Source organism: Hordeum vulgare, chromosome 5H (assembly GCF_904849725.1).
Source record: "Hordeum vulgare subsp. vulgare chromosome 5H, MorexV3_pseudomolecules_assembly, whole genome shotgun sequence".
Taxonomy (NCBI): domain Eukaryota; kingdom Viridiplantae; phylum Streptophyta; class Magnoliopsida; order Poales; family Poaceae; genus Hordeum; species Hordeum vulgare.
Genome location: NC_058522.1, coordinates 65,036,518 through 65,108,606, shown reverse-complemented (window position 1 = coordinate 65,108,606; position 72,089 = coordinate 65,036,518). Strand labels below are relative to the sequence as shown.

At 45.5% G+C, this 72,089-nt stretch overlaps 1 protein-coding gene, 1 long non-coding RNA gene and 1 pseudogene across 2 annotated transcripts; 2 read left to right on the top strand and 1 right to left on the bottom strand.

The window, feature by feature from the left end:
- The first annotated feature begins 53,373 nt into the window (after positions 1 to 53,373).
- LOC123396134 (UDP-glucuronate:xylan alpha-glucuronosyltransferase 1-like) lies at positions 53,374 to 57,283 on the top strand. The gene is made up of 4 exons (XM_045091186.1): positions 53,374 to 53,888; positions 55,063 to 55,275; positions 55,350 to 56,002; positions 56,092 to 57,283. The coding sequence occupies exons 1-4, from the start codon at positions 53,833 to 53,835 to the stop codon at positions 57,105 to 57,107; spliced, it is 1,938 nt and encodes a 645-aa protein (XP_044947121.1). The 5' UTR covers positions 53,374 to 53,832; the 3' UTR covers positions 57,108 to 57,283.
- A 9,971-nt stretch (positions 57,284 to 67,254) lies between these two features.
- Positions 67,255 to 68,132, top strand: LOC123397984. The gene is made up of 2 exons (XR_006610055.1): positions 67,255 to 67,704; positions 67,911 to 68,132. It is a non-coding gene; the product is annotated as an uncharacterized LOC123397984 (long non-coding RNA).
- Positions 68,133 to 71,753: 3,621 nt separating this feature from the next.
- Positions 71,754 to 72,089, bottom strand: part of LOC123396328 — a 1,708-nt pseudogene continuing 1,372 nt past the window's right edge.

Here is a 72,089-nt window from a genome sequence, read left to right as displayed (position 1 = left end):
ACCTCCTCGGTCAAATCCGATTCAACTAAAGTTGGAGAAACCGTCACTTGCCAGTCATCTTTGAGCAAAGGGGGTTACTCGTAACGATGAAACCAGTCTCTCGTAAGCGTACGAGTAATGTCGGTCCAAGCCGCTTCAATCCAACAATACCGCGGAATCAAGAAAAGACTAAGGAGGGCAGCAAAACGCACATCACCGCCCACAAAACCTTTTGTGTTCTACTCGAGAAGACATCTACGCATGAACCTAGCTCATGATGCCACTGTTGGGGAACGTCGCATGGGAAACAAAAAATTTCCTACGCGCACGAAGACCTATCATGGTGATGTCCATCTACGAGAGGGGATGAGTGACCTACGTACCCTTGTAGATCGTACAGCAGAAGCGATTAGAGATCGCGGTTGATGTAGTGGAACGTCCTCACGTCCCTCGATCCGCCCCGCGAACAATCCCGCGATCAGTCCCACGATCTAGTACCGAACGGACGGCACCTCCGCGTTCAGCACACGTGCAGCTCGACGATGATCTCGGCCTTCTTGATCCAGCAAGAGAGACGGAGAGGTAGAAGAGTTCTCCGGCAGCGTGACGGTGCTCCGGAGGTTGGTGATGATCTTATCTCAGCAGGGCTCCGCCCGAGCTCCGCAGAAACACGATCTAGAGGAAAAACTATGGAGGTATGTGGTCGGGCAGCCGTGAGAAAGTCGTCTCAAATCTGCCCTAAAAGCCCCATATATATAGGAGGAGGGACGGGGACCTTGCCTTGGGGTCCAAGGGACCCCAAGGGGGTCGGCCGAGCCAGGGGGGAGGACTCTCCCCCCCCCAAGCCGAGTCCTACTTGGTTTGGTGGGAGGGAGTCCTTCCCCCTTCCCACTTCCTCCTTTTTTTTTCTTTCTTCCTTTGATTTTTGTTCCTTGGCGCATAGGATTTGGTGGGCTGTCCCACCAGCCCACTAAGGGCTGGTGTGACCCCCACAAATACCTATGGGCTTCCCCGGAGTGGGTTGCCCCCCTCCGGTGAACCCCCGGAACCCATTCGTCATTCCCGGTACATTCCCGGTAACTCCGAAAACCTTCCGGTAATCAAATGAGGTCATCCTATATATCAATCTTCGTTTCCGGACCATTCCGGAAACCCTTGTGACGTCCGTGATCTCATCCGGGACTCCGAACAACATTCGGTAACCAACCATATAACTCAAATACGCATAAAACAACGTCGAACCTTAAGTGTGCAGACCCTGCGGGTTCGAGAACTATGTAGACATGACCCGAGAGACTCCTCGGTCAATATCCAATAGCGGGACCTGGATGCCCATATTGGATCCTACATATTCTACGAAGATCTTATCGTTTGAACCTCAGTGCCAAGGATTCGTATAATCCCGTATGTCATTCCCTTTGTCCTTCGGTATGTTACTTGCCCGAGATTCGATCGTCAGTATCCGCATACCTATTTCAATCTCGTTTACCGGCAAGTCTCTTTACTCGTTCCGTAATACAAGATCCCGCAACTTACACTAAGTTACATTGCTTGCAAGGCTTGTGTGTGATGTTGTATTACCGAGTGGGCCCCGAGATACCTCTCCGTCACACGGAGTGACAAATCCCAGTCTTGATCCATACTAACTCAACTAACACCTTCGGAGATACCTGTAGAGCATCTTTATAGTCACCCAGTTACGTTGCGACGTTTGATACACACAAAGCATTCCTCCGGTGTCAGTGAGCCATATGATCTCATGGTCATAGGAATAAATACTTGACACGCAGAAAACAGTAGCAACAAAATGACACGATCAACATGCTACGTCTATTAGTTTGGGTCTAGTCCATCACGTGATTCTCCCAATGACGTGATCCAGTTATCAAGCAACAACACCTTGTTCATAATCAGAAGACACTGACTATCATCGATCAACTGGCTAGCCAACTAGAGGCATGCTAGGGACGGTGTTTTGTCTATGTATCCACACATGTAAATGAGTCTTCATTCAATACAATTATAGCATGGATAATAAACTATTATCTTGATACAGGAATTATAATAATAACTATACATTTATTATTGCCTCTAGGGCATAATTCCAACAGTCTCCCACTTGCACTAGAGTCAATAATCTAGCCCTCACATCACCATGTGAATTACATTGTAATAAATCTAACACCCATACAGTTCTGGTGTCGATCATGTTTTGGCCGTGGAAGAGGCTTAGTCAGCGGGTCTGCTACATTCAGATCCGTGTGCACTTTGCATATATTTACGTCCTCCTCCTCGACGTAGTCGCGGATGAGGTTGAAGCGTCGTTTGATGTGTCTGGTCTTCTTGTGAAACCTTGGTTCCTTTGCTAAGGCAATGGCACCAGTGTTGTCACAGAACAAGGTTATTGGATCCAGTGCACTTGGCACCACTCCAAGATCCGTCATGAACTGCTTCATCCAGACACCTTCCTTAGCTGCCTCCGAGGCAGCCATGTACTCCGCTTCACATGTAGAATCTGCTACGACGCTCTGCTTGGAACTGCACCAGCTTACTGCACCCCCATTAAGAATAAATACGTATCCGGTTTGCGACTTAGAGTCGTCCGGATCTGTGTCAAAGCTTGCATCGACGTAACCTTTTACGGCGAGCTCTTCGTCACCACCATACACGAGAAACATCTCCTTAGTCCTTTTCAGGTACTTCAGGATATTCTTGACCGCCGTCCAGTGATCCACTCCTGGATTACTCTGGAACCTACCTGCCATACTTATGGCCAGGCTAACATCCGGTCTAGTGCACAGCATTGCATACATGATAGAGCCTATGGCTGAAGCATAGGGGACGGAGCGCATATGCTCTCTATCTTCATCAGTTGCTGGGCACTGAGTCTTACTCAATCTCGTACCTTGTAACACTGGCAAGAACCCTTTCTTGGACTGTTCCATTTTGAACCTCTTCAAAACTTTGTCAAGGTATGTGCTTTGTGAAAGTCCTATCAGGCGTTTTGATCTATCCCTATAGATCTTAATGCCTAGAATGTAAGCAGCTTCTCCTAGGTCCTTCATAGAGAAACTTTTATTCAAGTAACCTTTTATGCTCTCCAAAAGCTCTACGTTGTTTCCAATCAGTAATATGTCATCCACATATAATATTAGAAACGCCACAGAGCTCCCACTCACTTTCTTGTAAATACAAGATTCTCCAACCACTTGTATAAACCCAAATGCTTTGATCACCTCATCAAAGCGTTTGTTCCAACTCCGAGATGCTTGCACCAGTCCATAAATGGATCGCTGGAGCTTGCACACCTTGTCAGCATTTTTAGGATCGACAAAACCTTCGGGTTGCATCATATACAACTCTTCCTTAAGGAAACCGTTAAGGAACGCCGTTTTGACATCCATCTGCCAGATTTCATAATCGAAAAATGCAGCTATTGCTAACATGATTCTGACGGACTTAAGCATCGCTACGGGAGAGAAAGTCTCATCGTAGTCAATTCCTGGAACTTGTGAAAAACCCTTTGCCACAAGTCGAGCTTTATAAACGGTCACATTACCGTCAGCGTCCGTCTTCTTCTTAAAGATCCATTTGTTCTGAATAGCCTTGCGGCCCTCAGGCAGCATCTCCAAAGTCCACACTTTGTTCTCATACATGGATCCTATCTCGGATTTCATGGCTTCTAGCCATTTGTTGGAATCTGGGCCCACCATTGCTTCTTCATAATTTGCAGGTTCATTGTTGTCTAACAACATGATTGATAAGACGGGATTACCGTACCACTCTGGAGCAGCGCGTGATCTCGTCGACCTGCGTGGTTCAACAGAAACTTGAACTAGAGTTTCATGATCATCATCATTAACTCCCTCCTCAACCGGCGTCGCAATGACAGAGGTTTCCCCTTGCCCTGCGCCACCATCCACAGGGATGAGAGGTTCCACAACCTCGTCAAGTTCTATCTTCCTCCCACTCAATTCTCTCGAGAGAAACTCCTTCTCGAGAAAAGTTCCGTTCTTAGCAACAAACACTTTGCCCTCGGATTTGAGATAGAAGGTGTACCCAACTGTCTCTTTTGGGTAACCTATGAAGACGCACTTTTCCGCTTTGGGTTCCAGCTTTTCAGGCTGAAGCTTTTTGACATAAGCATCACATCCCCAAACCTTAAGAAACGACAACTTTGGCCTTTTGCCATACCACAGTTCGTATGGTGTCGTCTCAACGGATTTCGATGGTGCCCTATTTAAAGTGAATGCAGCTGTTTCTAATGCATAACCCCAAAATGATAACGGCAAATCAGTAAGAGACATCATAGATCGCACCATTTCTAACAAAGTACGATTACGACGTTCGGACACACCATTACGCTGTGGTGTTCCAGGCGGTGTTAACTGTGAAACAATTCCACATTGTTTTAAGTGAGTACCAAACTCGAAACTCAGATATTCACCCCCACGATCAGACCGTAGGAACTTGATCTTCTTGTTACGATGATTTTCCACTTCACTCTGAAATTGCTTGAACTTTTCAAATGTTTCAGACTTGTGCTTCATCAAGTAGACATAACCATATCTACTTAAATCGTCAGTGAAGGTGAGAAAGTAACGATATCCGCCGCGTGCCTCCACGCTCATTGGATCACACACATCGGTATGTATGATTTCCAACAAGTCACTTGCACGCTCCATTGTTCCGGAGAACGGAGTCTTAGTCATCTTGCCCATGAGGCATGGTTCGCACGTGTCAAGTGAATCAAAGTCAAGTGACTCCAAAAGTCCATCAGCATGGAGTTTCTTCATGCGCTTTACACCAATATGACCCAAGCGGCAGTGCCACAAAAATATGGCGCTATCATTGTTTACTCTAACTCTTTTGGTCTCAATGTTATGTATATGCGTATCTCTATCAAGATTCAATATGAACAATCCTCTCACATTCGGTGCATGACCATAAAAGATGTTACTCATAGAAATAGAACAACCATTATTCTCAGACTTAAAAGAGTAACCGTCTCGCAATAAACAAGATCCAGATATAATGTTCATGCTCAACGCAGGCACTAAATAACAATGATTTAAGTTCATCACTAATCCCGATGGTAGTTGAAGTGACACGGTGCCGACGGCGATTGCATCAACCTTGGAACCGTTTCCTACGCGCATCGTCACTTCGTCTTTCGCCAGCCTTCGTCTATTCCGCAGTTCCTGCTTCGAGTTGCAAATGTGAGCAACAGAACCGGTATCGAATACCCAGGCACTACTACGAGAGCTGGTTAAGTACACATCAATAACATGTATATCAAATATACCTGATTTTTCTTTGCCCGCCTTCTTATCTGCCAGATACTTGGGGCAATTGCGCTTCCAGTGACCCATACCCTTGCAATAGAAGCACTCTGTTTCAGGCTTAGGTCCAGCCTTGGGTTTCTTCGGCGGATTGGCAACAGGCTTGCCGCTCTTCTTCGAATTGCCCTTCTTGCCTTTGCCGTTTCTCTTGAAACTAGTGGTCTTGCTCACCATCAACACTTGATGTTCTTTACGGAGTTCAGACTCTGCGACTTTCAGCATCGCAAACAACTCGCCGGGAGACTTGTTCATCCCTTGCATGTTGTAGTTCAACACAAAGCCTTTATAGCTTGGCGGCAGTGATTGAAGGATTCTGTCAGTGATAGCTTCTTGCGGGAGTTCAATCCCCAGTTCAGCTAGACGGTTTGAGTACCCAGACATTTTGAGCACATGTTCACTGACAGACGAGTTTTCCTCCATCTTGCAAGCATAGAATTTATCGGAGGTCTCATACCTCTCGATCCGGGCGTTCTTCTGAAAGATGAACTTCAACTCCTGGAACATCTCAAATGCTCCATGACGCTCAAAGCGACGTTGAAGTCCCGGTTCTAAGCCATACAAGACTGCACATTGAACTATTGAATAGTCCTCCTTACGTGCTAACCAAGCGTTCTTAACATCCTGATCAGCCGTAGCGGGTGGTTCATCTCCTAGCGCAGCATTAAGGACATAATCCTTCTTTCCAGCTTGTAAGATTAGCTTAAGATTACGAGCCCAGTCTACAAAGTTGCTTCCATCATCTTTCAACTTAGCTTTCTCTAGGAACGTATTAAAATTGAGGATGACACTTGCGTGAGCCATGATCTACAACACAAATATATTCAAAGTGGACTTTAGACTATGTTCAAGATAATTAGAGTTCAACTTAATCAAATTATATGCTAAACTCCCACTCAAAAAGTACATCTCTCTAGTCATTTGAGTGGTTCATGATCCACTTACACTATCCCAAGTCCGATCATCACGTGAGTCGAGAGTAGTTTCGGTGGTAAGCATCCCTATGCTAATCATATCAACTATATGATTCATGATCGACCTTTCGGTCTCATGTGTTCCGAGGCCATGTCTGCACATGCTAGGCTCGTCAAGCTTAACCCGAGTGTTCCGCGTGCGCAACTGTTTTGCACCCGTTGTATGTGAACGTTGAGTCTATCACACCCGATCATCACGTGGTGTCTCGAAACGACGAACTGTAGCAACGGTGCACAGTCGGGGAGAACACAATTTCGTCTTGAAATTTTAGTGAGAGATCACCTCATAATGCTACCGTCGTTCTAAGCAAAATAAGGTGCATAAAAGGATTAACATCACATGCAATTCATAAGTGACATGATATGGTCATCATTACGTGCTTCTTGATCTCCATCACCAAAGCACCGGCACGATCTTCTTGTCACCGGCGCCACAGCATGATCTCCATCATCATGATCTCCATCAACGTGTCGCCATCGGGGTTGTCGTGCTACTTATGCTATCACTACTAAAGCTACATCCTAGCAAAATAGTAAACGCATCTGCAAGCACATATGTTAGTATAAAGACAACCCTATGGCTCCTGCCGGTTGCCGTACCATCGACATGCAAGTCGATATTTCTATTACAACATGATCATCTCATACATCCAATATATCACATCACATCGTTTGGCCATATCACATCACAATCATACCCTGCAAAAACAAGTTAGACGTCCTCTAATTTTGTTGTTGCATGTTTTACGTGGTGACCAAGGGTATCTAGTAGGATCGCATCTTACTTACGCAAACACCACAACGGAGATATATGAGTTGCTATTTAACCTCATCCAAGGACCTCCTCGGTCAAATCCGATTCAACTAAAGTTGGAGAAACCGTCACTTGCCAGTCATCTTTGAGCAAAGGGGGTTACTCGTAACGATGAAACCAGTCTCTCGTAAGCGTACGAGTAATGTCGGTCCAAGCCGCTTCAATCCAACAATACCGCGGAATCAAGAAAAGACTAAGGAGGGCAGCAAAACGCACATCACCGCCCACAAAACCTTTTGTGTTCTACTCGAGAAGACATCTACGCATGAACCTAGCTCATGATGCCACTGTTGGGGAACGTCGCATGGGAAACAAAAATTTTCCTACGCGCACGAAGACCTATCATGGTGATGTCCATCTACGAGAGGGGATGAGTGACCTACGTACCCTTGTAGATCGTACAGCAGAAGCGATTAGAGATCGCGGTTGATGTAGTGGAACGTCCTCACGTCCCTCGATCCGCCCCGCGAACAATCCCGCGATCAGTCCCACGATCTAGTACCGAACGGACGGCACCTCCGCGTTCAGCACACGTGCAGCTCGACGATGATCTCGGCCTTCTTGATCCAGCAAGAGAGACGGAGAGGTAGAAGAGTTCTCCGGCAGCGTGACGGTGCTCCGGAGGTTGGTGATGATCTTGTCTCAGCAGGGCTCCGCCCGAGCTCCGCAGAAACACGATCTAGAGGAAAAACTATGGAGGTATGTGGTCGGGCAGCCGTGAGAAAGTCGTCTCAAATCTGCCCTAAAAGCCCCATATATATAGGAGGAGGGAGGGGGACCTTGCCTTGGGGTCCAAGGGACCCCAAGGGGGTCGGACGAGCCAGGGGGGAGGACTCTCCCCCCCCCAAACCGAGTCCTACTTGGTTTGGTGGGAGGGAGTCCTTCCCCCTTCCCACTTCCTCCTTTTTTTTTCTTTCTTCCTTTGATTTTTGTTCCTTGGCGCATAGGATTTGGTGGGCTGTCCCACCAGCCCACTAAGGGCTGGTGTGACCCCCACAAATACCTATGGGCTTCCCCGGAGTGGGTTGCCCCCCTCCGGTGAACCCCCGGAACCCATTCGTCATTCCCGGTACATTCCCGGTAACTCCGAAAACCTTCCGGTAATCAAATGAGGTCATCCTATATATCAATCTTCGTTTCTGGACCATTCCGGAAACCCTCGTGACGTCCGTGATCTCATCCGGGACTCCGAACAACATTCGGTAACCAACCATATAACTCAAATACGCATAAAACAACGTCGAACCTTAAGTGTGCAGACCCTGCGGGTTCGAGAACTATGTAGACATGACCCGAGAGACTCCTCGGTCAATATCCAATAGCGGGACCTGGATGCCCATATTGGATCCTACATATTCTACGAAGATCTTATCGTTTGAACCTCAGTGCCAAGGATTCGTATAATCCCGTATGTCATTCCCTTTGTCCTTCGGTATGTTACTTGCCCGAGATTCGATCGTCAGTATCCGCATACCTATTTCAATCTCGTTTACCGGCAAGTCTCTTTACTCGTTCCGTAATACAAGATCCCGCAACTTACACTAAGTTACATTGCTTGCAAGGCTTGTGTGTGATGTTGTATTACCGAGTGGGCCCCGAGATACCTCTCCGTCACACGGAGTGACAAATCCCAGTCTTGATCCATACTAACTCAACTAACACCTTCGGAGATACCTGTAGAGCATCTTTATAGTCACCCAGTTACGTTGCGACGTTTGATACACACAAAGCATTCCTCCGGTGTCAGTGAGCCATATGATCTCATGGTCATAGGAATAAATACTTGACACGCAGAAAACAGTAGCAACAAAATGACACGATCAACATGCTACGTCTATTAGTTTGGGTCTAGTCCATCACGTGATTCTCCCAATGACGTGATCCAGTTATCAAGCAACAACACCTTGTTCATAATCAGAAGACACTGACTATCATCGATCAACTGGCTAGCCAACTAGAGGCATGCTAGGGACGGTGTTTTGTCTATGTATCCACACATGTAAATGAGTCTTCATTCAATACAATTATAGCATGGATAATAAACTATTATCTTGATACAGGAATTATAATAATAACTATACATTTATTATTGCCTCTAGGGCATAATTCCAACAGTCTCCCACTTGCACTAGAGTCAATAATCTAGCCCTCACATCACCATGTGAATTACATTGTAATAAATCTAACACCCATACAGTTCTGGTGTCGATCATGTTTTGGCCGTGGAAGAGGCTTAGTCAGCGGGTCTGCTACATTCAGATCCGTGTGCACTTTGCATATATTTACGTCCTCCTCCTCGACGTAGTCGCGGATGAGGTTGAAGCGTCGTTTGATGTGTCTGGTCTTCTTGTGAAACCTTGGTTCCTTTGCTAAGGCAATGGCACCAGTGTTGTCACAGAACAAGGTTATTGGATCCAGTGCACTTGGCACCACTCCAAGATCCGTCATGAACTGCTTCATCCAGACACCTTCCTTAGCTGCCTCCGAGGCAGCCATGTACTCCGCTTCACATGTAGAATCTGCTACGACGCTCTGCTTGGAACTGCACCAGCTTACTGCACCCCCATTAAGAATAAATACGTATCCGGTTTGCGACTTAGAGTCGTCCGGATCTGTGTCAAAGCTTGCATCGACGTAACCTTTTACGGCGAGCTCTTCGTCACCACCATACACGAGAAACATCTCCTTAGTCCTTTTCAGGTACTTCAGGATATTCTTGACCGCCGTCCAGTGATCCACTCCTGGATTACTCTGGAACCTACCTGCCATACTTATGGCCAGGCTAACATCCGGTCTAGTGCACAGCATTGCATACATGATAGAGCCTATGGCTGAAGCATAGGGGACGGAGCGCATATGCTCTCTATCTTCATCAGTTGCTGGGCACTGAGTCTTACTCAATCTCGTACCTTGTAACACTGGCAAGAACCCTTTCTTGGACTGTTCCATTTTGAACCTCTTCAAAACTTTGTCAAGGTATGTGCTTTGTGAAAGTCCTATCAGGCGTTTTGATCTATCCCTATAGATCTTAATGCCTAGAATGTAAGCAGCTTCTCCTAGGTCCTTCATAGAGAAACTTTTATTCAAGTAACCTTTTATGCTCTCCAAAAGCTCTACGTTGTTTCCAATCAGTAATATGTCATCCACATATAATATTAGAAACGCCACAGAGCTCCCACTCACTTTCTTGTAAATACAAGATTCTCCAACCACTTGTATAAACCCAAATGCTTTGATCACCTCATCAAAGCGTTTGTTCCAACTCCGAGATGCTTGCACCAGTCCATAAATGGATCGCTGGAGCTTGCACACCTTGTCAGCATTTTTAGGATCGACAAAACCTTCGGGTTGCATCATATACAACTCTTCCTTAAGGAAACCGTTAAGGAACGCCGTTTTGACATCCATCTGCCAGATTTCATAATCGAAAAATGCAGCTATTGCTAACATGATTCTGACGGACTTAAGCATCGCTACGGGAGAGAAAGTCTCATCGTAGTCAATTCCTGGAACTTGTGAAAAACCCTTTGCCACAAGTCGAGCTTTATAAACGGTCACATTACCGTCAGCGTCCGTCTTCTTCTTAAAGATCCATTTGTTCTGAATAGCCTTGCGGCCCTCAGGCAGCATCTCCAAAGTCCACACTTTGTTCTCATACATGGATCCTATCTCGGATTTCATGGCTTCTAGCCATTTGTTGGAATCTGGGCCCACCATTGCTTCTTCATAATTTGCAGGTTCATTGTTGTCTAACAACATGATTGATAAGACGGGATTACCGTACCACTCTGGAGCAGCGCGTGATCTCGTCGACCTGCGTGGTTCAACAGAAACTTGAACTAGAGTTTCATGATCATCATCATTAACTCCCTCCTCAACCGGCGTCGCAATGACAGAGGTTTCCCCTTGCCCTGCGCCACCATCCACAGGGATGAGAGGTTCCACAACCTCGTCAAGTTCTATCTTCCTCCCACTCAATTCTCTCGAGAGAAACTCCTTCTCGAGAAAAGTTCCGTTCTTAGCAACAAACACTTTGCCCTCGGATTTGAGATAGAAGGTGTACCCAACTGTCTCTTTTGGGTAACCTATGAAGACGCACTTTTCCGCTTTGGGTTCCAGCTTTTCAGGCTGAAGCTTTTTGACATAAGCATCACATCCCCAAACCTTAAGAAACGACAACTTTGGCCTTTTGCCATACCACAGTTCGTATGGTGTCGTCTCAACGGATTTCGATGGTGCCCTATTTAAAGTGAATGCAGCTGTTTCTAATGCATAACCCCAAAATGATAACGGCAAATCAGTAAGAGACATCATAGATCGCACCATTTCTAACAAAGTACGATTACGACGTTCGGACACACCATTACGCTGTGGTGTTCCAGGCGGTGTTAACTGTGAAACAATTCCACATTGTTTTAAGTGAGTACCAAACTCGAAACTCAGATATTCACCCCCACGATCAGACCGTAGGAACTTGATCTTCTTGTTACGATGATTTTCCACTTCACTCTGAAATTGCTTGAACTTTTCAAATGTTTCAGACTTGTGCTTCATCAAGTAGACATAACCATATCTACTTAAATCGTCAGTGAAGGTGAGAAAGTAACGATATCCGCCGCGTGCCTCCACGCTCATTGGATCACACACATCGGTATGTATGATTTCCAACAAGTCACTTGCACGCTCCATTGTTCCGGAGAACGGAGTCTTAGTCATCTTGCCCATGAGGCATGGTTCGCACGTGTCAAGTGAATCAAAGTCAAGTGACTCCAAAAGTCCATCAGCATGGAGTTTCTTCATGCGCTTTACACCAATATGACCCAAGCGGCAGTGCCACAAAAATATGGCGCTATCATTGTTTACTCTAACTCTTTTGGTCTCAATGTTATGTATATGCGTATCTCTATCAAGATTCAATATGAACAATCCTCTCACATTCGGTGCATGACCATAAAAGATGTTACTCATAGAAATAGAACAACCATTATTCTCAGACTTAAAAGAGTAACCGTCTCGCAATAAACAAGATCCAGATATAATGTTCATGCTCAACGCAGGCACTAAATAACAATGATTTAAGTTCATCACTAATCCCGATGGTAGTTGAAGTGACACGGTGCCGACGGCGATTGCATCAACCTTGGAACCGTTTCCTACGCGCATCGTCACTTCGTCTTTCGCCAGCCTTCGTCTATTCCGCAGTTCCTGCTTCGAGTTGCAAATGTGAGCAACAGAACCGGTATCGAATACCCAGGCACTACTACGAGAGCTGGTTAAGTACACATCAATAACATGTATATCAAATATACCTGATTTTTCTTTGCCCGCCTTCTTATCTGCCAGATACTTGGGGCAATTGCGCTTCCAGTGACCCATACCCTTGCAATAGAAGCACTCTGTTTCAGGCTTAGGTCCAGCCTTGGGTTTCTTCGGCGGATTGGCAACAGGCTTGCCGCTCTTCTTCGAATTGCCCTTCTTGCCTTTGCCGTTTCTCTTGAAACTAGTGGTCTTGCTCACCATCAACACTTGATGTTCTTTACGGAGTTCAGACTCTGCGACTTTCAGCATCGCAAACAACTCGCCGGGAGACTTGTTCATCCCTTGCATGTTGTAGTTCAACACAAAGCCTTTATAGCTTGGCGGCAGTGATTGAAGGATTCTGTCAGTGATAGCTTCTTGCGGGAGTTCAATCCCCAGTTCAGCTAGACGGTTTGAGTACCCAGACATTTTGAGCACATGTTCACTGACAGACGAGTTTTCCTCCATCTTGCAAGCATAGAATTTATCGGAGGTCTCATACCTCTCGATCCGGGCGTTCTTCTGAAAGATGAACTTCAACTCCTGGAACATCTCAAATGCTCCATGACGCTCAAAGCGACGTTGAAGTCCCGGTTCTAAGCCATACAAGACTGCACATTGAACTATTGAATAGTCCTCCTTACGTGCTAACCAAGCGTTCTTAACATCCTGATCAGCCGTAGCGGGTGGTTCATCTCCTAGCGCAGCATTAAGGACATAATCCTTCTTTCCAGCTTGTAAGATTAGCTTAAGATTACGAGCCCAGTCTACAAAGTTGCTTCCATCATCTTTCAACTTAGCTTTCTCTAGGAACGTATTAAAATTGAGGATGACACTTGCGTGAGCCATGATCTACAACACAAATATATTCAAAGTGGACTTTAGACTATGTTCAAGATAATTAGAGTTCAACTTAATCAAATTATATGCTAAACTCCCACTCAAAAAGTACATCTCTCTAGTCATTTGAGTGGTTCATGATCCACTTACACTATCCCAAGTCCGATCATCACGTGAGTCGAGAGTAGTTTCGGTGGTAAGCATCCCTATGCTAATCATATCAACTATATGATTCATGATCGACCTTTCGGTCTCATGTGTTCCGAGGCCATGTCTGCACATGCTAGGCTCGTCAAGCTTAACCCGAGTGTTCCGCGTGCGCAACTGTTTTGCACCCGTTGTATGTGAACGTTGAGTCTATCACACCCGATCATCACGTGGTGTCTCGAAACGACGAACTGTAGCAACGGTGCACAGTCGGGGAGAACACAATTTCGTCTTGAAATTTTAGTGAGAGATCACCTCATAATGCTACCGTCGTTCTAAGCAAAATAAGGTGCATAAAAGGATTAACATCACATGCAATTCATAAGTGACATGATATGGCCATCATTACGTGCTTCTTGATCTCCATCACCAAAGCACCGGCACGATCTTCTTGTCACCGGCGCCACAGCATGATCTCCATCATCATGATCTCCATCAACGTGTCGCCATCGGGGTTGTCGTGCTACTTATGCTATCACTACTAAAGCTACATCCTAGCAAAATAGTAAACGCATCTGCAAGCACATATGTTAGTATAAAGACAACCCTATGGCTCCTGCCGGTTGCCGTACCATCGACATGCAAGTCGATATTTCTATTACAACATGATCATCTCATACATCCAATATATCACATCACATCGTTTGGCCATATCACATCACAATCATACCCTGCAAAAACAAGTTAGACGTCCTCTAATTTTGTTGTTGCATGTTTTACGTGGTGACCAAGGGTATCTAGTAGGATCGCATCTTACTTACGCAAACACCACAACGGAGATATATGAGTTGCTATTTAACCTCATCCAAGGACCTCCTCGGTCAAATCCGATTCAACTAAAGTTGGAGAAACCGTCACTTGCCAGTCATCTTTGAGCAAAGGGGGTTACTCGTAACGATGAAACCAGTCTCTCGTAAGCGTATGAGTAATGTCGGTCCAAGCCGCTTCAATCCAACAATACCGCGGAATCAAGAAAAGACTAAGGAGGGCAGCAAAACGCACATCACCGCCCACAAAACCTTTTGTGTTCTACTCGAGAAGACATCTACGCATGAACCTAGCTCATGATGCCACTGTTGGGGAACGTCGCATGGGAAACAAAAATTTTCCTACGCGCACGAAGACCTATCATGGTGATGTCCATCTACGAGAGGGGATGAGTGACCTACGTACCCTTGTAGATCGTACAGCAGAAGCGATTAGAGATCGCGGTTGATGTAGTGGAACGTCCTCACGTCCCTCGATCCGCCCCGCGAACAATCCCGCGATCAGTCCCACGATCTAGTACCGAACGGACGGCACCTCCGCGTTCAGCACACGTGCAGCTCGACGATGATCTCGGCCTTCTTGATCCAGCAAGAGAGACGGAGAGGTAGAAGAGTTCTCCGGCAGCGTGACGGTGCTCCGGAGGTTGGTGATGATCTTGTCTCAGCAGGGCTCCGCCCGAGCTCCGCAGAAACACGATCTAGAGGAAAAACTATGGAGGTATGTGGTCGGGCAGCCGTGAGAAAGTCGTCTCAAATCTGCCCTAAAAGCCCCATATATATAGGAGGAGGGAGGGGGACCTTGCCTTGGGGTCCAAGGGACCCCAAGGGGGTCGGACGAGCCAGGGGGGAGGACTCTCCCCCCCCCCAAACCGAGTCCTACTTGGTTTGGTGGGAGGGAGTCCTTCCCCCTTCCCACTTCCTCCTTTTTTTTTCTTTCTTCCTTTGATTTTTGTTCCTTGGCGCATAGGATTTGGTGGGCTGTCCCACCAGCCCACTAAGGGCTGGTGTGACCCCCACAAATACCTATGGGCTTCCCCGGAGTGGGTTGCCCCCCTCCGGTGAACCCCCGGAACCCATTCGTCATTCCCGGTACATTCCCGGTAACTCCGAAAACCTTCCGGTAATCAAATGAGGTCATCCTATATATCAATCTTCGTTTCCGGACCATTCCGGAAACCCTCGTGACGTCCGTGATCTCATCCGGGACTCCGAACAACATTCGGTAACCAACCATATAACTCAAATACGCATAAAACAACGTCGAACCTTAAGTGTGCAGACCCTGCGGGTTCGAGAACTATGTAGACATGACCCGAGAGACTCCTCGGTCAATATCCAATAGCGGGACCTGGATGCCCATATTGGATCCTACATATTCTACGAAGATCTTATCGTTTGAACCTCAGTGCCAAGGATTCGTATAATCCCGTATGTCATTCCCTTTGTCCTTCGGTATGTTACTTGCCCGAGATTCGATCGTCAGTATCCGCATACCTATTTCAATCTCGTTTACCGGCAAGTCTCTTTACTCGTTCCGTAATACAAGATCCCGCAACTTACACTAAGTTACATTGCTTGCAAGGCTTGTGTGTGATGTTGTATTACCGAGTGGGCCCCGAGATACCTCTCCGTCACACGGAGTGACAAATCCCAGTCTTGATCCATACTAACTCAACTAACACCTTCGGAGATACCTGTAGAGCATCTTTATAGTCACCCAGTTACGTTGCGACGTTTGATACACACAAAGCATTCCTCCGGTGTCAGTGAGCCATATGATCTCATGGTCATAGGAATAAATACTTGACACGCAGAAAACAGTAGCAACAAAATGACACGATCAACATGCTACGTCTATTAGTTTGGGTCTAGTCCATCACGTGATTCTCCCAATGACGTGATCCAGTTATCAAGCAACAACACCTTGTTCATAATCAGAAGACACTGACTATCATCGATCAACTGGCTAGCCAACTAGAGGCATGCTAGGGACGGTGTTTTGTCTATGTATCCACACATGTAAATGAGTCTTCATTCAATACAATTATAGCATGGATAATAAACTATTATCTTGATACAGGAATTATAATAATAACTATACATTTATTATTGCCTCTAGGGCATAATTCCAACATTTGGCAGCCTCCAAAATGATATCTAAAGGAAGTGAATAAGCATGAAATTTAACAGGGAGCTAGACAAACACAAAAGCTCACAAACCTTAGTTTATTTCATTGGCTGATTCTCAACACATGAGCTTGTGCAACCAAAACAACAAGGGAAGAAAATAACAGCAGATTCTCAGACTTAGTGAAAATCTCAGATTTTCACAAAGTTGTCAGTTTCAGCCAAGTGTCAACTTTGACAAGGCACAACAAGTACATACAAATACCTATGGACAAAACAAAGACCCCATCTTGTAGAGGGGTTCACCCACTACTGCCACATCAAGGATTCATCCTCATAGGGTCAAAGCACTACATGATACTAAGCTCTAAACATGGCATCAAGAGAGAAAAATGACAGTTTATGAAGTTGCTCTAAAGTGAAATCTGATTACACGAGTGGATTCCTGGGATGATTCTACCCCAAAATCATATATAATACATGGGTACTTGCATGTATCATCTAGGCACAAAGCTAGCTCAAAAACAACATAGAATCCCATATGATCATATAGGAATATCATCACATGCAACTTAGCACTTGTAGTATCGACTATTCCTACAAATGCACACACACAAGGCCAAACATCACTACATCAACACCATAGTGGCAAGCATGAGGGGTTATCGCTCATGCACAAGTGCATATGTGCACTCATGCCCACACACACTCACCACCACATATGTGCACATGGCACTCATGTGCACACACACACCAAGATCACACATACACACACTCATGCACATGTACACACATATACTTGCACACACACACATCATCATCTCATATACCCACTCATTGTTGGAAATATGCCCTAGAGGCAATAATAAATTAGTTATTATTATATTTCTTAGTTCATGATAATCGTTTATTATCCATGCTATAATTGTATTGATTGGAAACACAATACTTGTGTGGATACATAGACAAAACACTGTCCCTAGTAAGCCTCTAGTTGACTAGCTCGTTGATCAAAGATGGTCAAGGTTTCCTGGCCATAGGCAAGTGTTGTCACTTGATAACGGGATCACATCATTAGGAGAATCATGTGATGGACTAGACCCAAACTAATAGACGTAGCATGTTGATCGTGTCATTTTGTTGCTACTGTTTTCTGCGTGTCAAGTATTTGTTCCTATGACCATGAGATCATATAACTCACGGACACCGGAGGAATGCTTTGTGTGTATCAAACGTCGCAACGTAACTGGGTGACTATAAAGATGCTCTACAGGTATCTCCGAAGGTGTTCGTTGAGTTAGTATAGATCGAGACTGGGATTTGTCACTCCGTGTGACGGAGAGGTATCTCGGGGCCCACTCGGTAATACAACATCACACACAAGCCTTGCAAGCAATGTAACTTAATGTAAGTTGCGGGATCTTGTATTACGGAACGAGTAAAGAGACTTGCCGGTAAACGAGATTGAAATAGGTATGCGGATACTAACGATCGAATCTCGGGCAAGTAACATACCGAAGGACAAAGGGAATGACATACGGGATTATATGAATCCTTGGCACTGAGGTTCAAACGATAAGATCTTCGTAGAATATGTAGGATCCAATATGGGCATCCAGGTCCTGCTATTGGATATTGACCGAGGAGTCTCTCGGGTCATGTCTACATAGTTCTCGAACCCGCAGGGTCTGCACACTTAAGGTTCGACGTTGTTTTATGCGTATTTGAGTTACATGGTTGGTTACCGAATGTTGTTCGGAGTCCCGGATGAGATCACGGACGTCACGAGGGTTTCCGGAATGGTCCGGAAACGAAGATTGATATATAGGATGACCTCATTTGGTTACCGGAAGGTTTTCGTGCATTACCGGAAAAGTTTCGGGCTCATTGGTAGTGTACCGGGAGTGCCGGGAGGGGTGCCGGGGACCATCGGGAGGGGTGTCACGCCCCAAGGGGTCTCATGGGCTATGGGAAGAGATAAACCAGCCCCTAGTGGGCTGGAATAAGTTCCCACTAAGGCCCATAAGGTTTGAGAAGGAAAAAACACAAGGTGGAAAGAGTTTCCAAGTGGGAAGGTGGAATCCTACTCCAAGTAGGATTGGAGTAGGACTCCTCCACCTCCAATTTCGGCCAAACCTTTAGGTTTTGAGGCTGCCTCCTCCCCTCCCTCCCACCTATATATACGGAGGTTTTAGGGCTGATTTGAGACGACTTTCTCACGGCTGCCCGACCACATACCTCCATAGTTTTTCCTCTAGATCGCGTTTCTGCGGAGCTCGGGCGGAGCCCTGCTGAGACGAGATCATCACCAACCTCCGGAGCGCCGTCACGCTGCCGGAGAACTCTTCTACCTCTCCGTCTCTCTTGCTGGATCAAGAAGGCCGAGATCATCGTCGAGCTGTACGTGTGCTGAACGCGGAGGTGCCGTCCGTTCGGTACTAGATCGTGGGACTGATCGCGGGATTGTTCGCGGGGCGGATCGAGGGACGTGAGGACGTTCCACTACATCAACCGCGTTCTCTAACGCTTCTGCTGTGCGATCTACAAGGGTACGTAGATCACTCATCCCCTCTCGTAGATGGACATCACCATGATAGGTCTTCGTGCGCGTAGGAAAATTTTTGTTTCCCATGCGACGTTCCCCAACACTCATGTGTTAGTGCAAACTTGCACAAGCATGTGTGTGTAACACAGACACACATACACACACATCTTCATCTACAAACACACACCCGCAAGTGCACACATACACCCACATGGAACACTCATACACTCATGAGCACCACACACACTACATATGTAAACCTAGGCACTACAAGAGATGCATTCCACTATATTTGATAAAACAAACAAGGTTTCTTGTTGCCTAAGAAAGGAATAGGAAAAATACAAACACAAAGCAACAAAAAAAAAGGGGAGCCCCTGGACTCGAATCCAGGAGTCCCTGGTGCAACTCACACGCAAACACCATTGCACTAGCGCACTGGATCTGACCAGAGAAGGGAAGGGGGTAGGTTAACCCCTACTGCCAAGTATCTAACGCCACGAAAAATACAGGAATAAAAAGGTGGGCTTCGGGGATTCAAACTCACGATCTGCCCGAAGCGTTAACATGCATGTACCACTCTGCTACTCGCACGGATTTGACAGAGAAGGGGAAGTGGCTCTATTGAGCATCCCCTCTGCTACAACCTAATATGCCGGCGGCCGAAACAGGGGAGAACGGCGGCGACAACACGGCGACAAAATGACGGCTAAACGCTACGGGGGAGAAGAGGTAACCATGGGGGTTCCATTCCCGCCGTAAGCTCACCGCGAGGTGCACTACTACGACGGCTGCACGATCACCTAGCTACGGCAGGTGTTGCTGCTGCCTGCGCGACCAGACAACTGCCGGCGACGAGCTCCGGGTGCTGCAGAGGGAAGGAGGAGGCGGATGGGAGCGGGGCACGCTCACCTAGGGTATCGAGGAGGAAGGGCTCGTCCGAGAGGAAGAAGGTGACAAAGAGGTCCTGCAGAAGGATCTCGTCGGAGAGGAAGAAGAGGGCCGTCGTCACACCGTCGATGCCGATGCTCCACGCTCGATCTTGTCGGGGATGAAACTCCCGCAGCCACCACGTGCTCCTGGACCAGTCGGGGAAGAAGAAGGGGCGATGATCTGCCGGCGGCGAGCTTAACAGGGGCAGTCCATGGCGGATGCTCTTCTCGGGAATGCCCCCGACGGTGCCAGAGAGGAGAGGAGGGGGAAAACGGATGCCCTAGGGTTGCGGGGAGGTTTCTGGCTGCTTAAATGGCATCGGGTCACGTGTTTGGATCCGCAAGATCGAGAGAGGGGAGGATCTGTGGCTGTGTTGCGGTCGTACACAGTGACGACAACGAGGAGGAAGAAGGGTCGCGGGGAGGGTTGCGCGTGCGAGGAGAGGAGAGAATGGGCCAGGAGACAGGAGGAGGCCCATCTGCTGGCGCCAGATAAACACAGGGAAAAACCAAAAGGTTTTTTCCATTTAAAACAAAACCACGGCCAAATGAATCACCTAGGACATTCTGGGGTTCCAAAAATAAAAATAAAACATCCCTGGGCATAAGGAAATTATGCCCTATTTAAATAAAATGAAAAGTAGATTTTTGGAGCAACTAAAATAAACACAAAACAGAATTATTTAAATCTGTTTTGTAGATAGAACCACATTTAAGTATAGTTTTGAAAATCCCTAATCACATCTCTAAACCCACAAGAAAAGGCATTAAAAGAACTACGTTTTTAAACCAGGAATAAAACAAATCATACATGAGCTCACTATAAAAAAGGGAAGGGCTTTATTTGAATTCTAGTTTGAAAACACCCAAGTTTGAATCCAAGTTGGCAACCACCACATCATCACGCCGCATCATCACACCACACCCATCATGGATCAACCACAACAATCAACACAAAGGAAAAGACAAGAATGCAAAGAATGCCATGATGCAAAAGTGAAAACATGAAATGGCCACATGAAATGACACCCTCATATAGCATGACCACATGGATCCAAACATGAAAGGTTTCCAAATATGGCAAGGTTACATCTGGGGCATTACAAACTCTCCCACACTACAAGAAGATCTCGACCCGAGATCTAGGACTGAAAGAACACTGGGAATTCGGAACGGAGGTGATCCTCGCGCTCCCAGGTGGCCTCTTTATCAAAATGATGTGACCACTGCACCTTGAGGAACTTGATTGACTTATTGCGGGTCTTCTGCTCAGTCGTCTCAAGAACTGCATATGGATGCTCATGATAGGATAGGTCGGGTTGAAGGTCGATATCCTGAAGATCAACTGTGCGCTCGGGAGTCTTGAAGCATCTACGGAGCTGAGAGACATGGAACACGTCATGCACATTTGCGAAGTTTGAAGGGAGCTCAAGTTGATAAGCAAGGTCGCCTCTCTTGCCAACAATTCTGAAAGGCCCAACAAAACGAGGAGCAAGCTTGCCTTTGATGCCAAAACACTGAGTGCCCTTCATATATAGGAGACACTTTGAGATAGACAAAGTCATCGAGCTCATAAGACATGTCATGATGCTTGCTATCATAGTAGCTCTTGTGACGGGACTACGCTACTCCGAGATTATCCCGAATGACCCAACACATTTCTTCTACTTCTTCGATCAAGTCATTCCCAAGAATCTGACGCTCGCCTGTCTCGGACCAGTTGAGCGGGGTACAACACTTTCTGGCATAGAGAATCTCAAATGGAGCTTTGACTGAACTTGCCCGATAGCTGTTGCTATAAGAAAACTCAGTAAAAGGTAGGCAGTCTTCCCACTTCATGCCAAAGGAAATGACACAGGTTCTTAACATATCCTCGAGGACCTGATTGACTCTCAACTTGCCCACTAGTCTGAGGATGAAAGGATGTGCTGAATCGAATCTTAGTACCCATCGCACACTGAAATGAGTCCCAGAACTTGGAAGTGAAGATGCTTCCGCGATCCGAAGAAATCAGCATTGGAACACCATGCAAAGAGACTATCCTCAAAGTGTACATCTCTGAAGCTGAGATGTCGAGATAGACTCCTTGACTCGAAGGAAATGAGCTACTTTGCTCAACTTTTCGATGACGACGAAGATGGCATCGTTACTCTTCTTGGACTTCGAAAACCCGGTGAGGAAATCCATCTCAATATGGTCGAACTTCCACTCGGGAATGGGCAATGGATGCTAAAGACCTGCTGGACGTTGATACTCTGCTTTCACCCTTCGACATACATCACTTTCATTTACGAACTGAGCAATTTCACGCTTCATGCGAGTCCACCAGAAGGTCTGTTTCAAATCCTGATACATCTTGGAACTTCCTAGATGTATGGAGAGAAGAGAGTTATGAGCTTCTTCCATGATAACCTTTCTGAGATCCCCTTTCAGAACGACAAGACGATCCTCAAAGAATAATGTATCTCTCGCATCAACACTAAAGCACTTATATTTGGGAACTCCCTTTGCCAAGCCAATCTTAACTTTCTTCACCATTGCATCAAGAAGTTGAGCTTGTCGGACCTGGTCTTCCAAGGTAGGAGAGATCTGAAGATTTGCAAGAAATCCCAGAGGTACTAACTCAAGTTTGAGCTTTCTGAAAGATTCACAAAGGTCAGGCTGGAGAGGCTTCAGAATGAGACTGTTGCAGTAAGGCTTCCTGCTCAAAGCATCTACCACGACATTAGCTTTGCCTGGAGTGTACTCAACGCTCGGATTAAAATCTTGGAGCATTTCCACCCAACGAGTTTGCCGAAGATTGAGGTTAGGCTGGGTGAAGATGTACTTGAGACTCTTGTGATCGATGAACACTTCAAACTTTCATTCCAAGAAGAGGTGTCTCCAAGTCATCAGAGCATGTACCACTTCCGCCAACTCAAGATCATGGGTGGGGTAATTCTTCTCACTTGGTTTCAACTGCCTCGAGGTATAAGCTACCACTTTCTTGTCTTGCATCAACACTACACCAAGACCTTGAAGAGAGGCGTCGCAGAACACTTGATAAGGTTTGGAGTCATCAGGAGGAACCAAGACTAGAGTAGAAGTGACCTTCCCTTAGAGTGTGTCGAAAGCCAACTGACACTCTGGAGACCAGACATACTTCACACCCTTCTGAAGAAGACTTGAGAGAGGCTTAGCAATCTTGGAGAAATTCTCAACGAATCTTCTACAATAGCTTGCAAGCCCGAGAAAGCTTCGGAGCTGCTTCACATTTTGCGGAGGCTCCCACTCAACAATGGCCTGCACCTTCGACGGATCATCTTTGATGCCCTCGGCAGAGATGATGTGCCCAAGGTAGACAACTTCTTTCAACCAGAACTCACATTTGGAAAACTTAGCATAGAACTTATGCTCTCTTAGCTTATCGAGCACCAGCCTGAGATGTTCTTCATGCTCTTCCTTAGTTTCCGAAAAGACCAGAATATCATCAAGATACAACAAGACGAATTCATTCTTGAATGGGGAGAAGATATAATTCATCATCCGACAGAAGGTCAGTGGAGCATTGGCCAGACAAAAAGACATAATTGTATACTCATATGAGCCAAAGCTTGTCCTAAAAGCAGTCTTTGGAATGTCCTCTTTGCGAATGCGAATCTGATGATAACCCATTCCGAGATCAAGCTTCGAGAAGATCTTAGCCCCTTTCAATTGCTCGAACAACTCATTGATGTTAGGAAGTGGATACTTGTTTTTAATCGTCTTCTTATTCAATGGGCAGTAATCGACACAGAGTCATTCCGTACTATCCTTCTTCTTGACAAAAAGAACTCCACAGCCCCAAGGAGATGAGCTTGGTCTGATCAGACCCAGACACTCTTGCTCATCAAGTTGTTTCTTCAGCTCCTTCAGCTCTTATGAACCCAGTTTGTATGGCCGTTTGCACACAGGATCAGTACCCGGTTCAAGCTCAATTACGAACTCAACTGCTCGGTGCGGAGGCATTCCTGGCAGTTCTTCCGGAAAAACATCTTGATATTCGCAGACCACTGGGACTTGCGAAATTGGAGATATCTCACCCTTTTCATTCAAGGAAAACAGACGGACCGTGTCATCACGCGCTGCGAAGATAATCATGTCCTCCGAAGAATGAGTTGGCTTCACTTATTTAGCTTCACAATCAATAGACGCCTTATTCATTGCCAGCCAGTCCATACCAAGGATCAAATCAATATCAGAATTGCCAAGGACAATAGGAGAAGCCAGAAAAGCATAATCACCCATCTTGACAGTTATCTCCGGAACTACCAAACTAGAACTCATATGCTTCCCAGGGGAAACGACTGCCAACGGCTTAGACAACTGCTCCTGACGCAGATTATGCTTGGATGCAAATGGATATGATATGAAGCAATGCGAAGCACCAGAATCAAATAAAACCTTAGCAGGAATATCATTAACGGAAAGATTACCCATAATCACATCCAAGGAGTTGTCTGCTTCAGCTGCATTCACCATATTGACTCTCGTAGACCTGGGTTGAACTTCACTATAGCATTTCTTGGAGGCTTGCCTGGAGGAGGAGGCGGAAGACGCAGCTGAGAGGTGCACTTGTTGGCACAGTGACCCTTCTGCCCACACTTGTGACAAGTAACATCTACCGGCTGACGGAACCGCGTCTGAGGATTCCCTTGCTTCTGTTGCTGAAACCTCTGCTGAAAAGCTGGGTTGGGTGGGTGGGAAGAACGATGACCACCTGATTGCTTGAACTCCTGAGTGTGCCGAGGAGGAAGAGGAGACACCCAATATTTCTGCTGCTTCTGGACCACCTGAGTAGAGGACGACGAGATGGAATCTCTGAAACACTTCTTCGAATTCTCCACCCTGAGCAAAGCTGCCTTAGCTCTGAGAGCCAAGTTATAGAACTTATCAAACTCATCAGGATCGTGCAAGGCGAGGGCCAGCTGCAAGTCCTCTTTCAAACCACCTATGAACTGATAGATCTTACTCTTCTAATTTGGAATGTCCTGCAAGGCATATCGGGCCAGCTCCTGGAACTCGACGTTGTACTTGTACACGGAGGAACAACCTTGCTTCAAGCGCGTGAACTTCTCACGCATTTCCTCCACAAAGCTAGACGGGATATAGTGGGACCTGAAATCTCTGCAGAACTCATCCCAAGTGATCACTCTGGCACCCCTAGAGTCCTTCAACTACTGCCACCAAACTGTTGCCTGCCCCTTGAGCTGGAATGCTGCAAACTTGACGAAGTTCTCTGGACGGACATTGTTGCACTTAAAATGCTTGTTCATGTCCCGAATCCAGTCCTCAACATCAAACGGCTGGTCACACGACGTGAAGGTCTTCGGCTGCTTCGCCAGGAATTGACTCAGAGTAGCAAACGGAACACCACCATGGTTAAAATTGCCCTGCTGCTGATTAGTCCTCTCTTGCAATAGCTGGATTAACATATGAGTGTTAGCATTTGTTGCAGCCATCACCGCTTGCCAAGCCTCTGCAGGAGGACGCGGTGGTGGAGGAGGCGGAGGAGGGGGTGGTGGCGGCATCTCAGCACCCTCACGACCCGGATTCTGACGAGTTGGTGGATCCATCCTGAAGACGAACAACACATTAGACCAAAGAATAATATTGAAGGTAAAATTGAATCAAAAGGCAGGAATATCCTGTGGAGACCCCGACTTACTAGTCGAGAATCGCCGTGCTCAGTGATCCCAGAGATCAATGCTCACCGAACACAGATACCGAATAAAAGAGTCTTACATCCAAGTACCGATTATTACAACACATGACCGAAGGGTCAAGTTCACAAGACACTGCCTAAGGCCAAATCACTCAGATACACTAATAGCGGAAAACAAAGGGGCTAAGTGGGTGCCCATGCCATCAAGCCTACACCGACATGCATTCTGACTTGGAAGCGTCCTAGTTCGCAGGGGCATCTCCGAAGACGTACTCATCTCCAAACTCCGGTCCTTCCATGTCTGGTCAATAACATAACCAGTGGCAAGCCAATGAGTACTTTGAATGCACTCGCAAACAGCCCATGACAAGAACAATGAAAGTAAAGGATAACAATATCATGCATCTTTGGTGTAACTCATCTTGGTGGAAATGATCATGATTATGCATCAAGTTAAAGAATTGCTTTTGAAGAACAGGTTACAGATATCAATATGTCTGTTGAGGGCTAAACCATCCGGGTTCACCCTATATGCCAAGTCATCGAACTTGGTCATATCATTACTGTCACATCAACACCTTTTTCCAACACCAGGCACACACACTCACACACACTTGGTTTATGCGGAAATAACTGGACGTAGTTTAAGCAGGATTTTACAACTGTCCTTGACCGTGGACACGACTATTCGAATAGTTTACACTCTACAGAGGTAGTACGCTGGACCCACGAGATCCGGGAAACTTCCGTGTCATCCACGACTCGCGGTATATCACATACCCGAGGTAAGTACCCGATCAATGCCTTTCCCCTGACGATACTAGACAAAGAGGTCCACTCGATTGGTACCCAGCCCACATGTTGTACGTCTTACGAGCACCAACTATGGACAGTACCAACCATGCGGGGACTGACGGTGTGACTGGAACTCATAAAAATGGCATAGTCGTCCTACCTGGCACGACCCCATCACTAGAGTGATCACACATCACTCCCGCCACTAGTAATGTGGCTCTTTGCTAGCACCGACCAGAGTAATTAACATAGCCCCGTCCCATAAGGGGTAACGTGATCGTACTGGTAATGTTGGGACGGTCGACACATCATAAATCTAATCCCATTTCTGAAACCATACTCACGCAAATACTGGGTGCATCACTTCACCGAAAGTGACCGCCTAACTCATCATCACGCTCGGGCATTAGTTGCACCCGACGGGGTTTTCATAAACTCTTGCTTTATGTCAACAACATGCTCATGATAATACTACTACTATCTTTACTTGTCAACATGGTATTAGCAGGACCCTCAAGGGATAGGGTCAAGCTCAATGCATGTGCTCCGGGGGAGCCTTCGGTACAATCATGTTAAATGATTACCGGTGCTTATGATCGTATGCAACGGGAATACTTGTTATTTTAACATGCAAAGTAACATATGCTCAGTCATAGTCAAAGGGCTGCTTGCCTTGGTCAGCTAAGTATCCGGGGTCTTCAAGGTCTTCCGCTCCGATTCCCTGGTCACACGCATTTTCTATCATCGATAAAACAATAAATAAGAAAATAGCTCACACAGAAATAGATCACAAAGTCATTTTAAAAATGTTCTTTATTACTGATAAATCTAACGTATCCTTTTAAAATATTTGTCTTAATTTTCCTTGAAGGAATATTTTTGAAATCAACCAAATAGAAGCAAAACTACTTCATTTTTGTCCTTTTTGTTAATGAAAAATAGAATAGTTGTTGAAGAATTTCATCCAAGCATATCATTAAAAACTACATATTTTTAGAAGAATAACAGTGGAAAAATTATACTTTTACACTAGTTAAATGTTTTTATAAAAATCTTGGAAACCAGGGTTTTAAAAATAAAAGAAAACCGGCTAAAACTTCCGGCCTGGCTCGGCCCAGAGCTGGGCTGGCCCATGGCGCGCGCCGTTAGGTTTGAACCTGACGTGCGAGGCCCTGCGGTCAGCGGTTGAGGACAACGCGGGGGTGGAGGCTGGGCCACCTACAGGTGGGGCACACCTGTCGGGGTCGTCTCCTACCTTTGGCCAGAGAGGAGGAGGAGGACGCCGGTGTGGTTGCCAACGCTCTCATGCCCCAACGAGGACTGGAATGGGTTCGCCTTACTGTCACCTACCTGCTGGTGGTCGGAACAACGACGGGGAGGCAGGGGTTCGCCGGCGACGAGGAGGTCATGGTGGAGGAATTTCGGGAGGTGGTCGAGGGTTTGGCTAGAGGCACGGAAATGCTCTGGCGAGTTGGGGGAAAGCTTCCTGGGGTTGAGAGGGTTAGTTTGATGGGTCGAGGGGCGCAGGAGCCATTGTGTAGCCGGAGATCGACCGGAGCTCCGAGGCGGAGGGGCCTTGGTCGATCTCGAGCACCGGGGCTCTGCTGGTTTGATGGGGTGGCTAGGGAGGTACTGGTGATCGTGGTGAAGCTATCTGAGGGGTGCTCGAGCGAGGGGGAGGGCTATTTATAGGCCCGCGACGGTGAGCAGATTCGGGAGCGCCGGTGACTCACCGTGGCGCGCATGGGGGTGCAGAGAAAGGCTGGGGTCGAAACCACGATCGCAGGACGTAGTTTTGGACTGCACGAACTATCTGGAGCAGAGGGAGAGAGAGAGGAGTCGAGCATTCGTGGCGGTGCAACCTTGGTCGGTTCTGGTGCGCGCGGGCACGTGTCACGCGAGCTCTAGCGCGGGAGAGGAGGGTCCCTGAGGCTTGCTCAACGCAGGAGAGTTGTCGGGAAGGAGGTTGGACATCTCGGGGGAGGCTGGAACTGGCCGAGAACGTCGCCCCCACCTCGGTGACTCCATGTAGCACGCCCAGAGCGCAGTTTTGGCATGCCACGGCATGCTGGCGCGCTGTGAGACAATTTGGACGTGTCTAGCATGTCCTGGCACTGGCTGGGAGTGTAGCTAGCCGTTTGGTCCTAGTGGGAGCTTCGGCTGGTCACGGGAGGCAAGAAATACTAGTGCTGTCAGTCATGAACTGAAATCTAAATTGGGGTTTTTGGCCTTTCCACTTTGAACCAGTGACGGGCGAGTTGACTGGGGTTAGACACAGATGCTGGCCACTTAATCTATGAGTTTGAAGCAAAGGGGTTTGGTTTAGCTGTGGCTAAGGTGGCTTTTTCCTAACTGTCAAAAGGTGTTCGACAGTGGGTTAAGGGGGTTGCACCCCACCACTGGTGCTACAACTTAACAGGTTTGGGTTTGGTGGTAAACCATGGGGTTTCCCCAAATTTGAGCTCCAAAGGACAAGTTTAGCTTTGTAACCTTGAAAATACTCCAATGTGACAAGATCTGTCCCTTCCAAAGGGAGTGTGAGCAAACTAAGTCCCCCAAATCCCATTTTTGGAGTGGAACCCTCATTTGAGGTATTAGGCACTCCTGCAAAGTTTTAGCGTAAAAGGGCAAACCTTGCTATGTAGAGTTGCTCTAACTTGATTCTCGACATGAAGGGTTATTGGGCTATTTGGGGTCCTTATTCACCTTGGATCAAGGTGAAATTTTATGTGGACACCAAATAGAGCTTAGGGAGATTACTGGAATTTTTTAGGAATTTATTGAGAATATTTCCTTTGGAAATATTTCAAAATGCCAAAACAGACATAAATAGCTTTCATAGTTTTAATCAATAATTATAATATAAAATGGGGTTTAAAACCTATGTACAGAAAATATATGTCCTTCTGATTATCTCCAAATTTAATCAGATTTTTCTAAGGCAGAAAAGTATTTTTCCCTGTTGGAATACCATTTCTGGCCTCAGAAATGGACATGCTATTTAATCAGGAAAATAATTGCAAAAATAATTATCTTTGTGGTTTTGAAATATAAAGATAGGTTAAAATCAGATTACCAACTATGAGTAGATGCACTGCTTGCTATCAAGGGCATGTAGTGCAACTCAAGGTGGGGTTACCTTGATCAGAAATAAGCAATGGTCTTTGGAAATCAGTGTTATGCAAAAAGAATTTAGGGTTTTATCCTCACATGGTCAAGCATACAAGCATACAATGGCATTCACAACATTAGTTTTTGAAAAAGTTTTAACAAGCTCAGAATTTCATACAGACAGGTGACACCAAAAACTGGGTGTGACATATTCGAACAAGAATATTAGCAATTGCACTCGAACAAAATAGTAAGAATGCTTCCTCAAAGTGATTGTCGACAAAATATGATTAAAGAACACTTGCAAACCAAGTATGAGCTAGAACTGCTCGGGACAAACGTATGATCAGATTTCATCCGATATCTTCGTGGATATGATCGCACGGGCTCGAATTTACAGTAGCCATCTTGTGCAAGGCAGTGCACACGACTTACGAAGCATCCCCGAGTCGTAGAAAGCTACAGGGACTCTTTAAGACACAACGAGAACCGCTATAAGACGACCGTGAACAAACGTACCCACTGAATGTCGAATCCCAACCTTGCATCATGCATCTGTAGGAATATTGTCCTATAAGTCACTACTTGATATCCCACCTATGAATTCCCGAAATATCTGGTCATGCAATCTGGTATACGGATACAAGGAGTAATATTTCACACAACTCCTATACTAACCCGTCCAATGTATCACATCCGTCAACACATAACCAGAATGTTGGACCTTGATCTACTACACACCCTCGTGATCACAACGATACAAAGTGTGGCGATACATCCGGAACTCTCTGCACCAGTACTGGGGAAGCCGGACTCCTCTCGTCACAACTAGTATTGAAGTAATTACGAACATCCTCCGTCTTGAGATACTAAGAAATATGAATGATGGCGATGTCCACAAGAATCCCCTGGAGCTCAACTCCCCGGAAGAAATCAAGTCAGACAGGAGGCACCAAGACAGAACTCCGTCACATCAATATCATATAGATTTCAAAATACCCGCATGATCCTAAAAAAAAAAATTGAGCGAGAAGAGGAGTAGAATTAAGATTTCCTAAGTCGAGAACCTCACCAGAGCATAGAAAAGGAGAAAAAGAAACCTACTCTCTGATATAACTAAGACTCAAAACATTTTACTAGACTCGACTCGGCCAAGTTCGATCACACAAAGGCTCCTATGGTCGTAAGGCTCTGATTACCAACTTGTAATGACTAAGATGCGGCCCTTTCCTATTTTGGGGGCGATGCCCCAAAAGGGAAAGAGGCGCATCTAAATGTTTCGCAAGCGAGATAATCATAACATTACATATCTAAAGAATGACAAGTAGGGCATACACTTGCCATCTAACATAGTATAACATAAGGTTTACAACCACACAATTATTCAGAACAAGTTTAGTCCCGCTACGGACAACATGAAACAAGTAAAAGAGCTATGATATCCCGCATGCTGGCCCACGATCACGACCACGGCCTCAGTCCTCTGGATAGTTCACGTACAGTCGGTCAGACTCCTCATCATACTGCCACGCTAGCTGGGTGCCATCAGGATCTCCGGCGTCGGGCGTACCTGTACCTGTTGGGGGTGTTGCAGTAAACTATGAGTCACGGGGACTGAGCAATCGGATGACCTTGGTACCGAAACTAGTCAAGTTATTTGGCGAGGAAGGTTTAGTGTATAGGTTGCAGCATCCCAAGCTTCTGTGGTGGCTAACTTACGACAATCAGAGTATTTGATATGGTGGTCTACACGAGCGATCGAAGACTAGATGATCACTAAGTGGTCCTGAACACCTACTTACGTCAAACATAACTCCACCGTGTCCCCGATCGAAGAGAGGTCTTCGAAGGAGACAGTCACGGTTACGCACACAGTTGGTAGTTTTATTAGAGTTACTTTAAGTTGTCTAGAACCAGATGTTAACAAATTATCCATGTTTGCCACATAACCGCGGGCATGGCTTTCCGAAAGATTAAACCCTGCACGGGTGCTCCAACTAGTCCATGACAAACTGCCACGGGTTGCAAAGTAATCCTCTATCACGAATCTCGTGATCTCGTCGGATTCCTTAGAGGAAAACCTCAACTTTGAGGAGACCCAAAGTTTCACCGGGATTCCTATACGCAAGATATATCGCTAAGGTAAGACGAACCTAGCAGGACCTCCCGTCGTGTCGACGACCCCGATAAGAGTTGCGTATCTCAGTCTCAGGACACGATGGATGGGAAAGCCTACATGAACTAAACCTCAAGTTTCCCTGTGGTGGCCCCGCAGACTGCCCAATTTGGACCAACACTCATGAGGAGCACTGGCCTGGGTTGTTGATTAAATCCTCGGGGTAGCTATTCCCTATGCAAGTTATTATTAGGTGATTAGCAAACTAAAACCAATGTTGGGTCCTGCCGGACAAGCCTTAACACTACACGATTTATCAAGGGGGTCCCCATAACAACCCCAAACGTGTTAGGAGCGATCAGTTATGGTTTCAAACACCGGTAGCCGAAACTAAGGCGGCAACAACGGAACAAATCACCCGGAAAAAGGCTAGGCCTTCCGTCATTTACCAAGTATATAGGTGCATTAATTAAATAGCAGTTTAATCATAATGTTATCAAAATACTCATGTTATCACATGAGACAGTTAGCACCTGCAGCTAGCCAAGCTATTCATTAGAGGTTGAGCAAGCCTACTTAGCCCAACAACTTTTGCTATGAGAGGAAGGTGTTTGGGTTTCATGGCAATAATAGGAGGCATTATATCAAGTGGTAGGCAGCGAGCGTATATCAAAGGAAACGTGATTCTAGCATAACAAAGCTAGATACGGTATCAAGGTCACGGTCATCTTGCATGTGTTGTCTTCAGCTTGGAACAACTCTTGATCTTCCTACATGTACTCTCCCAAAACTACGTACTCGCTCTCTGATCCTGATGCTACCCAAGATAAAATAACAGCCAATGAACACCAACACAACATGATGCAACAAACAATATGATGCATGAGATGAGTTGATAAACTTCTGGACAGAACTTCATATTAATTTATCTTGAAATGCATGAGGATGGCATAATCATGTGCATCACGATAAAATGAAGCAAAAACATATAAAGAACGTAGAGAATGGAGCTACGGATCAACCGGAAACTACAAAACAAGATATGGAGTCCTACGGTTCAAATCCACCACAAGCACACTCCAATGGCACTCTCCTGGTGTTACCAGGTTGCCACATGATCAAACAATCGAATACAAGTGGGGTGGTGCATGGAATCACACCACACCATCAACAATGCCCACACAAGCTTCAAAAAAATTAAAACATGCAATCTGTTTTAAACAGCATCATAGCAGTTTGTCTACAACATTCAAAGTACCTACAGCCACCCAAATGAGCCAAACAAGATATGAGTCAAAAGCCATTCAAAATCTCTACAAGCATGTGCAAGAAGTTACTGCAAAGGCATCACACATGAGAAGATCTATGGACACAAACTTGGACAAAAATAACAGATTATGGGACTTGGTGAAAATCTTAGATTTTCACCAGCTGCTTATGATATGAAGCATTTTGTCACCCTCCAAAATGATATCTACAAGAAGTAAATAGGCATGAAATTTAACAGGGAGCTAGACAAACACAAAAGCTCACAAACCTTAGTTTGTTGCATGGGCTGATTCCCAACACATGAGCTTGTGAAACCAAAACAACAAGGGAAGAAAATAACAGCAGATTCTCGGACTTCGTGAAAATCTCAGATTTTCACAAAGCTCTTAGTTTCAGCCAAGTATCAACTTTGACAAGGCACAACAAGTACATACAAATTCCTATGAAAAAACAAAGACCCCATGTTGTAGAGGGGTTCACCCGCTGCTGCCGCATCAAGGATTCATCCTCATAGGGTCAAAGCACTACATGATACTAAGCTCTAAACATGGCATCAAGACAGAGAAATGACAGTTTATGAAGTTGCTCTAAAGTTAAATCTAATTTCACCAGTGGATTCCTGGGATGATTCTACCCCAAAAGCATATGTAATACATGGGTACTTGCATGTATCATCTAGGCACAAAGCTAGCTCGAAAACAACATAGAATCCCATATGATCATATAGGAATATCATCTTGCTACTGCAACAAAAGACCTTCCAAAAGCGCCAGAAACAAGCGTGCTGGCGGGAGACTATTCTTGTCTTGATACTCCTCAGCAACGGCACCAGGAATCCTTCTGCTACGGCTACGCCTTTAGGGACTTCCTTGGAAATATGCAAAGGATTCCCCTGTGGCCTTGGAGCCTTGCGTTGGTGTTCGCTCGAAGCGGAAAGGGTGATGTAGCATAGTGCCGGTAAGTATTTACCTCAGTTTTGAGAACCAAGGTATCGATCCAGTGAAGGATTATCACAAGTACCTACACAAACACAAAGAGCTTGCACCCAACGCTATGAAGGGGTTGTCAATCCCTTATAGATTGTTTGCCAAGTGAGAACCAAAAGCAAAAAGGAACAAGGCAAAGTAAAAGCGAAAGTGGATCCGATAGGTGTGAATAGACCCGAGGGCCGTAGTGTTCACTAGTGGATTCTCTCATGAAAGCAAGTAGACGGTGGGTGAACGAATTACTGTCGAGCAATTGATAGAACCGCGCAAAGTCGTGACGTTATCTACGGCAATGATTATATCTATTGGCATCACGTCCAAAACAAGTAGATCGATACTTTCTGCATCTACTACTATTACTCCACACGTCGACCACTATCAAGCATGCATCTGGTGTATTAAGTTCATGAGAACAGAGTAACGTCTTAAGCAAGATGACATGATGTAGATGGACAATCTCATATCTACGATAAAAGCCCATCTTGTTACCCTTGATGGCAACAACACGATGCGTGCCTTGCTGCCCCTTCTGTCATTGGGAAAGGTCACCACACGGTATGAACCCAAAACCAAGCACTTCTCCCATTGCAAGAATCATATATCTAGTTGGCCAAACAAAACCCAAGACTCAGAGAGACTTACAAGGATATCAAATCATGCATATAAGAAATCAGCAAAGACTCAAATATATATCATAGAGAATCTAGTCACAAATCCACAATTCATCGGATCTCGACAAACACACCGCCAAAGATGATTAGATCGGATAGATCTCCATGAAGATCATGGAGAACTTTGTATTGAAGATCCAAGAGAGAGAAGAAGCCATCTAGCTACTAACTACGGACCCGTAGGTCTGAAGTGAACTACTCACGAGTCATTGGAGGGGCGATGATGTTTATGTAGAAGCCCTCCAACTCCAAAGTCCCCTCCGGCAGGGCACCGGGAAGGGTCTCCAGATGAGATCTCGCAGAAACGGAAGCTTGCGGCGGTGGAAAAGTGTTTTCGTGGATGCCCTGATTTTTTCTGGATTTTTAGGGAATTTATAGGCCAAAGACCTAGGGCAGGGGGCGCCAGGGGGGCCACAAGCTTGGTTGCCGCGGCCTCCCCTTGGCCGCGGCAACAGGGCTTGTGGGCCCCCTGTGCTCCCACTTGCTTGGCCCTCAAGCCTCCCGATCTTCTTCCGTTCTGGAAAAAATTATTTCGGGGATTTTATTCCGTTTGGACTCCGTTCCAAAATCAGATCTGAAAAGAATCAAAAACACAGAAAAAACAGGAACTGGCACTTCGCACTGAATTAATAAGTTAGTCCCAAAAAAGATATAAAAGTTAAACAAAACATCAAAAGTTGACAAGATAACAGCGTGAAACCATCAAAAATTATAGATACGTTTGAGACGTATCACATCACATGCAACTTAGCACTTGTAGTATCCACTACTCCTACATATGCACAAACACAAGGCCAAACACCACTACATCAACACCATAGTGGCAAGCATGAGGGGTTATCCCTCATGTACAAGTGCATATGTGCACTCATGCCCACAGACACACACCACCACATATGTGCACATGACACTCATGTGCACACACACACCAACCTCACACATACACACACTCTTGCACATGTACACACATATACTTGCACACACACACATCATCATCACATATACCCACTCATGTGTTTGTGCAAACTTGCACAAGCATTTGTGTGTAACACACACACATACACACACATCTTCATCTACACACACACCCACAAGTGCACACATACACCCACATGGAACACTCATGCACTCATGAGCACCACACACACTACATATGTAAACCTAGGCACTAAAAGAGATGCATTCCACTAGATTTGATAAAATAAACAAGGTTTCTTGTTGCCCAAGAAAGGAATAGGAAAAATGCAAACACAAAGCAGCAAAAAAATAAAAGGGGAGCCCCTGGACTTGAACCCAGGAGCCCCTGGTGCAACTCACACGCAAACACCACTGCACTAGCGCGCTGGATCTGACCAGAGAAGGGAAGGGGACAGGTTAACCCCTACTGCCAAGTATCTAACGCCACGAAAAATACAGGAATGAAAAGGGGGGCTTTGGGGATTCGAACCCACGATCTGCTCGAAGCGTTAACATGCATGTACCACTCTGCTACTCGCAAGGACTTGAGAGAGAAGGGGAAGTGGATCTATTGAGCATCCCCTCTGCTAGAACTTAATATGTCAGCGGCCGAAACAGGGGAGGACGGCGGCAACAACACGGCGACCAAATGACGGCTAAACGCTACGGAGGAGAAGAGGTAACCACAGGGGGGGTTCCATTCCCGCCCTAAGCTCACCGGGAGGTGCACTACTACGGCGGCTCCACGATCACCTAGCTACGGCAGGTTCTGCTGCTGCGTGCGCGACCAGACAACGTCGGCGACGAGCTCCGGGCGCTGCAGAGGGAAGGAGGATGTGGAGGGGAGTGGGGCATGCTCACCTAGGGTGTCGAGGAGGAAGGGCTCATCGGAGAGGAAGAAGGTGACGAAGAGGTGATGCAGAAGGATCTCCTCGGAAAGGAAGAAGAGGGTCGTCGTCGCGCCGTCGATGCCGAGGCTCCCTACGCTCGATCTTGTCGGGGATGGAACTCCCGCAGCCACCGCGTGCTCCTGGACCGGTCGGGGAAGAAAAAGGGGCGATGATCTGCCGGCGGCGAGCTTACCAGGGGCCGGCCATGGCGGATGTTCTGCTCGGGAACTCCCCTGATGGCGCCAGAGAGGAGAGGAGGGGAAAAACAGATGCCCTAGGGTTGTAGGGAGGGTTCTGGCTGCTTAAATGGCCTCGGGCCACGTGCTTGGATCCGCAAGATCGAGAGGGGGAGGATCTGTGGCTGTGCTGCGGTCGTACAAAGTGACGACAACGAGGAGGAAGAATGGTCGCGGGTGGGCTGCGCGCGCGAGGAGAGGAGAGAATGGGCGAGGAGACAGGAGGAGGCCCATCTGCTGGCACCAGATAAACAGAGGGAAAAACCAAAAGGTTTTTTCCATTTAAAACAAAACCACACCGAAATGAATCACCTAGGACATTCTGGGGTTCCGAAAATAAAAATAAAACATCCCTGGGCATAAGGAAATTATGCCCTATTTAAATAAAATGAAAAGTAGATTTTTGGAGCAACTAAAAGAAACACAAAACAGAATTATTTAAATCTGTTTTGTAGATAAAACCACATTTAAGTAAAGTTTTGAAAATCGCTAGTCACACCTCTAAACCCACAAGAAAAGGCATTAAAAGAACTACATTTTTAAACCAGGAATAAAACAAATCATACATGAGCTCACTGTAAAAGGGGAAGGGCTTTATTTGAATTCTAGTTTGAAAACTCCCAAGTTTGAATCAAAGTTGGCAACCACCACATCATCACACCACACCCATCATGGATCAACCACAACAATCAACACAAAGGAAAAGACAAGAATGCAAAGAATGCCATGATGCAAAAGTGAAAACATGGAATGGCCACATGAAATGACACCCTCATATAGCATGACCACATGGATCCAAACATGAAAGGTTCCAAATATGGCAAGGTTACATCTGGGGCATTACACGTGGTGGATGACATGGAGGAGTTTGCATCGGAGTTGTTGTGCAAGTTAGAGAAGATCTTTTCGCCGGGCTTATTTAATCCAATGCAGCATTTGATTTTACATCTACTGACCGAGGCAAGATTGGGTGGGCCCGTGCAAAATAGTTGCTGCTATCCAACTGAGAGGATGCAGAAGACGCTTCGAGCTAAATGTAAAAATAAGCGTAGAATTAAAGCATCGATGGCTGAGGCATTCATTAATGAGGAGGTGGCAAACTTTGTGATAGCACATTACGAAGCCAAAAATCATCATTTCCATAATCTGAAGCCTCGGCACAATGATGCAGACCCTAAAAAAGGTGGGTCCAACTTCAGCCTATTCAAAGGGAAGCTCGCACCAGCCGGTGCTTCGAAACCAATAACGTTGGATGTCGAAGAATGGCGGAACATTTCATTGTATATCTTCAACAACCTAACAGAAGTGTGGCCGTACATCGAGTAAGTTCTCGGCACATTTTCCCGTAACTTCTAATTCCTTTCAACTGCTCTTATTCCCGGATATTTCATACAACCGATACGTCGCCAAATTCTCGGATGGAGCGGTGATCGAAAATGATTCCGTCAAAGAGTATGAGCTTCTGGCAAAGACAGGAGGCGGCTATCCCGGTTTCATCTCTTGGTTCAAACAAACGGTAATTATAAATAATGGACCATTTCATTTCTTGGTCTAACTTGCGGCTAATGCAACAATCGTTTCGTATTAAACTTGTAGGCTAATTTATAGTCTATGGACGCTGAATTGAGACAAGCCGCTAATGGTTTTGACTATAAGGTCCGTTCATTTGAGAAATACAACATCAACGGGTATCTCTTTCGTACCTTTGGCAAAGAGCTATCTATGCCCGACCGGAAATCTACAAATTGTGGTGTCTGTGCTATCGGCGAAGGTGTTATCGAGTATTATGGAAGAGTTGAAGCAATTTATGAACTTCAATTCTATGGTGAAAACCCACCAAACGTCATAGTCTTTAAATGTTATTGGTTCCAGCCGAAGGAGACTAGAAGGACTCGTGAACATATAGGACTAGTCGAAATCAATTCAAACACCCATTTAGATGTTCCCGATGTCTATATTATGGCTCAACAGGCGACCCAATTTTTCTATCTACCGTGGGCATGCCAAACTGATAAGAATCTGGAAGGTTGGTATGTTGTTTATGATGTGCCGCCACATCTTAGACCACCTCTCCCAAATGAACAGGATTATGAACCTCACATTAACCCTGACACATATGATGGAGAATTCTTCCAAGAAACACATCTTTCCAAGAAACGTTTCAAGAACCGCGTGCTTCACCCCAGAACATGGAAGTAGACAACGACAATGAATCTGACTTCACCCCTGAGCCGGAACCAGCAGAGCTGGAACTAGAAGAGGTTACTGATACGGATGACCTGTCAATGCTTGATCGATTACAGAAAGGCCTTTCACAACTTCACGCCGTTGAACCCGATGAGCACGTCATTGCTACCTCTTGAGCTTGCGTTGGTTTTTCCCCTTAAGAGGAAAGGGTGATGCAGCACAGTAGCAGTAAGTATTTCCCTTAGTGTGAGAACCAAGGTATCAATCCAGTAGGAGTATCAAGGCAAGTCTCCAAAGTACCTGCACAAAAACAACAACCTTGCACCCAGCGCTATAAAGGGGTTGTCAATCCCTTCAAGATTGATTGCAAAGTGAGATCTGAAGGCGGAAAGTGCAACAGAGTAAAAGTGTAGAGCTGAAAATATGATGTGAAGTAGACTCGGGGGCCATAGTGTTCACTAGAGGCTTCTCTCATGATAGCAAGTATTACGGTGGGTGAACGAATTACTGTCGAGCAATTGATAGAACCGCGCAAAGTCATGACGATATCTAAGGCAATGGTCATACATATAGGCATCACGTCTGAGACAAGTACACCGATATTGTCTGCATCTACTACTATTACTCCACACATCGACCGCTATCCAGCATGCATCTAGTGTATTAAGTTCATAACAAATGGAGTAATGCCTTAAGCAAGATGACATGATGTAGAGGGATAAATTCATGCAATAGATATAAACCCCATCGTTTTACCCTTGATGGCAACAACATGATGTGTGCCTCGCTACACCTTCTGTCACTGGGTGAGGTCACCGCACGGTATGAACCCAAAACCAAGCACTTCTCCCATTGCAAGAATTATAGATCAAGTTGGCCAAACAAAACCCACGACTCGAAGATAATTACAAGGATATGAAATCATGCATATAAGAGATCAAAAGAGACTCGAATAAGATTCATAGATAATCTGATCATAAATCCACAATTCATCGGATCTCGACAAACACACCGCAAAAGAGGATTACATCTGATAGATCTCCATGAAGATCATGGAGAACTGTGTATTGAAGATCCAAGAGAGAGAAGAAGACATCTAGCTACTAGCTATGGACCCGATGGTCTATGGTGAACTACTCACGCATCATCGGAGAGGCAATGGTGTTGATGAAGAAGCCCTCCGTGTCTGAACCCCCCCCTCCGGCAGGGCACCAGAACGTGCCCCAGATGGGATCTTGTGGAGACAGAAGCTTGCGGCGGCGGAAAAGTATTTTCTTGGCTCCCTCTCGTGGTTTCAGATTTTTCGGGGATTTATAGGCGGAAAAAGTAGGGCAAAGGAGCCACGGGGGGCCCACAAGCCCGCTAGGTGCGCCCCCCCCCCCCCCAGGCCGTGGCTAGGGGGCTTGTGGCCTCCCCCGGGACCCTTTGCCTTGGTTCTCAAGCTCCCTGTGTATCTTCTGTTCCGGAAAAAATCTTTTTGGAGGTTTTATTCCGTTTGGACTCTGTTTGATATTCTCCTCTAAAAAAGGTCAAAAACACGGAAAAAAAACATGAACTGGCACTTGGCACTGAGTTAATAAGTTAGTCCCAAAAAAGATATAAAATGCATACAAAACATCCAAAGTTTGACAAGATAATAGCATGGAACCATCAAAAATTATAGATACATTGGAGACGTATCAAGCATCCCCAAGCTTAACTCCTGCTCGTCCACGAGTAGGGAAGTGATAAAGACTAAACTTTTGATGTGGAATGCTACCTAACACATTTGTCCTTTGTAACTTTTCTCATGTGACATGGATGTTCAGATCCGTAAGATTCAAAACAATAGTTTGCTATTGACATGAAAACAATAATACTTCAAGCAAACTAGTAAGGTGATCATGAACTTTCGAAATAACAAGGCCAAAGAAAGTTATCCCTACAAAATCATATAGTTTGGCTATGCTCCATCATCCCCACACAACGAATTTAAATCATGCACAACCCCGGTATTGGCCAAGTAATTGTTTTCGCACTCTTACTTTCTCAAACCTTTTCAACTCTCACGCAATACATGAGCGTGAGCCATGGATATAGCACTATAAGTGAAATAGAGTGTGGTGGAGGTTGTGAGGCAAAAAGGAGGAGATGGTCACATCGACTCGGCGTATCAACGGGCTATGGAGATGCCCATCAATAGATATCAATGTGAATGAGTAGGGATTACCATGCAACGGATGCACTTAGAGATATAAGTGTGTGAAAGCTCAAAAGGAGAACTAGTGGGTGTGCATCCAACTTGCTTGCTCATGAAGACCTAGGGCAATTTTGAGGAAGCCCATCATTGGAATATACAAGCCAAGTTATATAATGAAGATTCCCACTAGTATATGGAAGTGTCAAAACAAGAGACTCTCAATCGTGAAGAACATGGTGCTATTATGAAGCACAAGTGTGGAAAAAGATAGTAGCATTGTCCCTTCTCTCTTTTTCTCTCACCCCCCCCCCCCTTTGTTTGGGCTCTTTGGCCTCTTTCTTTCTTTTTTTGGTGGGCATCTTTGGCTTGTTTTCATTTTTCCTCACATGGGACAATGCTCTAATAATGATGATCATGAAACTTTTATTTACTCACAACTCAACACTTAGAGCAATGATGACTCTATAGGAAATGCCTCCGGCAGTGTACCGGGATGTGCAACGATCTAGCATAGCGTATGACGTTGAAACATCTTGCTAGCTATCTTACGATCATGCAATGGCAATCTGAAAGTGACGGCACAAGTCATGAGACGGAACGGTGGGAGTTGCATGGCAATATATCTCGGAATGGCTATGAAAATGCCATAATAGGTAGGTATGGTGGCTGTTTTGAGGAAGGTGTATGGTGGTTTTGAGTACCGACGAAAGTTGCGCGGCACTAGAGAAGCTCGCAACGGTGGAAGGTGAAAGTGCATCTATACCATGGACTCACATTAGTCATGAAGAACTCATATACTTATTGCGAAAGTTTTCTTAGTAATCGAAAAAAAATGCTAAACTCATACTCCTAGGGGAAGGGTTGGTAGTTGTAAACCATCGTGCGATCCCGACCGCCACACAAAGGATGTCAATAAATAAATCAATTATGCTCCAACTTCCTAACATAGCGGTTCACCATACATGCATGCTACGGGAATCACTAACTTCAACACAAGTATTTCTAGATTCACAACACCCTACTAACATAACTCTAATATCACCAAATCCATGTCTCAAAACTAATTGAGAGGAATCAAACTTCTCTTACTAATCAATGCACAAGAATATGGAAGTTTTTATTGTATCCTCTTTGGATGCCTATCAACTTTAGGACTACTTTCATAGCACAAGCCAATTACCAAGTTACTCAAAGAGAGCACTCTCAAAAAGATATAAGTGAAGATCGAGAGTTCTTATTTCTCCAAAATATGACACCGCCGTGTTCTAAAAAGATCTAAGTGAAGCACTAGAGAAAAGTTGTCTAGCTCAAAAGATATAAGTGAAGCACATGCGAGCTAAATTGCCTAACTCAAAAGATATAAGCGAAGCTCAAAGAGTATTCTAGCAAATTCATGATGCGTGCATGTCTCTCTCAAAAAGGTGTGCAGCAAGGATGATTGTGACACAACAAAAAGGAAAAGACTCCTATAATACATGACGCTCCAAGCAAAACACATATCATGTGGTGAATAAAAATATAGCTCCAAGTAACGTTACCGATGGATTGAAGACGAAAGAGGGGATGCCTTCCCGGGGCATCCCCAAGCTTAGGCTTTTTGGTGTCCTTGAATTTAGCTTGGGATGCCTTGGGCATCAACAAGCTTGAGCTCTTTCCACTCTTTATCCCATTTTCCATGAGAACATCACCCAAAACTTGAAAACTTCACAACACAAAACTTTAACAGAAACTCGTGATATCATTAGCATAAGAAAACAAACCACCACCTCTTTAGATACTGTAGCAAACTTGATTTCTATTTATATTGGTGTTAGATTACTTTATCCTCACTTTCCCATGGCTAGTACCCCCCCCCCGATACTATCCATAGTTTCATCAAAACAAGCAATCAACACAACTAAAACAGAATCTGTCAAAAACAGACCAGTCTGTAGCAATCTGTATACTTCGTATACTTATGGTATCTCATAAATTCTGAACAATTATGAAAATTTGGGCAATTGGCATATCAACTAGCAGCAAAAAGAATCAACTCAAAAGATCATTCTTGGTAGGAATAAAAAATAATTTCCTGAGCGAAAAGTTTGTCTTTTTCAGCAAGATCAAGCAACCATCACCAAAACTAGTCATAAAGGTTTTACTTGGCACAAAGACAAAAAGAAACACAAAATACACAATCATAACATAATTATGATGGTGTGGACACAACAAAACAGAAAGCAAAAAAGCAAAGATATATTCATTGGGTTGCCTCCCAACAAGCGCTATTGTTTAACGCCCTTAGCTAGGCATAAGGCGATAGAATCATGTATCGTTGTCTTTGGTGCTCAAACCATAAGTAGCCCTCATCATAGATTCATAAGGCAATCTTATTTTCTTTCTAGGAAAATGTTCCATGCCCTTCTTTAATGGAAACTGAAATCTAATATTCCCTTCGTTCATATCGATGACAGCACCAATAGTCCTTAGGAAAGGTCTACCAAGAATGATGGGACATGTTGGATTGCAATCAATATCAAGCACAGTGAAATCTGCGGGTACATAGTTCCTATTTACAATAATAAGAACATCATTGATCCTTCCCATAGGTTTCTTAACAGTAGAATCTGCAAGATGCAAATTAAGAGAGCACTCATCAATCTCATTGAAGCCTAGGACATCACATAAAGACTTTGGAATAGCGGAAACACTAGCACCCAAATCACACAAAGCATTGCATTCATAGTTTTTGATCTTGATTTTGATAGTAGGTTCCCACTCATCATGAAGTTTTCTAGGGATAGAAACTTCCAACTCAAGTTTCTCTTCAAGATATTTCATCATAGCATCAACGATATAATCGGTAAAGGCCTTGTTTTGGCTATAAGAGTGTGGAGAGTTTAGCATGGATTGCATCAAGGAAATACATTCAATCAAAGAGCAACTATCATAATTGAATTCCTTGAAATCCAAAGTAGTAATTTCATTACTACTCAAAGTTTTGATATCCTCTACTCCACTTTCAATGCTTTTAGCATCGAGATAGATAGACTCCGAATCATTGGGGTGTTTCTCAACCAAAGTGGATTCATATCCAGCCCCATCATCATTAGGTTTGACACTAGAAAACAAGGATTCAATGGGAGTCACACCAAGCACTTTAAGATCTTCGTGATTCTCATCACGAGAACACGCCTTTTTAAGCCATTCATGTCTAGCACAAATTTGGGCGGTTATTTCTTTACTCTCATTCATGGAAACACGCATAGCTTTCAAAGTTTCATCCATATTTATCTTGGGAGGAGCACATCTCACTTTCAAAGCATCAATATCAAGAGACATTCTATCAACGCTCCTTGCCAAGTCATCAATTTTGAGCAGTTTTTCTTCTATGGATGCATTGAAAATCTTTTGCGAGTTGATAAACTCTTTGATATTACTCTCTAGATCGGAGGGTAATTTATTGTAATTTCCATAAGCATTGTTGTAGGAATTGCCAAAGTTATTAGAGGAATTACTAGGAAAAGGCCTATGAATATAGTTACCTCTACAAGCATTGTTGTGGCCAAAATTATTCCTACCAACAAAATTAACATCCAAGCTCTCATTGCTACTCTCAGTCAAGGAAGATAAGGGCATATCATTTGGATCTAAAGGAGCACCTTTACTAGCAAACAATTTCATTAACTCATCCATCTTAGCACTCAGAGAGTTAATTTCTTCTATAGCAGGCACTTTTTTACTAGTAGGTGACCTTTCAGTGTGCCATTGAGAATAGTTTGTCATGATATTTTCTAGGAGTTTTGTGGCTTCTCCTAATGTGATTTCCATGAAAGTTCCACTGGAGGCGGAATCCAATATATTTCTAGAAGCAAAATTCAAACCAGCATAGAAGATTTGTATAATCATCCAAAGACTCAAGCCATGAGCGGGACAATTTCTAATCATCAATTTCATTCTCTCCCAAGATTGTGCAACATGTTCATGATCTAGTTGCTTAAAATTCAAGATATCATTACTGAGAGAGATAATCTTAGCCGGTGGAAAATACTTGGATATATAAGCATCTTTGCACTTGTTCCAAGAATCAATAATATTTTTGGGCAAAGATGAAAACCAAGTTTTTGCTCGATCTCGCAATGAGAACGGAAATAGATTCAATTTAATCACATCATTATCCACATCTTTCTTATTTTGCATATCACATAACTCAGTGAAGGTATTAAGATGGGATGAGGCATCTTCACTAGGAAGGCCATAAAATTGCTCTTTCATAACAAGATTCAGCAAAGCAGCATTGATTTCATATGATTCCACACTAGTGGCGGGAGCAATCAGAGTACTAATAAAATCATTATTATTAGTATTCGAGAAGTCACAAAGTTTGGTGTTTTCAGTCATGGTGACTTCAGCAAGCACACAAGCACACAAGAGAACAAAAAGCAAGCGAAAGAAAAGGGCGAACGAAAAAGGCAAATGTTTTTTTTTGTAATTTTTGTTATTCAGAAGTGGGGGAGAGGAAAACGAGAGGCAAAAAAGTAAATGCAAGAGATGATTTTGCGACAGTTACTTGGATAAGCTTCACTTAGAATAGTCCCTGGTGCCAGAAATTGACACGTTGAAGGAAGACTATTCTTGACTTGATACTCCCCAGAAACGGCGCCAGAAATTATTCTTGCTACCTCTTGAGCTTGCGTTGGTTTTTCCCTTGAAGAGGAAAGGGTAATGCAGCACAGTAGCAGTAAGTATTTCCCTAAGTTTGAGAACCAAGGTATCAATCCAGTAGGAGTATCAAGGCAAGTCTCAAAAGTAACTACACAAAAACAACAAACTTGCACCCAACGCTATAAAGGGGTTGTCAGTCCCTTCAAGATTGATTATAAAGTGAGATCTGAAGGCGGAAAGTGCAACTGAGTAAAAGTGTAGAGCTGAAAATATGATGTGAAGTAGACCCGGGGGCCATAGTGTTCACTAGAGGCTTCTCTCATGATAGCAAGTATTACGGTGGGTGAACGAATTACTCTCGAGCAATTTATAGAACCGCGCAAAGTCATGACGATATCTAAGGCAATGATCATACATATAGGCATCACGTCCGAGACAAGTAGACCGATACTGTCTGCATCTACTACTATTACTCCACACATCGACCGTTATCGAGCATGCATCTAGTGTATTAAGTTCATAACAAACGGAGTAACGCCTTAAGCAAGATGACATGATGTAGAGGGATAAATTCATGCAATATATATAAAGCCCATATTTTTACCCTTGATGGCAACAACATGATGCGTGCCTCGCTACCCCTTATGTCACTGGGTGAGGTCACCGCACGGTATGAACCCAAAACCAAGCACTTCTCCCATTGCAAGAATTATAGATAAAGTTGGCCAAACGAAACCCACAACTCCAAGAGAATTACAAGGATATGAAATCATGCATATAAGAGATTAGAGGAGACTCAAATAAGATTCATAGATAATCTGATCATAAATCCACAATTCATCGGATCTCGACAAACACACCACAAAAGAGGATTACAAAATGCTCCAATGCTATAAGAGCCTAAACTGGTAGCATCATCAAATTGCACATCATATAAAACTGATTTTACTTGGTTACGCTACACATGGACATGATATTAATGTTGCACGATGTTAGTAGTAATACAAGTAAGATAAATCCAAATAAAATGTTAAAGCCACAAATTCTGGCTAACTTCATATAAAACACATTTATAAAATGCTCCAATGCTATAAGAGCCTAAACTGTTATCATAATCAAATTGCACATCATAAACCAATCTTACTTGGTTACGCTACAAGCGGACATGATATGAATATTACGCGTTTTTAGTAGTAATACAAGTGAGATAAACCTAAATAAAGTATATGGGCCACACATTTTGGCAAAATTCATATAAAAGATGTTTATAAAATGCTCCAATGCTATAAGAGCCTAAACTATTAGCATCATCAAATTGCACGGCACAAAGACTAATTTTACTTGGTTACGCTACACACGGACATGATATAGTTGTCACACGGTGTTAGTAGTAATATAAGTAAGATAAAAATCTAAATAGTTGTTAAGCCACAAATTCTGGCCAAAGTCATATAAAACATATTTATAAAATTCCCCTATCTATAAGAGCCTAAACTATTAGCATCACCAAAATATCATGTCATAAACCAATCTTACTTAGTTACGCTACACGCGGACACGGTATGACTGTTACACGATGTTAGTAGTAATACAAGTGAGATAAACCTAAACAAAATATTTGGGCCACAAATTCTGGTCAAATTTATATAAAAGATATTTATAAAATGCCCCGATGCTATAAGAGCCTAAACTATTAGCATCACCGAAATCACATGTCATAAACCAATCGTACTTGGTTATGCTACACGCGGACACGGTATGTGAAAGGACGTGGATGTCGCCTAGAGGGGGGGTGAATAGGCGCTTTAAAATAATTACGGTTTAGGCTTGAACAAATGCAGAATAAAACTAACGTTTAATTTGTCAAGCACAAAATCTAAAACAACTAGGCTCAACTATGTGCATCAACAACTTATGCTAAGCAAGATAAACAACTAAGTGATAGCAAGATATATGACAAGAAACAATATGGCTATCACAAAGTAAAGTGCATAACTAAATGGTTCGGGTAAGAGATAACCGAGGCACGCGGAGACGATGATGTATCCCGAAGTTCACACCCTTGCGGATGCTAATCTCCGTTGGAGCGGTGTGGAGGCACAATGCTCCCCAAGATGCCACTAAGGCCACCGTAATCTCCTCACGCCCTCGCACAATGCAAGATGTCATGAGTCCACTAAGGGACCCTTGAGGGCGGTCACGGAACCCGTACAAACAAGGTTGGGGAAATCTCCACAACTTAATTGGAGGCTCCCAACAACACCACAAAGCTTCACCACAATGGCATATGGCTTCGAGGTGACCACAAATGCTCGGGGCAATCTCCACAACTTAATTGGATACCCAAACGCTTGCCCTGAGCTTTACATCACAATGATTGAGCTCCGAGGCACCACCAAGATTCTAGGCGTACCAAGTACCCAATGGTAATAAGCTTCTCAACTTCTCACTTCCACGTATCACCGTGAAGAACTCAAACCTATGCACCAAATGCAATGGCAAGGGCACATGTAGTGTCCAAGTCCTTCTCTCCCAAATCCCACCAAAGCAAATAATGCTAGGGAGGAAAATGAGACGAAGAACGAAGAAGAACACGAAGAACTCCAAGATCTAGACCCAAGGGGTTCCCCTCACTTAGAGGAGAAAGTGATTGGTGGAAATGTGGATCTAGATCTCCTCTCTCTTTTCCCTCAAGAACTAGCAAGAATCATTGGAGGGATTGAGAGTTAGCAAACTCGAAGAAGGACAACAATGGGGGAAGAACATGAGCTAAAGAGATAAGGTTCAATGGGGAAGAAGACCCCCTTTTCTAGGTGGGGAAAAATCCAACCGTTATGCTTCACAGCCCGCACACAGCGGTACTACCGCTCATGGGAGCGGTACTACCGCTCGGTAGGTTCACCAGCCATGCTAAGGCAAAAAGGATGTGCAAATAATGTCCGACGGAGCGGTACTACCGCTCGTGAGAGCGGTACTACCTCTCGGTAGGTTCACCAGCCATGCCGAGGCAAAAAGGATGCACAAATAAAGTCCGACGGAGTGGTACTACCACTCGTGGGAGCGGTACTACCGCTCGCCACAGAAACGGCCTTAACTTTCGCATACGGACTTCGAATTCAACAAAACCAAGTTTGTTAGAAATATAACAACATGGGATAACACAATCTTGATAGAAATATCAATAAGAAGCAAGTGAGAAAAGGCCCGTAAGAAAATGGTGAGAACCCTTCCTCGAATAAGACCGGTAAAAACTCCCAACATCGAAAACATCATAAAATATGCATATGGACTCCGTTTTCGATGAACTCGAGCTTGTCATGAAGATGACCATAAGCTCTAAAACTAACAAAGAGAAATACCAAACAAGAAATAAGAAGTATGATGCAAGGATGCAAATGGTTTGAGCTCTCAACGAACGATACGATCAAGCTACTCACTTGAGACCCCCCTTGACAGTATGACAATCTATCCTAAAATAGAAAATCTATCGAGGGAAAACCTATACCTTGCACCTAGTCCTCTTGAGCTAGATGATGATGATCTTGGCTTCCTCAAGATGGACCACCTTTCTTGATTGCCTTGGTTTGACGAAGACTAGTTGATTGCTCCCCCATACTCACTATGGGTGAGCCACTCTTGAGCACATCTTCACAAGTCCATTGCCACCACAATGGACGGCAAGCTTCAAGCATGATATCTTCGTGATGCTCCACTTGAACTTGCACACCGCAATCTTGATGACGATCACCACTTGATGTCATCCTTCATAGGTTGAATGAGATATTGCTCTTGACGCAAACCCATGGAGACACACCTAACCCCACATAGAACTCTCACAAGGACCATGGGTTAGTACACAAAAGCGTTATGGACAATGCTTACCATACCATGGGATCACTTGATCCCTCTCGGTACATGTTGTACACTTTGTGTATTGATCATCTTGATTTACTCTTTGCTTAGTCTTGATCAACCTTGTGTCTTTATAACCAATCTTTGGATAATACCTTGAATACCACCTTGGTTATCATATAAACTCCTTGACACAAACAGATGGACTTCAAGAAGTGCATATGGACAAATCCTTCGAATATAACTTAAGGCAACCATTAGTTCATAGGGATTGTCATCAATTACCAAAACCACATATAGAGAAATATGCTCTAACAGTATGAGTGCTACGCGATGTTAGTAGTAATACAAGTGGGATAAAACCTAAACAAAATATCCGGGCCACAAATTCTGATCAAATTTGTATAAAAGACATTTATAAAATGCTCCAATGCTATACGAGCCTAAACTATTAGCATAATCACAAATGTGTATCACAAACTCGCTTTACGTGGGTTATACTACACACGAGCACCAATCGAATGACGCTACGTGGAGTTAGTTTTAATACCATGTAAGGTACTAATAGAAAAAGAATGATACTGTTATATGACTCATGCAATATTAAAATTTCTCCATACAACTTCACTTGGTTATGCTACACGCGGGCATTGTCTTAGTGCTACGTGGTGTTAGTAGTAATACAAGTAAGGATGAACTCAATAAAAATATGTTCACGCCACATCCATATAGGCATGCAAAATTCGTGCAAAAACATATGATCAAGCATATTTCATGTATCCTGTGTAGGCTTTAAACAAACAAAAATATCATAGACGGACTCCACTTGGGTCAGGCTACACATAGGTGTCATATTATTGCCCCATGTGGTTGGTTTTGATACCGTGTGAAGTCAAAAGAAACAAATAGGACACATATCACATGCACCATAAAAAAGCATCAAGATTGTGTCAGAAAGCTATAACCCATTACGCTACACGCGAACACCACATCTGTGTTACGCAATGATAGTAGTAACGTGATGATGCAAAACTTATTAAAATTGACATGTCACATACATTCATGCTACTAGATCCAAATATATCACATACGATCCCCACGGACAATATATGTACATCCTATGTGTTGAATGTAGGATAAAATCATGCCTAGCGAAAATCAATTTCATGTTGCATATAAATGAGGTTGAACACAACTAAATTTGTTGTATGCTAGGAAAACATATTCCAAAACATGACACATGAAATCATGAAGGAGTATTCACATAAGAGCAAACTTCAAGTTCGCCAAGCAGGAGTTTATCGACGACCACGAGGACGATTTTCTTGTAGCATATTGTAATAGAAATGTGTTGCAATCCTATGTAATAGACATGTTGGGATTCTTAATCAGGGGTTTTCTCTCTGGAGATGGAATTAACAGAATTTGTATATAAATATAAGAGTTCTGGAAATAAGTACCTGCAATGTTTGATCATCATTTTATTTTATGCATTGTATGCGCTATATTTATTCACTCTGTATCAATGACGTGGACGCGTGTTTTACACGCCCGCCATTTCCCTGTCATCATGGAGAACCGGGTCTGACCGTGAAGCTGCGATGTGGCGAACCCGGGCGTCTTCGGGTTACGGAGGAGGCGAACGACTAGCAATGCGGAGGGTGAACGACCGATGAGCCTGTGCTCGCCACGACCATTGCGGTAGAGGAGAGAATGGCCGATGGCGACCGACACAACCCTAACATCATGAGGGCATTTGAGCTGCCTATGTGGCCTTGGCAATGACCTCCTCGTTCTTGTCGACGTAGGCCTTGTACTGAACGGCCTTCTTCTTGGTTGCGACCTCAACAGCGTACTCGGCCGATGCGGTCGCCGTCCCCTCCGCTTGACCTATTCACGGTCGAGGTGCGCCAGCTCCTCTGACGGGAGCACCGACCGTAACCTCTTCGGGACCTTCTTCTTCACTGCGGGACTCGTGATGGCGGCCGGGTCTCGGGTTTTCTTCGGGGCCATGGCGGAGGAAGGGGGAGGAGTAGCGCGGGAGGGTTGTTGAGAGAAGCGGGAAAATGAAGGTGTTTGTGTCCTCGACGGGCGGGCGAAGGGAGGACAAGGGCGCGCATCCCGCCTCCGCCGGCCTACGTGTTGTTCGCTTCGGTGCAAATGTGGCCCAAACTTGATGTGGGGATGTGATGAAAGCGGATGAAAAACAAGCAAATGTCCGTTTGCTCCCGCACGTTGGGTCAGATTTTATGTCTGTTTATCACAAACGGACGTGGCCGAACCATTTGGGATCGTGCGTCGAAATTGACCTTAACAACACTTAGGTATCGGAATAGGTTTTTCTAACTTACAAAAGATGCGTATTACATTTTGGCAATTCAAGGAATGTGGTCAACCTTCAATCTTCATTGTTCTAGCTATTGCTGACCAACCTCGTGGTCATCACTACTTGACCTTTGCCAAGCTATCATTGTGTAGCGTAGCCACAACCCACAAATACATCTCGTCACCATAAAAGGACCGTGACTTTTATACCGGCACGCAGGCAAATCCGAGGTTTTTCTTCGGAACAGAACAGGTTGAAGTCTCTTCCATGCATTTTCTTGCGTGTTAGTTGGTCATAGAACCTTTTGGTGTTCTACTTCTAGACCTTCCAACGTCAGCAGGAAGTCCGTGGACGTGTCGTCGCAGGCAGGCAATTATTAGACGAGGGAGAAAGAAAGGCATGAAGTAAAAGTAAACCAACACGCGTGGAACAGAGCAGGGAGGTCAAGGAAGCAGATTGCTAATTCGCCCAAAAGAAAAGGAAAAAAGAGAGCAGGTGGTTAGATTTGGCAGATAAGCTGACCACTGAGGTAAGCAAAAGGAGCTCTAGCCAATCACTCCCTCCAAATGGAAGCAAACCAAGACCTGTTCCGTTACCACCAAGGCGCCCATGCACGCACAATGTTTATTATTTTGTGTGTTCCGGTACTACACAAACACAATACGTATCTGGGGGCGTCGGATTTCTAAGACTGCTTGAGAGTAATATAGAGTAGTAACATACATATGTTATTAGTCTAAATTACTACCTTCACAGTGGATGGTAACACAGGGGTAGTAACATTGAATTTTTTATTTATTACCCTATAGACTCATCTTGCATTGATATCCGCTATATTACTCTTAGCATGAGTAACATGGTAAGTTACTTAACTTTTCTCTCTTCTCATTAATTAGTTGTCACATCATATTTTTTGCTTAGATGACATCTATGTTACTACCTATGTTACTTCTATTATGGATAGTCTAACCCTAAAAATCCCACATCAGACGCATATTATAATCCATATATTAAGATACATACATAGTCTTTGGATGCTCTGACATAACAAACTCGATAGTAGACTAGCGGTGGTAGTTTAGTTGGTGTGCGAACATTCCACATCGCAAGTATTCTACGCGTACACCTCACCTAAGCAAGAAAGAAAAGAAAGCCTTGCTTTGGTGGCAGGTAACCTGAATTCAATCTTTGAATCACTGTCAAGTCAACCTTGGACCCCCTCTTTCTCCTGTTCCAATTCTCTGTGCTTTCACCCTCTCACATGTACTCTTTCTTATGTACTAACCTTCTTTGCAAGCCCCTTTTCAAGTTTAGCAGTTTACCTAAAGCAACAGTAGAGAACCATGCATGCAGATCAGATCAAATCCCTTGGTTCAAAAGACACTTCAGGATTTTGCTTCAGGTCCAACCAACACACAAGACACAAACATGCATGGCATGCCCGGGCAGATGGGTCATGGGTTGGGTTTGGTGAACTTACCACAAAGCAGAATATCGATGCGTCTATGTAACCAAAGGTGGCGCCTGCCCTGAAGCAAAGAAATGACAGGGTGAGTGAAACGGAAACACGGACATGTAACCAAAGAAGACGTCAATGCACCAACGGAAGTAGTGTAACAGGCCTAGGTTTGGAAGATGATCCAGATGAAGCATATGCATGCAGGCCCAGGACCAAGGATTAATAATAATTATCCTCTGCGTTCATGCATGCGACGTGTTCCAAACCTATGTGAAAGTGACCGGGTCCGCCTGCCTGCAGGAACTTGTCAAGCATGGTCTCTTGCTTCCTCACCTGCCAATTGCCAACGCTATATAGGCTCGTCTGCTTGTTTCCTAGGTCGGAACTTTCATTTCGCCTCTTGAGAGTCTCCCTTCATCACAGCCCTGCACCTTCTCTGCACATATATTACTTCGTGATATCGCGCCTGCAGTTTTCGTGTATCGAAGAGTTAAATCTTTTGGGTTGGCATACCGCTAAGAAAGATCGATCACGGTGCGAGTGAAGCATCGCTACCTTGAATCGTCGATAAAGTTCATTGCGACCGTGCGGTGCCTTTGTGCTTCCTGAAGCATAGGTAGTGCATACTGAAGATTGTTTGGCTTCAAAGATGGGAGGTTTTGCTTGCGCTCATGCAGAGAAGAGGCATCGCCTGGATAGAACTTTGTGAGTTTGGTGCTCTCCTCTCAACCCTCTGCCTCCATCTGCAAACTTCACTGTCATCTCCCTGCATATTTAGAGTTTTTTTTCTTCTTCCTACCGTCTTATGCATCAATGATATGCTTCTTCAAGTCTTGATATGCTTCTCCAAGTCTTGCTACTTCCCTTTTTTTCTTGTTATTACGGTGGTTTTATCAGCACAAACACCTTGCTGATCATATTCTCACAAGTCATGCAGCTTCAGGTGATTTTAGTTCGGGTTTCGAGCTTACCTGCAATTTTCACATATGTTGTGCAACACAGATTATGCGGTTACAAAGTAAAACAAAACAGTTTTTGTTTCCCAGAAAGTAGGCACAAGTAACTTTCAGAGTGGTAACATTTTTGCACAATGAATAAGGGTAGCGTGCATATCCAACCAAAACCCATACCTCCAAAGCTGGCGTCTAATAACCAGATTTCTTCTTGGTCATCTAGTTGAACTACTAGTAACATAGATTACATCACGGTCACCGGAATCACGTAAGGAGTTACATCACCGTTTGCTCACCTGCTCTGACCTAGCAACCCTATCAGAGCAGTTTGGCCAAGACAAAGTCACGGTGAACACTGTTTCCAGTTCTGATGAATTGTTCCGTTCTCCATGCATGCATGCCAAATTGCCAATTGCCAATTGCCAAGTAAAAGGGAGAATAGCCGGCCTCTGAGAACAGCAGCAGCAGCAGCAGCAGGACAATCAGAAGGGACACACATGAGTGACAACACCGTCAACACGGCAGGAGATTGATGGAGTCAAAGATACATGGCGAATGTTACCGTCGATATGTAGCAATTATATAGGTCAGCGATCACGACGAGAAGTGTGACGCGTGCTGGACGTAAAACCTGGACTGTCAGGAGTATGCATGGTACTAACTGTTCCTGATGACCAGAGAGTAATCGATGGAGTTGGTGAAGAACTGAAGATTGCATATGTGACTTTCAGGTCATGAAACTGGAAATAACAGGCAGAAATGTACTAGTTGATGTTCAACTTCTCCGACTAAAAAATAAATAAAAATAAAAATGTTGTTCAACATTTTTTTGACAATAATGTTGTTCAACGTCTTACCTTATATGTTTGTTGAGTCTGATGAAAACTCAAGTGCTCATGTGTGACTATGCCTGTCAATAATTCCAGGAACGGTCTTGGCAAGAAGGGCTACGTGGGAAGCTGCTACGCCAAGGACGCCAAGTACAAGCCATTCAGCTTCGGCGCCCTGTTATCTGAAGGTTTGAGCGGCAAGATGCTGTACGTGAAGCTTGTCCTCCTCATCCTCATGTGCGGCTCCATCATGGGCCTCCTCCACTCGCCGTCGATCCACCATGGCGACAACCACCGACGCAGCACACAGTGAGTGAGCAAAACATCTTGGTGACAAGTGCACATCGCATGGATTCATTCCTTAAATTCTTCTCGCCTGCCAGGTCGCCTGAGATGTCAACGGCGATGCGGACGACGTCCGGCGCCGATGAGCCGGACTCGGGCTACACGTCGGACCTGAGGGTCGACTGGTCGAGAGTCTCCATGGCGGTGCGACGCGTCGCTGGAGAAGGAGACGGTGGATTGCGAGTGGGGATCCTCAACTTCGACGGGGATGAGATGGACCAATGGAGGTCGCTGGTGCCGGCGGCCTCGTCGGTGCACCTGGACCGCGTCGCGGGGAACGTCACATGGGCGCACCTCTACCCGGAGTGGATCGACGAGGAGGAGCTGTACCACGCGCCGGCGTGCCCGGACCTGCCGGAGCCGTCGTCGGCCCCGGAGGGAGGGTACGACGTCGTCGCGGTGAAGCTCCCGTGCAGTGGCGCCGCGGGCTGGTCCAAGGACGTGCCGCGGTTGCACCTGCAGCTGGCCGCCGCGCGGCTCGCCGCGGGCCGGCCGGAGGAGCATGGCCGGCGGGCCGCGCACGTGATCGTCGTCAGCCGGTGCTTCCCGGCGCCGAACCTGTTCAGGTGCAAGGACGAGGTCATGCGCGACGGCGACGTGTGGCTGTACCGGCCGGACTTGGGCGCGCTCCGGCAGAAGCTCGCCCTCCCCGTTGGATCCTGCAGGCTCGCCATGCCGCTCAGAGCACTCGGTACGTGACCGATCCGCTCCAACACATGTCTTTGTCACAACCCACAACACGTTGGTGTTGCATGCAATGAAGAAAATTAATGTGCACAGGGGAGGCGTACGTGTCTGCGGCGCCGCGGCGAGAGGCGTACGCGACGATCCTGCACTCGGAGCAGCTGTACGCGTGCGGCGCCATGGTGGCAGCGCAGAGCATCAGGATGGCGGGGTCGGACCGGGACATGGTGGCCCTGGTGGACGAGACCATCAGCGAGCGGCACCGGAGCGCGCTGGAGGCGGCCGGATGGAAGGTGCGGGCGATCCGGCGGATCCGGAACCCGCGCGCGTCGCGGGACGCCTACAACGAGTGGAACTACAGCAAGTTCTGGCTGTGGACGCTGACGGAGTACGAGCGGGTGGTGTTCCTGGACGCCGACCTGCTGGTGCAGCGCCCCATGGAGCCGCTCTTCGCCATGCCGGAGGTGAGCGCCACGGGGAACCACGGCACGGTATTCAACTCGGGGGTCATGGTGGTGGAGCCATGCAACTGCACCTTCCGCCTGCTCGTGGACCACATCGGCGACATCGAGTCGTACAACGGCGGCGACCAGGGGTACCTCAACGAGGTCTTCTCCTGGTGGCACCGCCTGCCGTCGCGCGCTAACTACATGAAGCACTTCTGGGAGGGCGACACCGCGGAGCGCGCCGCCGCCAAGCGCCGCGTCCTCGCCGCCGACCCGCCGGCCGTCCTCGCCGTGCACTTCGTCGGGATGAAGCCCTGGTTCTGCTTCAGGGACTACGACTGCAACTGGAACGCGCCCGAGCTCAGACAGTTCGCCAGCGACGAGGCGCACGCGCGCTGGTGGTCGGCGCACGACGCCATGCCGCCGCGCCTCCAACGGTTCTGCCTCCTTGACGAGAGGCAGAAGGCGCTGCTGCGGTGGGACGTCGCCGAGGCCAGGAAGGCCAACTTCTCCGACGGGCACTGGAGGGACAGGATCGCCGATCCTCGCAAGAGCATCTGCGCCGGTGTCGGCGTGGAGGGGTGCCGGAGGAGGGAGATCGACGGTAGGCGGGTGGATGCGAACAGGGTCACCACGTCCTACGCCAAGCTCATTGACAACTTCTGATCACTTTCTTTCCCACGGCACAGGCCCCATCCCGCCCGTTGCCTGCTGATCCAACGGTGTAGATGAGATGTTCGAGTTTTTTTTTCCTTTTAGATGCGTATGTTTTTATCCTTTTGACGTGAAAGGTAGAATAGCTGTCCACTACTCCCTCCGATACAAATCGTTCCAATTCAACAGTTCCAAACAAGTACTCCCTCTATATATATATATATATATATATATATATATATATATATATATATATATATATATATATATATATATATACTAGTAAAATGGCCCGTAGGTTGCCACGAAAGAAAAAAAACATAATCTTTAATGATGATGACTATATTATGTTCACATATCATCGTTTGATTTAGAAATTTTATGCACAAATACAAGAAAATGTTTCTTCTTTTAAATTTATTCAAAAATTGAAGCAATCTTTACATTTTCAAAAAATAAGTATCATGGTTGTCAAAAATCTTGGTAACTCAAAGATTTATTCTGAATTTCAATTTTTTTTTAAAACATACAATAATAATCCGATCCATTCAACAGCTAATTCTTCAAAATTCACACAGGTATATTGTCACAAAGACTTATAAGCATTAATGTTTAACTACATACATTAGATCTTTCGTAAATAATTTTACAAATATGGGAATAATTTTAAAATCGAGAACATTTTTTACAATTCACAAACATTTATTAAAAATCATGAATTTTTTTTATATTTTGAACGGGTTTAAATATTTTCTTTTGAATTGGCGACCGATTCAAGAAAAGACGAACATAATTTTTGATGTTGGAGGATTTTATTTTAAATTTACAAACATTTTTTGAAACGCATGAAGCTTTTCTGAATAAACAAACATTTTTATAAATCAGTCATATATTTATTAAATTCATGGACATTGTTTTGGAAACATTTTTTCTAAAATAGCAAACATTTTATTGTATATGCGAGTATTTTTTACAAAACTCCGAGCAGTTTTTGAAGTCACAAACATTTTAATTTTTTAAATATATTGATTTATATTTTTAAGTTTATTAAAATTTTAAAAATTATTTAAAGTTCTAATTTATTTAAATAAAAAATTAAAACGGAGCTGAAAATAAATAAATAAACGGAACTAAAAGTAGGCGCCTGTGCATGGGCCGGCCCATACGGTGTGCTGGATATTCCTCCAGCGTGCAGAGTGTAATATAGGAGGTTTTTACATGGGCCGGACCAGTCTAAGATTTTTCGATTTGTGAAACGTTTCTATTACTTACCGGTGACATGGTGGGTAATTAATGCAAAACTTAGGAGTAATTTATAAGACGGACGACCAGAAACCGAATTTGCTTTATTATTAGGGATATATATATATATATATAAGGCCTAATGCATTTTTCGAGGCTAACTTTGACCATACGTTAGACCAAATAATATATGACATGCAAGTTACACAAAGTATACCGTCAAATTCGTACGTGAAAGGAGCTTTTAGTGATATAATTTTTATATTATACATCTCATATAATATTAATCTTATCAATAGGCAAACACAGTCTTAGAAAATGCATTAGGTCCTATATATATGGATGGAGGAAGTATTCCTTATAGCATCTCTAATAGATAGTGCAAAACGATGATGGTTCAAATTTAAAGCACAACAAAATGCTTTTACATCTTCGAAAAATGTTCAATTGCAACAGATGGTCCCAAATAAAGATGTAAAAAAAACTTCAACAGATGATCCAAGATGAAGATTTAAACGACCAACTACTACTTTATCTCAACATCTATACCTACTAATAAAGCAGATAGTGTTTTTCTCATCCGTCATAATATTTACCCCCAAAATTATGAATAATTACCCACCATGCCACCGGTAAGTGAGGTAAAACGGTTCGTTTCTGTACACAAGTCGTGATGATGATCTATCGAACCTTAGAAGCGATATTCTGAAGTAAGCCCATGGTGCCGCAATGGCTAGAGCCTGAACCTTCTATCACATAGACGCGGGTTCGAGCCCAAGTTCCCCCTTTTTTGCCTTTTCTCATTTTGATCTTTTTCCTTTCCTATCCTTATATTACCTATATTAATAAAAGCCGTACACTTCTGTCCGTACGTCGTAAAAAAATTTAGCAACCCATGCATCATAATTAAGTATTGTTGATGATATGGGTCTTACACGCATCTGCACCACCATGCCGATAAAACATATGATGTTTTCCGTGCTCGTTCGGCTAAATATTTATCCCACATCGTTTATTTACGCCTAATCTCACCGATTTATATGTGTACCCACTCATGATTCAACAAGAGACAACAGAGATCTCACCAAAAACACGATGACAATGGCAGTGAGTTATTTACATCTGTGCAAAAGAAACACCTGGCCACACGCACAAGACATCTGCACAGGATGAGGGCAAGGAAAAGAACCATAAAGCATTGCCAGAGGCCTGACAACCCACTCGATTTCGGGATCAGTATGAGTCCTGGTGATGACGCGAGGGTGGACGGAACGAGCGAGAGGAGAGTGGTAGTTTCTGTCGATCAGATTTTAGACTAATCGATCAAACAAGGCTTTCAACTGAGTGGGCTTCGCTCACGTTGTATTTTAAATTTTTATGGCTGTCACTCGACACAGCGGCCAACTTTAGTAATCTTTTTCCTATCAAAAAAGCTTTGATTATGTGTTATGTATGGTATAATGTGTTTGCCCATTAATTGAAATTGATTGTGAAGTGCATGATAGCATATTAAAGTATTAAGTCTAAATTTCATTGTACATGCACTTCATCAATTTTCTAAATATATATAGGTAGAGGATGTAAGTGCTCCTTATCACCGGCCATTTCGATATAATGCATTCTTAGAGCATCTCCAACAGTCGCGCTTTGCGCCGCGCTTAAAAAATGTGTTTGCCGCGCGCGCTTTGGCTGGTTTAGCGCGGGGTTAGGCGCATGCTCCAGCAGCCGCGCTATAATGCAGCGCGCGCGCCGCTCCAGCAGTGCCCAAAAATGCAGCGCGCGCAAACCATGTTTTAAATAGATTGCATTCAAATAAAAAGCATACAAAGTTATTTTACATAGATTGCAACTTGATAGGTAGTTCGAAAACATAGATAGATAACTCGGTGCTAGATAGTTCGAAAACATAAAAACTAAAATCTCAGTCGCTCCAATCATCTGCACCATCATCATCGTCGTTGGTGTCGTTAGAGGTTGACAGCCAGATGTCGAACCAACGCTCGTCTTCTTCAGTGAAGAAGGAGCTCCCGCGTGCATTGACGATGTCGGCCTGCGCACTCGCCAATGCCTTCCGCCGACTCCTGTCCAACCGCTCCTCGCGGCGCCGGCGCGTGTCCTCCTCGCGGCGCCTTGCCCAATATTCCTGCTCGTAGGCGACGTCCTCCGGGTGGCGCCGGTGCCACTCCGCCATGACCCGCTCGTCCTCCTGGGCGACGAGGAGGCGGCGCTGCCGCGCAGTGTGCTCCGCACGGTCTTGTGCGAAGTTTACACGAGGCGGCGGGGCGACGTCTAACGCCTGCTGGAGCATGTAGACGTCCAGGAAGTTCATTTAGCGGCGCGGCCTGCCTAGGCGCCACGCCGCCGCGTCGAACGCGCGCGCGGCCTCGTGCGCCGTGTCGTACATGACGAGGCTAAGCCGGAGATCGCCGGAGCGTATCTCGGCGTAGAACCCGCCGTTGGGGCGCTCGCGGACGCCGCGGTAGCCGGACGCAGAACGGCGGCGCGGCGGCATGGTGGTGCGTCGGGGGCGGGGCGCTGGAGCGGTGGCGGCGCGCTGGAGCGGCGGTGGCGCGAGAGGCAGAGGGAGAGAGAGACTGGAGCGGTGACGGCGCGAGGGAGCGGCAGCGCTTCGCGCGCGGTAAAAATGGCGCGCGAGCTGCTGCCTTTTCGCGCGCGCGCAACCGGTTACCACGCGCGCTATTTTCCCGCCGCCGCTGAAGCGCGCCATTCCGTCCCGCGCGCGTTAAAATGACGGTTTACCGCGCGCGCCCCTTTTCGCGGGGCTGTTGGAGATGCTCTTAAGGAGTATAACATAAGTGTGGGGTATAATACATAGAGGATGTAAGTGCTTCTTACCACCAGCCATTTTGATATAATGCATTCTTAAGGAGTATAACATAAGTGTGCGGTATAACACATACGCTCTACATTACAGGGGTTTTTTGTGAGATCTCCTCATTGCGGTTTGTTGAGCCTATGTCATTGTTATTTTTGTTTGTAAGTTTATTACATTTCCTCGTCCGGTTAGATTATGGGATACATTAAATTCTTCAAGCAAAAGATTAAAAGAAAATTACCTTGTAATATTCCTACTCAATTATCTTGACATGCATCTAACACAGTTAAGAAAGATTAAATCAATATACGTATTTCTTCTACATGTAGGCATGCTCTCCCTGCCTCCACGACGCTGCCATGCTACGCTGATGGATGTTTTGATGGACACAATCATTTTTACTATACATTGCGAGGGTCGTCTTTCTTGCTATAGATTGGAAGCCAACCACGATCCGACGACCCATGGTGTGTAGATGATACACCGGCAAGGCGTTTCAAGGGATGAGGAGGAGCTTGCGATTTTAAGGGACGAGGAGGAGCTTGCGATTTCCGGTCTGCCCGATCTGCTGACGCATGTGGAGGACCAGGAGCCTTTGTGATTTCTATGAAGCAAAGCATGGGCGTCCCCAGTGCAACGCACATATTCTTTTGCTATTGGATATAAAAAATAATGCATAATGGCACATGAAGCACGTTGTGCTTTTTTTGGCCCGATGCAACGCACGGGCATTTGTACTAGTAGTTAAAACATGAATTTCAACATAGTTTCATACGCAAATTCATCTACTACTTATTCAAAATATTAGATGAAATACTCCTCATCGTCGGAGCTGCAAAACTGCTCCCATAACTCGTCCTTGGTCGGGTCATTGCACCCCTCGCCCTCCTCCTCGGAGTCACCCCAGTCCTCATCCCACGACTCGATAGGGATCACAGTCGAGAGGCCGGCCTCGTCCTCCTTCTTCACCACCTTCTTTTTCGCCTCGACATCGCGCTTCCAGTAGTGCTCCATCTCGGCCTGGACGTACTGCGGATGCTCTCGCGAAACCGAGCCATAGTCGCCTCGTCGCTCTTGCCGGGAGCGACAACAACTGCCGGTCTCTTCTTTGCCTTCTTCGTTGGTATCTCCTTCACCCGGATGCCCTGCGGCACGAGCCACTCCGCCACCGCCTGGGACTCGACCTCCGGGAAGTTGCGGTCCGTCTTCGGTCGTCTAGCACGCCACACTGCCACGTAGTAGGCACGCGCGGCCTTATCAGCGATGGGATACTTGTCGAGCCACCAACACCGCCCGGCATCGGAGAACTCCACTCCAAAGTTCCTGGAGGGCTTCGCTCTCACGCGACGAAACCGGACTTGCCCTCCGACGTCTTCGTCGGCGCCATCGGGGAGCGGGCGGCAGACGAGCGCGAGTCGGGGCGGCGGCCGAGCGGGGAGCTGGGCAGCGGCGGCTGGAGCGGGGCGGCAGCGTGCGGCGCGGTGCGGAGGCGGATGGAGTGGGGCGGCAGAATGACCGGAGGCGGAGGCGGACGAAGCGGGGCCGGGCGGAGGATGGACCAGAGGCGAAGGCAGACGGAGAGGAGGCGGACGGGGTCGGGGCGGGGCGGAGGCGTCCGGAGCGAAGGCGGACGCGATGGGGTGGCGAGGCGGCAGGCGGCAGCCCACACGGGGTGGAATCGGTAGCGGGTGTCTGGATCTACGACGGGGCGGTGTCGGAGAGATGTGCCGGGGCGGCGGCCGAGCGGGGAGCTACGTCGGGGCGGCGGCGGGCGATGGACGGGCAGGCGATCACGAGGCGGAAGGGGAATGAAGTGGCGGTTGGGCGTTTGGCAGGCGACCGCGGTTTTACATCAGTTGCATCTCGTGATGTAAATTTGCATCACAAAGTTTTTAATTTTACATCAACGGAGGCCGCTGTCCAATTTTTTTTTACATATGAACCGTTTGTTGGAGCAGTGTTTTTTGTCTCAAAAGAATCATTTTTTTTTACATATGGACCATCTGGTTAGCTGGTGGAATAGGGTCATCCACATGAGTCGCTGAACTAGAATGACGAGCCAGACTTGGTGTATGAGCAGGAGGATCAACTGAAGTGCCTGTAAACTCTACTGGTTTGTCCTTTAAAGCCGGTTCATCTGATTTAGGCGTCTCAACAATGGTCACCGGATTGGTCGCATCATCTCGTATGTTTTCTTCACGAGGGTCAACTTCGGTGGCTGCCTTTTCAGTTTTGAGGTTCAAAATGTATTGGTGTTCAGCACGAGAACATGACCCGACAGCGCGGCTAGACAAAGTAGATTTGGCCCTACAAAGATCAGAAATCAAATATTATGCTAAAGAAGGTAACCATAGGCAATCGGGTCATGATCGCGGTTGATATTAAAGGCGGGAAGTTGAATTTGCTGATGAGGCGCTTCAAGATGGAGGAGATTCTTGATAAAGTGAGTTTGAAGGGCTAAGATGTTGTTTGAAGAGACCAGTCTTAGAAAAAGAATCAGTAAGATTATGTGTCACCTCAACACGTGGCTTACGAGCCGACGGTGCATGAGACAAGCCTGGGTCTAACTCGTCCACGTCACTTCAGGTCTTGCGCTTTGACTAACCAGCGAAGTGTGTTTTCTTCAAAAAAATATTTTGAGCTCAGTGAGCGTCTTGATTTCATATTTTAACCTTCCGGACGGCTTGCCTCATCTTTCTTGCAATAACCATTTCTGAGGAACTGGAAGAAATTCGAATTACCTTAGCATCGTCGGCTTGGAAGGACTCAGAGTCGCCCTGAGAGGAAGGCGTGTTAGCAAATTCAGTAAACAAACTGCCAAGTGAGTCAAGTTCTACCTCAAATTGTTCTCCTGGAGATGAGCCACGAGCCGGGTCATCATGAGTCGGATCATTTCCTTGGCATGATGAAGAAACAGGGATCTGAGGTGTGACTCTCAAAAGCTAGAATCCTCGTGCGAACAAAAATGCCTGATGAGGATAGCAAGTTAAAATGAAATCGACAAAGGAAGAGAATATACATCATGGAAAAAATATGAGCAGCGGAGGCGGAGGGTTTAGCAGATAAAATGGACCCATACGAGTAACGCTGCATTTCTCCTTTGAGCCGGAGAAAAACCTTTTGGTTTCCTTGTTGATGGCATCATTAGTGAAGTCGTGGATGGAGAAGCGTCGGGTGTGAGATGAGTCACCTGAGTAGTCGCACATTAAACCATTCCTCACACTGATAGGCTGGATGCGCCACCTTAGCCAGCAACGGATCAAGTTGATCCCAGTTAAGCCATGAGCAACCAAGGCTCTCGCTTTTGTGCGAATAGGAGCCATCATATCCCTCTCCTCATCCGTTGGCCAACCCGAGAATTCTACGTTGTTGCTGATCCTCTCCAATCTATAACCCAACAACAGATTTTCTCCCGCGGGGGCAATATTTTTACAATAAAATCAGGTCTTGTTCCATCCTTTCGGATGACTCACGAGTTTAGATTAAGGAAAGAGATTATTTTCCTTTTCTGAATGGAGATTCCGTAAAGCTCACAAGGAGGGCCATTCTTGACTTCAGTTTAACGATTGGCGTAGAAAAATTCCCTAAACAGGGTCACTCATGGCTCAATCTGGAGATATACTTCACATAAAACTTGAAATTGGCAAACGTTGGTCATAGAATTGGGACCGATATCCCGAGGCTTAAGATTGAAGAAGTGGAGAAGGTCCCTGAAGAACTTTGAGCCGGGCGGTCGAAAACTTCTACATTAGTTGTCAGTAAAAATAACAACTTCTTCTTGTCGAGGTTGCAGATAAGTCTCTTCTTTGGGAGCTCACGAGTTTACATCCTTTCGAGCCAACAAGAATCCTTGATTCATAAGATTTTCTAAAGTGAGTTTGGACTCTTGGGACCGGGCCCAGCTACAAGCTTTGAAGTTCTTAGGGGCCATTAGGCAATATGAAATAGCTACAAGGATGATAAAAAGAAATTAAGCTGATGCATAAAACATGTCGTTGATTACGGTTGTTATTCAAGAGGTGTTTCAACCGGCAACTACTACAGAACGGTGTTTTAAGCCGGCAATTTTTACGGCAAGGTGTTTAAGCCGACAATAGTAAGTAAGGGATTTCAAGGCAAACTACACCTCTCTGGAAGACTCAGTAGGAATTCTCCGCAAACAAGTTGCTACAAGCGACATCTCCTATGATGGATCTAAATAATATGGGAAAAATAAAGGAATAAGTGTTCTACGCCGGAGGAACAACCGAAGCTCAAGGCATTTGCACAGGTTCTCCTAAAAAGTGCTCTGTGTACAAAAAATACAAAGAGGAGACCACGACAAACCTATGGATGCATGCGGGGTGAAAAACTTGTGGATCTACAAGGTGAACTCGATGAACATGGTATGAACATCGACAAAATCTACGGAGGGATCTGCAAAACCTAGTGAAGAGGAATGCGTACCTGATTCGTTGGAGGTAGAAGGTGATGGCCGCGTGCGCCTATCCTATCCCACATGCATTCATTGGCTCCCCTCCCCTATCCTCCTTGTTCTCGGGAACCCACTTATGCATGCATGCACTCCATACTCTTACTTCATGCATGTCTCCCCGTAGTGATGGCCTATGAGGCAAAACGAAGAGTAAATTATACAGAAATACTACAATTAGGGCTTTACATGCAGATTGATATCAATATTGGTAATTTTACATGTCAGTATCAAGTCGGGGGGCAAATCATTACAAAAAGATCTAAACCGCGTACAAATACGTATTGATGGTGTATCTGACTGATGGGCCCTGCCTGTCAGGTGCCGACCTGGTAAATTTTTTGTAGAAACCCCCCTTGCAATATACTTAACCACCGGGTTGCAAGCGGGACGGGAAGCGGCTGCTCGCCAAACTGTAAAGCGGGATAGTGTTGCGTCTGCGGGCGCTTGCGGCTGGCCGCCACACACCACCAGAATCAGCGCGGGCAGTGCGGTATCCCGCATCAGCCCGCATAAGACAAATAGACACGGAAAAACATTATGCAGTTCGGCCAATGCTTGTCTAATTTAACGAATCAAGCGGTCTGTCTCTAATATCAGCACATCAACGTGAAGGTACAGAAAGACAAGATAGTAGCTGCAGCGACTTCTCCAGATGAGTCATGCCCATGTTCTTTCCCTCCTTGCAAACCAAGGCACGCTAAGCTAGCTCAGCCAAGCGCTCCGCCGGCTTTCCTGCCATGTTCGGGCGCTCAGCTAGGTCAGCCCTAAGCCACGCACGGTCTCTTTCCCTCGCACGCAGCGTCCGTCCATCAAGCGTCGGTCGTCGGCAGCACGCAACGATGACGTGCGCCGACAGCCGGAGCCCCCTGCCCCTGGCCGCACGCTCCCGCCATGGCAGCCGCCGCCATCCTCCTCGAGAAGTGACACCCCGACGAAGACTCCTTTGTCAGCTCGCTCTTCCTCATCCATACGCAGGAGCTTCTCGGCACGGCCATGCGGAGGCTCCAACACGAGCTCCCGGAACTCCTCACCTTCTCTCAACATGGCGTTGTGGGAACTTTCTTCGTCAGGAGATATTGGTTTTTTTCTTCAAAGAATGGGCCTGAAAAGCGTTACACGGGATATGCGGGACGCCCGGCGGACAGAGCGGCGTGACCGCTTCAGCGTGCTGGAGACGACGCGGACAGCCCAACGACTTTTTGCGAGGCGGCGGGGCGGCTTAGCGGGATGTCCCGCGCCGCTTGCATCCCTACTTAGGGCATGTACAAGGGCATCTAGTCAGCCGTCTGTAATACATGCCATGTATGAAAAATAAGTGACGTGGAAGAGGGAGAAAGAGGGAAACACTGGAGCCTGTCTGTAGAATTACCGACGGTCTACTCCCAGGTAAATCGCTGCTTATAGACGTCTGTTTTTCATTGTATGAGTCCATCGTGTGCATGGGCTGATGGATTGCATATTTGTGGGTCCAATATTTACTAACGGTTGAAGCGTTTACATCTAATGTCCCGTTGTACGTTTTTTCTTTCACGGTGTCTATAGATGATGTGTATGTATACTATAGATAGGAGGCGTCGGTACTGTTGTACATGCCCTTAACCATATACTCCCTTCGTCCGAGAAAACTTGTCACCGACGATAATTTTTTCAAAAAAACCTTCGCTTTAATCCGACAAACGATCCAGTCCGCATCGCGTCCTCCATCATCTCTTGATTTTGCGACGACGACGGTGGCATCCTCTCCCCCGGTCGCCTCGCCGCGCTCCGGCTGCCTTCTCCCCCTCATCTCGCCGCTTTTCTTCGTCCGTGTTGCCTGATACCGACGAGGGGGGAGGGGAGGGGAGATCAAGAGGAAAGCGATCCCCTTCTCTGCAAAGCGCTCGATTTGCCGGCTCAAGGCTACGTGTTGTAGCGCCGAGGCCGGGGCCCAAGGCGAGGGTGCTGGTCGCCCGCCGGGGGAATCTACGGCCTGGTCTTTGCGCTCGTGGCCAGGCATAAGGGCTTCCAGCTGCTGGTGGCCCCTCCCAGTGGGCGTGCGGCGCCAGGAGGCGGGTGAGGTACGAGCAAATTTGATGTAGTCTGAATTTAGAGTTGTGTGTAGTGCCAAACTGGATGATGTACTGCTCTGAATTCAGAGTTGTATGTTCATGGCCTGATTTTTCAATCTATTTTCAAAACATTAGTTTCAGTGTGAATTAATTTAGACTCAATGCTCACTGTAATTTGTGTGTGTATATTCTGATAATCTTGTGTCTGGCCGCAGGGGAGGAAATGAGGCAGAGCAACTCTGAGAGAAATGAGGTAGAGGTGAAGAAAACCTACTGGAGCCGAAGCATATGTGCAAAGAGGTGACATGGGGGTGATTGGTGACACGAGTTCTGCTTAAGCTATTATTTTCCTTGTTTATCATCTGCAGAACAGAGTACTTATGATATAAAGACTTGTGTTTCAAATTGTTTTAGTTTATAAATGACTTTGGCCTTTAGAAATACTCCACACTTGCCTTTTCTCATATACAAATAAGTTTACACCTTTTTTTTAAACTCGTCTCAGATATCAAGGTGAGGATTTTTACAAGGTCTGATAAGGATGCAGCCGTCGAATATTGCTTTTGGCTCCCGAGCTCACCGGAGGCCTTTAAATTCAAACTTCAAATTCAATGAAATTTGTATTTTAATATTTTAAAAAATTCTGGAAAAAAATGCATAGATAGATGAAGGTATAATACACAAGTGTGTAAAATTTCAGAACAAAATACGTTGAAACGAGGGTTGTGCAAAAAAGACAAATCTGAAACTTTTTAACACATGTTACTATTCATCATTTTAGACCATAAATTTGTCTTTTTTGTACAGATCGCGTTTCAAAGTATTTCGACCTGAAATTTTACACGCACATGAATCACATCCTTGTTTAGTTGTATTTTTTCAGATTTCTTGGAACTAAAATTTTTGAATTTTAAAATTTTCAAATATTTCGGCCTCCATGGCTCCGGGAGCCAAAACGCCATTCTCTGTAGCCGTCTCCAAGGTTTCATAAAGGGTATCCTGCACGTAGTCTAACGTAAGCGCGTGTGTGGCATGGTGGCGATGCTCCGTGCCTTGCGACGATAGGTTACGGGTTCGATTTGCACCGTGGGCCATGAGATACCCGGCCCGACACGACCTTGTCCATGGGCCGGGCTCGGGCCTAGATTTTGAGCCCGTCGGGCTCATCGGGCCGGGCTCGGGCCTAAAATACCCGGTTTTACGTCTACATTGGGTTGGGTTTTTTCGGGATTGGGCCCAAAAGCTAGGTCCGACGGTCGGACCGGGCCGGGCTCGGGCCTGTGTTTGGTACCACGGCCTTTTTTGGCCCGGCCCGGGCCGAGTTTTGCCCCGTGGCCCTATTTTTATTCTTTTCTTTACGGTTCGACGGAAATTTTCAAAAAAAAAAATTTGATTTGGTGTTAAAATTTTATGTATATGATTAAGTATATAGCAAGACAATTTTCTAAAAAAAACTTGCCACGTCGGCACGTGACAGGCGTGTCCCATCAGTCAGATACACCATCAATACGTATTTATATACAGTTTAGATCTTTTTGTAATGATTTGCCCCCGACTTGATACTGTCATGTAAAAATTACCAATCTTGATACCAATCTGAATGTATGCCCAATTGTAATACTTCTGTGCAATTTACTCCAAAATGAAGGTGGAAGAGTATTGCTGGAAAGAATCTGCTAAATATCTGAATGTGCACACTATTACGAATATTTTGGCAAAAACTTATACGCAGAGTAAATGGGATAGGAGGGAGTATATGCGCTAGCTATGAAATTGACTATATATGATATGACAACAACATATAGCCAACATCTGACTATACTGTTTAACCATGCTGTCAATGGATTTGATTGTCACATCTTCCACATATGGTTAATTCTCAGGAAAAAAAACAAGATCACACTGCATTTGGTTACAGTTTGGTTCTGACATTATTGTATAATGTTACTTGAATGAGTGGCTGGATCACTAGAAGGAAATAAATCCTGAGCACACTGCCCACTCCACTTACCTCTCCTAATTCCAAGTCAGAAGAAAAACTTTACATCTCCCCGGATGAGGTGGTGGGCGCATGGTCCATGAATGTCAAGAGTCCACTAGTCTTCCTACTGCAGCTCAGTGAAGGAGAATATGATCATAAAAAATTTCAGAGATGTCGATAAATTTGGAGAGGAGAAAATGGCGCCATTTCCCTTCACTGTTTTTCGCTCTAATTTTACGCGCAAATTTCTAATCTGGCACCACCGTAGTACTACTACTCTTTTTCAAGGAGAGGAATTGTTATTTTTCCAAAAAAAAGGGCGGGCTCTATGTCTATCTTTCATTCAATGCATGCATGATCTGAGGAATTATTATGCTTGGGCATGAACGCCAGCGCATACCGAGGGATTAATAAAGTAGGCAGTTGAGCCGCTACGCATTTAGTAAATTTTTATTACTAAAGGAATCCGCATGAAAGATTTACACGGCCAGCAAAGCATATTCATTCCTATATCTTCACCAAGAAACTACTCCTTCCGTATCAGTGCATAGGGCACTTTAGGAGATGCAGCGCGACCAAGGTGGCAGCAGATTGGAGGACAAGAAAGAACTGAACCGATTATTCTTCCAATAAAATTTCTGATTTCTCTCTTCTAAGCCTGGCCATAGTGGGGGTAAGAGAGCATCTCCAATGGTCGTATGATCATCGTTGGTAAAATTGCCACGTAGATGATTTTGATGACATGACGCATAATAAAAGAAGGGAGAGAATGAAATTGTATGAACTTGAAGCAACGGTTCACGCACAAGCTCCGAGGCAAGCATGGTTATTTCTTCAATATTTAATGGACCCGCTTAGTTATTTTACATACGATTAACATACACTCCATTGAAGAGCTTGTATGATGTGTTGTTGATTGTTGATGTGGACACTTATACCAACGATTGAACATACGAACTGTTGGAGATGCTCTCATAGCCAGTATCATAGTCTTGGGACAAGCAAACATGTTGATGTGGTAAATAAGTAAAGAAGAGAGAGAGAGTTAGATTAACATAGGTACTAGATACAGTATCATGTTAAATGTTATGCTACTATGTGTCATGCATGTCAATAAATGAGATCACATATGATACAAGTTTATGATACTACTCCCTCCGTCTCCGTGCATTAGGCATCTTAGAAGGCGCACTGCAACCTAGGCATACAAAAATTGGATAGAAGAAGAAACTGAATTACAGAGGAAGCCAATCACATTATTCCTTTCTTAACTAAAAATGTGCTACTCCCTTCGTCACGGTTTAGAAGGTACGTTTGGAAAATCTCTGGGACCAAGGTAGTCACCGATTGGTTGTGAGATATAGTAGGTCTATATGCTAATTCGCCTAAGAGCAAGTACAATAAGGTCCAGTCAGCAGGCTGTAAGGATTAAAATATTATATTTCTGCTGAGTTGGATGAGAGAGAAGAGGAGAGAGAAGGCACGTGCTCGTAGGTGCTTTGCGAGAATGAAACGTGGGCCATATATGATAAAAGTAGTACTCTTTTCTAGCTAACTATTGTACAAGCTGACTATAAGGTGGGCTATAAGACTGCTTATAGCCAACAGTTGGCTATACTATTAACCATGCTCTAATCAACTGAGAAAATACTAGTATTAATGCGTGAGCAGCAAATTAGGAAGGCGCATGCAAGAGTAATACTAGTACTTATTAATGAGAGTAATTGCTTTCACGCCTTAAACCTTGTATATTTTAGAAAACGCAGGCAAGTTTAACTCTGCCTTCTAAACCGTGACAGAGGAAGTATTAGTTAGGAGACCTCTTCAAAGTCAAAAAGAGTGCCGCATAAGTTACATGCATTGGTCCTTCAATTAATAGATGGAGTCTAATTAATATGCATGCAACTAGTATATTGTAATGTGTCTTAATGTTTTAGGATTATTTTATTTTCGTAAGATGCCTAATGCACCGAGACAAAGGGAGTACTATGCACTATAAAAATTGTATCATATACAATAGTAATATATGCATGATGGATGTTGTCCGATGGCTCCGCTCCGTTCCCCACCCCCTAGCCTACCCCCCCCCCCCCCCCCGCCGCCGCCGCCGAGCCCCGCCGGCACCCTCCCCTCGCCATGGCCTTCTCTTGCTCCAGCGAGGCGAGCTCCTCCGGCCACGCGCGCCGCTGGCAGGTCTCCCTCGACGGCTCGTCCTCCGCGCGCTCCTACAGCGAGGTCGCCGCCTCCCCGTGCTCCCCGGCTCCGACGACGCGTCAGCAGGCTGCTACGCCGCCCCGTGCCGACCCCCCCCCCGGCAGCTGGTGTGCGCCGGGTGCCGGCTACAGCTCGCCTTGGGCCACGCTCGGAGGTGCACCAGGAGAAGCGCGCTGGAACCGCGGCCAAGGTCGACCAG

Excerpts from the sequence above, each read along its gene's own strand:
- LOC123396134 (XM_045091186.1), top strand. The coding sequence starts at position 53,833 with ATGGGAGGTTTTGCTTGCGCTCATGCAGAGAAGAGGCATCGCCTGGAT. Across the intron at positions 55,276-55,349 it reads AACCACCGACGCAGCACACA|GTCGCCTGAGATGTCAACGG; the intron begins GTGAGTGAGCAA and ends CTCGCCTGCCAG. Across the intron at positions 56,003-56,091 it reads CATGCCGCTCAGAGCACTCG|GGGAGGCGTACGTGTCTGCG; the intron begins GTACGTGACCGA and ends TAATGTGCACAG.